At 34.5% G+C, this 72,089-nt stretch overlaps 2 protein-coding genes, 2 long non-coding RNA genes and 1 pseudogene across 4 annotated transcripts; 3 read left to right on the top strand and 2 right to left on the bottom strand.

The window, feature by feature from the left end:
- The first annotated feature begins 1,322 nt into the window (after positions 1-1,322).
- LOC127261911 (uncharacterized) lies at positions 1,323-3,202 on the top strand. The gene is made up of 3 exons (XR_007841015.1): positions 1,323-1,396; positions 1,832-1,888; positions 3,070-3,202. It is a non-coding gene; the product is annotated as an uncharacterized LOC127261911 (long non-coding RNA).
- A 27,259-nt stretch (positions 3,203-30,461) lies between these two features.
- LOC127261705 (E3 ubiquitin-protein ligase WAV3-like) lies at positions 30,462-31,862 on the top strand. The gene is made up of 2 exons (XM_051290004.1): positions 30,462-30,467; positions 31,014-31,862. Exons 1-2 carry the CDS (start codon positions 30,462-30,464, stop codon positions 31,860-31,862), a joined length of 855 nt encoding a protein of 284 aa, XP_051145961.1.
- An 890-nt stretch (positions 31,863-32,752) lies between these two features.
- LOC127261633 (uncharacterized) lies at positions 32,753-34,664 on the bottom strand. Its single transcript, XR_007840942.1, has 4 exons — positions 34,297-34,664; positions 33,621-33,719; positions 33,313-33,521; positions 32,753-33,042 (listed from the first exon to the last, which is right to left on the bottom strand). It is a non-coding gene; the product is annotated as an uncharacterized LOC127261633 (long non-coding RNA).
- A 12,247-nt stretch (positions 34,665-46,911) lies between these two features.
- Positions 46,912-48,062, top strand: LOC127261704 (uncharacterized; annotated as a pseudogene).
- A 3,231-nt stretch (positions 48,063-51,293) lies between these two features.
- Positions 51,294-56,171, bottom strand: LOC127261703 (uncharacterized). Its single transcript, XM_051290002.1, has 7 exons — positions 55,230-56,171; positions 54,615-55,175; positions 53,893-54,143; positions 52,816-53,463; positions 51,912-52,683; positions 51,632-51,758; positions 51,294-51,574 (listed from the first exon to the last, which is right to left on the bottom strand). Exons 1-7 carry the CDS (start codon positions 56,169-56,171, stop codon positions 51,294-51,296), a joined length of 3,582 nt encoding a protein of 1,193 aa, XP_051145959.1.
- Between the last annotated feature and the right edge of the window lie 15,918 nt (positions 56,172-72,089).

Below are 72,089 nucleotides of genomic sequence, written 5' to 3'. Positions count from 1 at the left end.
TAAAAAATATTTTTGCCATTGTGAGTGTAGTTGTGTAAAAGGTGGCAGAATTTGTGTAATAATAATGAGAGATAATAAAATTTTTATTGTAGTATGTTTATTTATGAAAATGAGACTATTTTTTTAAACATACAAAAATAAAAAAATAGGACCATTGTTTTAAAACGGAGTGAGTAAAGCTTAGATGCTTTAAATATAGATCAAATGCATCACTCGATTAAAATAAGAACTGGCTGCGCGTAAAATATTATAATAGAAACAAAAATATTGACTTGAGAAGTATTATTGATAATATATTTAAAAATGAATACCCCGGATTTTGTGAATTTTTCAATACAATTAAACTCAATTTTCAATTATATATTTTTTTAATGTATTAATTTATTTAGACTATTTTATGTTTAAATTTTATATATTCATTATTTTAAATAACAATAGTTATTTTATATAATTTAATAATTGTATAAAGACATTTTAAATATATTTTTAATGTGATATTTTGTGAAAAAAATAAAAGAACAATAGTTAATATATTGTTTAGGCCTTGCATAGCCCCACTAGTTATTTAGATAAAGGAGATCTATGTGTCCGATCAAAAAACAAAAAAAAAAAAATGTAGATCTATAGCGTGTGTTTGATTGGACATTTTAACTATTTATTATTTTTTTATTAAAATTATGAAAACTAAATTTGTATGTTTATTTTTTATATTATATAAAAAAATAAATTTATATTTAAAATATTATATAAATATTTATTTATATTATATCAAATAATTATTAAAAAATTATATTTAAAATTTTTTAAAATCCAAACTCCAAACAAATATATTTGATGTATTTTCTTTTAAGTTTTTGTTAATTTTTTAAGTTAGTTGTTGATTGTAATATTTTGTATCAACATACATATACATTTTTATAATAGCCATAAGATTGCATAATAGAACAGAGAGAAGAAAATATTTTCTTTTCGATTTTATTGTAATACCCCAATTTTGAAGTGTATAAAATAATATTATTATAGCAAATAAATATTTTTATAATATTTTGGAATCAAGAAATTAATACTTTGGAATAAATTTTATTCTTATTTTATATATTGATTATGATTGAAAAAACTGTTAAACGGATAAATATCGATAAAAATAAATATAAAATATAATATATATAATAATATAATAATAATAATAATAAAGATGGATGATGACGAAGATATAATAATAGTAATAATAATAATATAATATAATATAATATAATATATATAATAATAATATAATTATATATATATAACAAACCTTACCTGAGAAGCGAAGGAAGCGAAACGCGAAGGAGAAGAAGAAAGGAGAAGAAAAGAAGGAAGAAAAAGATTTAGCTGGTTGATTTTGATTCCGACTTCGGTATTATATTCCTTGTTATACGTAGAATTTAATTATGGATTTTAATATGAATTTCGATATTGGGAATATTAAATTAGAAATTCTTCAAAAATTCATAACCGGCTATTTGGCTATTTAATCGACGAATTTCTTTAGCTAATAGTCTATTCGTAGTCCTAGTATTATATTCTTAGAATTTCGTATTGATCCGAGCCGAATTGAAAACGGCAGTGTATTGCACCTGCCTGTTTATTCATATCTTTAAGTATTTTTATTTAATAATCGGGCGATATAAATAGTAGGAGGTATAAGAGTTTTATAGCTATAATATCGTATTCTACTAAATATAAAAGTTTGAAACCCAACGAGTTAATTATAGAAATTAGCTTTTGAATAAGCAGGTAGCTTCTATGAATAAGCATATAGCTCAGCTGAATTGAGTAAATAATGGAACAGGTGTACGTTGGAAGAGATTTAGGTGAAATTGCGAAAGCCAGGGAGTGTCGACAAGAGGTAAGCAGTAGGGAATTAAATCTAATTTTAAGAAATTAGATATGCATGTTGCATGCGGTTTTGATTAATATGTTAATGTGATATATGTGAATCATTTTGTTGCATGTATATATTTATATATATGTGTGCGTATGCATGTGGGAGACTTCACGGTTTATGATATTTGATATGCGTATTTGATCGCATTGGTGAATTTATGAAAAGGAGGATAGGTGAGCTGTCTCTCCTGCCCTTTTCGGTAAATTCACTTATTTGGCATGTTGCACACATATTGCACGGTTTATCGGATATGATTTATGGATCTATCGTCTAGTCGCCGTGTGCGGTAGTGCTAGGCGAGGGCATCATCTGGGGTTAGGATATTCGACCCCGATGTACCGTAACACTTTGGCGATAGTGGACGATAGTAGTCGGACAACTGGATGACTTAGTCGCACGGTCATTCATGGATTAGACCCATGGTAGTTGAGATGTATTTTGGTCTAATCATTCGTGTTCGGTGTTGTTCCACTCATTGGAGTAGCTACTAGTGATGTCTACCGGTAGTTTTGGATCATATGCCAAACTCCAAACGTGATCTCGTTAGGGCACGCAAGGAGGAGTAGAGTTTCCGGGTTTCCCTTGGGTGATTCCAGGTTGCACGGATTCTACTACATTACACGGGATAGGGCTCGTCAGCTGGGGTCCTATCTTCGCTATCACAGACTATGGGGCGTCTTATGGTTAATGGCGACAACGTTCGGCTATCCATGTATTGATTGTGGGAGTCGTATGGTGGGTATATGGAAGTGACCGGATGACCGTTATATTATTATGGGTTTATCATGTCCTTCCTTGAGCCGAGGATTTTCCGGCTATTTATTGATGATGGTCTAGTGAGCTTGTTATTACGGGGCCGAGGGTATTCCGGCTGCTCACTTAGACAGATGTAGTGAGCCTATGATTATGGAGCCGAGGTTATTCCGGCTGCTCACTTTGGCGGATATATATATATGTGAGTGTGCATTGCTGTCGAGTTTGATATCTGTATTGCATCATTTCACTATTGGCATGACATGACACGTATTTTATGATTAACAGGAATTAGACTTTATTTTAAAAATGTGTGAAATGACATATTTCACGTTAGTTCTTAAAATGGATTTAATTCTGGACTGCTTCTAAGAAAATATTTGTTTCAGGTATGCATGGCACATCTGAGACAGGGGACGTCTCGAGATATAGAAAAATGGGTTTAGTGAGTGAACTTACGTCTATTGTATTATATATAAATTTTTAACCGGAAAAACCTCTTGTTATGGGGTGTGTTTTGTAAATATTTATAAATCAGATTCTGTTATATAATAATGCGCTTTTATGGTAATTTTAGCCTTAACACTGTATTGTGGGGCCCGAAGTAGGAGGTGACGACCTCATGATGCAGTGTGGCAGTAGCATTTCCAGTATGAGCCAACTGGGGGTGTTACATTTATACTATTCAATTAATTTGTTTTTTTTTTACATCAATTTTTACTATATTGTTAAAATAATTTTTGGAAGGAAAATAATCGATCACATTAATAATAAAATTAAAACCTATTTATAAGCATAGTCAAAACGGATAAAGTAAACAAACAAATAAATAATAATAAATATTTCAACATTCCTCTTAAACTCAAATAAGTGGTAGAAGCCAACTTTAGTTTGTGTAAGAGCATAGTTCGCCATATCCGATTTTTTCAAAATCTTTTTCTATTCTTCTTAATTTAAGCTTTTTTTTGGGGGGAGAAAGAACAAAATAACGTGGGCAAATCTTTAGACGGGGAATGGGAAAAGAAGAAAAAAGCTGAGCCGGCGAAGAAATGGGAGGAAGAAGAAGAAATAAGGCGTGTTAGGGAAACAAAAATCGGTTCGGGGAGAAATATGAAGAAGAAATAAGGCGTGTTAGGGAAACAAAAATCGGTTCGGGGAGAAATATGATTTGAGAAGAAGAAGTGACGTAGGAGAGAAGTTATATTAAATTGAATTTTAAAATAATAGTATTACAAAAATTAAAAATAATTCAAATTATAACTAAATTCAATTATTTAAATTTTAATTTTTTAAATTAATTATATTAATTATTTTTATCACTTATTATCAATTATATTTAAAAAATACAAAATTTTATATTTAGAATTTTGACCGATATTTAACCGATACATCGAGATGATATGTTGCGACGTATTTGAAACGGTGAAGGCCGATCCGCAACGGAGAACCATGCGTAAGAGAGATTGGAACTGAGCAAGATGATGAACAAGATGACAGTCAATCTCGATGTGTTTTGCGCGCTCATGAAAAACATCATTGTGGGAAATTTGGATGACACTTCTACTGTCGCAATGCAGAGGAATAGGAGATGACTGCGGAACACCAAGGTCATCAATGAACTAATGAAGCCACAAAAGCTCAGAAGTAGCATCAGCAAGGGCTCAATATTCGGATTCAGGTGGGAACGAGAGACAACTGTTTATTTCTTGCTAGGCCAAGAAACAAAAGAATCACCAAGAAAGAAGCAAAAACCAACAGTGGTGCGAATATCTGTAGGATCGTTTGCCCAATCAGCATTAGAGTAACTGGATAAAGTTAATGGAGACTGACTGAGAAGTGTAATCCATGCAATGATGTTTCCTTAATATAACGAAGAATATGCAGAACTACAGAGTAGTGAGTGGTTCGAGGTGCAAACAGAAACTGACTAACTAGATGTACAGTGTAAGCATTGTCAAAACGAGTGATTGTCAAGTAAATCAAGCTTCCTACAAGCTGGCGATACAGTGAAGGATTGTAAAGAAAAGTCCCATTCATTGTGTAAGATAGCAGCCAGTGTCAAGGTGTGTCGAAGCTGTCTTACAATCAGTGAGACCAGAACGAGACAACAAATCAAAAACATATTTAGCCTGAGACATGCAAAACCCATTAGAACCATTAGAAATCTCAAGACCCAAGAAATACGAAAGGTGGCCAAGACTCTTTACATTAAAGTGCTACTGAAGGTAGCTTTGATCATCCCCAGTAAGAATCATATCATCAACATAGAGAAGTAAAAAAATAATTCCAAAAGAACTTCGTCGAATAAATAAGGCAGAGTCATGGGGACTAGAAGTGAAGCCAAACTTAAGAAGAGCTTAACTGAACTTAGAAAACAAAGCACATGGAGTCTGTTTCAAATCATAAAAAAGAAGGAGAAAAGCTTGGAGGCAATGCCATATAAACATCCTCAGATAGATCACAATTGAGAAAGGCATTCTTGATGTCCAACATCAAGAGAGACCACTCACGAACAACTGCAATGGCAATTAAATAGCGAATAGAGGTAAGACACGCCACCGGAGCAAAGGTCTCATCGTAATCAATGCCATATTTCTGTTAGTAGCCTTTCGCAACCAAACGAGCTTTGTAACACACAAATGACCCATCATACTTAATTTTAATCTTGAAAATTCATTTGCAACCAATAGGTGTTTTATCTGGAGGTAAATCAACTATGTCCCATGTATGAGTCTTCTTTAAAGCCTGCAATTCTTCAGAAATCGTTTATCGCCACAACATATTAGAACTTGCTTCATGAAATGACCTGGGCTCATACAAATATAGGATAGAAGAAAAACAATATAATCATACAAATGAGTAGGTGGATGACCTACTCGATGTGATCGATGATGTATGATAGGTCCAAGCACCTCAGTCAGATTAGCATTTTGAGATGAGGTCAGAGGTGGATCGGAAGCTTCAACTAGAACAGAAACCAGAGGTATAGATGAAGTTGTAGGATCAAAATTAGGGAACACGTGAGGATATAACGACATGAATGAAGGTGAATCAGATATAGATGTGATATGAAATTTAGACAATGTTGAAAACATGACACTCTCCCAAAAGATAACATGATGAGATATACGCAACCGTTTAGAGATCTGATCCCAAAGCCTATAACCTTTATGCTCTACCACATAACCAAAATGACAACATAAACGCGCATGAGGTTCCAATTTAAAACATTTATGCAGAGGGATAAGAGTGAAATCGACACAACCAAAAGGACGAAAGATACTATAATCTAGGGGTGGCAATTCGGGCCAGCCGACTCGATTCCAAGTTGTGCGGGGCCAGCGCAGCCTGAATTGCAATCGTGCTTGTAAGGGCCGGCCCGAGCATGACCCTATTTGAAATCGGGCTGTCCCGTGCCGACCCGCTTTTTTTTTGAATAAAATATTAAATATTTTGTTAATTTTTTTAGCTTTAAATTAATTTTGAACAAAATATATTTTAATGGTAGAAATAGGGAATTGAACCCGTTCAAAATATATTTTAATGGTAGAAGTAGGAAATTGAATCCACAACCAAACATATACAAACTTAAGACCTTTACCATCAAGTTATGTTGTAATTTTTGTCTTTGTTCAAACATTAATATATATATAAATTTATTAAAAATTTAATGTTAATTTAAAATCCGGGCTGGGTTAGGCATGGCGCGACCTTCATGAGCCCGGGCACGGCCCGGTTCATTAGTGTGCCGGGCCAGGCACGGCCCGAAAAGTTTCAGGCTTATTTTTGGAGTCCCAAGCACGATTTTTTCGTGCCGTGCTTGGACCAAACTTTTGGGCCGTGCTTATTTTTGCCACTCATACTATAATCGGGTGGCTGACCATACAAATGCTCAAAATGAGTACTGTTATTGAGAACATATAATGGGATACGATTATGGTATAGACAACATAAGGACAACTTCTTCCCAGAACCTATCAGGACAAAAGGCAGACATAAGAGACACACGAATAATATCTATAGTAAAGACCATTATCAGTACGGAGGGTTTGTATGAAAACTGAGTTCTAATCATTTGAGCAAATTGAGTGTATATTTGAGATAATTTTGAGCGATGTTTCAAAAAATATATTCATTTAAAATGAGAGTAATTATTTATAAATATGACATAATAATGACACCCACTTAAAGAAGGAACAAGAGAAGGACCCCAAATATGAGAACAACGGATTATGTCCTTCAAGCCGCACGTTGCTTTCTACCGCATCGTTTCAGCGAAGGCAATCGGTCGGCTCTTCCCCTAACCCAGCCCATGACATTGTAGGTGCTTGCAATGGGGACGGATGCGACTTCCCTCAGTTGGTTTGGGTGGCATAGCCCGTTGCAGAAGTCCCCCCCTTTTTTTTATCCATTTCTTTACTCTTTAGGGAGCCAAAGCTTTACTTTACTAAACTAATCAAAAAAGGCTCGTGCTAGGTGCTTACCTTTTTTGGCTGAGCCATATCTTGTTGGGTGGGACATAAAATGAGGAAAGGCGTAAAAGACAATGTCCATTATAAGTTACAAATTTGCAGGGTCATCACATAAGCGAGTTGATCGGTCTGACCACTTCTGGTTTAGCGAACCAGAAAAAATCGTTTACTTGCGACTAATATATTTTATGTAAGAGATAAGGCTGGTTGTTTTTCTAAATGACAATGTAAGCAATCAAATGACTCAAAACGAATAGAACCCAAATGACCCTTACTAACGAGAGACTGAATTTTGAAGGAACACGCATGACCGAGACGAAGGTGCCGCTGAAGACTAGAGGAATGAAGGGTATTAAGAGGGGCATGAGTAGCAACAATAGAAAAAATTTGTGGGATTTTCAAGGACAGTACCTCAAATAGTTAACCCACCTTTTGACCTATCCTAAGAATTTGACTCGTATGTGAATCCTGAACCTGCACACCAGAAGAGGAGAAAGTAACAATAAGTCCCTGGTCAACTAATTGGCAAACTGATACAAAAAATTTAAAGTTAATTGTGGAATAAAGTAAGTATCATGAAGATATATAAATGGTAGAGATACATATCTTGAATGAGTGGCACTAGTCAAGAGACCAAGTGTAGGTGTCATATGATTGTAGCAACTAGAATCAAAATACCACCTGGGACTACCTGAATTATCTGTGATAAGAGAGGAACTAGAAGCAATAACTTGATGAGAGAGAGTCACAATATTCTAGAGGATTGCAGATGCAGGCTGATAAGATAATCGAATATTGCGCACATTATGATGTGGTCGAACATGACAATTCTTAATGACATGACCTTGACGATGACAATGACGATACTTGACTGTCATAATATGACTACTGACAGATTACAGAAACCAAATAAAAAATTCGAAAAAAGAAAGTTCTTTAGACGAACAAATAAAATTACACCATTAGATAGAGAATAATTTTCCGAAACTAACGCTGGAAAAATCACCACAATCGGAGCTGAAACATGCCGCCACGTGCCGGTCAAAGTTCCTGCAGCGTGAACTTTGACCCACGTGGGCCCTACATGAGCCGCCGTTTGCCGCAAAATTTTGGTTGTGCACCAGTTTTTGGAGATGCTAGGAAGTAGGAGAAATAGTGATGGCTCCGGTTATCGAATTTTATGGTTTATTGGAAGGAATTTAATGTTAAAATAATTTTTAGAAGAAAAATAATTGAGTACATTAATAATAAAGTCAATTTTATAGGCATAGCTCAAAACAGATAAAATAAACAATAAAATAAATAATAAATATTTCAACATATATAAATGGCATCCGACAAATTCTTTTCAACTTATATATACTAAAAAACAATTTAATCTAAAAATATAGGGTGTATTTGATTTGTGAAATAGTTTAAAGAGATATTTTTTTATGTTAAGTATAAAAAATTATGTAAATAATATAAAAATAATAAATATATTTAATATATATATTTTTTTTAAAGAAAAACATGTGTATTTTTTTTAACTAAAAGGACAGCCGTAGGCCATACATTATGTAACCAAAGTTAAATATAAAGTAGCCCCGTAGTCATACCTAAATTTGTTTACTTTATATTTGATTTTTTATAACTTTTAAAAAAATAATAATACATTGAATAATAACCAAATTAAATACGAAAACAGTTTAGGTATGTTTGGTCGATGATTTGGATTTTGAATTTGGATTTTAATAGTAAATATTGAAATTTAAATAGTTATATTATATTATATAAATAGACGTGTAATTTTTATTACAATATAAAAAATAAAAGTAAATATTTAATATGATATTTTGAAAAAAAAAATTAGTAAATAGTAATTCATGCTTAAAATCCTTTAACCAAACATGCACACAAAATGATCATAATTATCTAGTTTGCATGGTAATAGGTTCGGCCGAGGGTTTACCCAATATGCACTTTTAGATAGCGACGGCCGGTTTCTTACATCAAAAAAAAAAATGATCATAATTATATTGAACAGGGTTTCCAGCTTGCACTATGAAAATTATTTTAGATTAATACTTTTCATTTTTTTTTTTTGTACAGGGCTTGTTTTCTTGAATATATTATATTATTTTTTCAGTTAAAATATTTTTAAAATTAAATATTTTGAATAAAAAATAAACGGTACTCCCTACTTTTTGTTTTAACTTACACTTTACTCCATAATACTAATTTTACCCCTAAAATTACAATATAATATAACAAATGTTGTACGTACTCTAGTTATTTTTATATAAACCTACGTTATTTAATTACATACCTCAAAATTATGCTGTTGTACAAAGAATATATTAAAGCAATGTACCGAATATTTATTTATATACTGAAATTAGTTACGAAGATTTAAATAAAAAAACAATAAAATTTTAATTAAACTCACCAACCCGTATTGTTGCTAGATTTATGTCTTCCAAAAATACTTTCCCTCCCATTCCGCCTCTCGTCGCTAAAGCACCCGATGAAATAATCGTTGCCGAGCCTTCCCGAAGAAAGCTTCGCCGTCGCCGGATGTCTCCCTTCACCACCGAGAGCTCCTATCCCGCTCAAAATGTCGAAAAATACATCATTCCCAACACAGAGTTTGAAAAAGTAAGTTGAAGCTTATGTTTTTTTTAGAATCAATTTTTTGAGTTTGTGGTGTGGTCGAATTTATTTTATTTGTGCCTTGACTGAGTTTGTACAAGCCTTGGTGCTAGATCATTTTACTTTGCAATGTATCACACCATCGAGTTGATTATGAGTTATTTTGATATATTTAAAATTGTAAATAATTTTGTTGTCTATAAAAGTACATCTATTTGCATTTTTGTATGTTTATATTCGTAATAAAATGATTGAAATGTAAGAGGAAGTAAAAAAAAAAAAAAAACAAAAAGAAAAAAAAAGGAAAAGACAAGAGTAAGAAGGATAAATAAACAATCAAAGTTGATGAAATATTTGTACGTAACTTTATTCTTTTTTGTATGTACCTTCATTATTATGTAGAATACATTACTTATGTTCACTAAAGTACATCTATCATTTCTGCATATACCTTCGTTCTTATTGGAATATTATATAAATAAGATTATATGATAAGGTATACAATATGTGTGTTTTGATTAGCATTGTGTGTAAGTCCTGCTTGATGATGGTGAAATAGAAGATGTACAGACCATTGTTGCCAATTCTCGAAGTAGGAGTTGGACGATGCTCTAATTAATATTGTGGTAGATGATGGATTTTTAAAAAGGAGACCAAAACAACATGCAATTTTCTTACGAATTTCAATATACGACATATGTTAGCATGTGTTTAATATATTTATAGTTTTCAAAAATTTCAAACACTCTAACAGATTGTCAATTGCAGGGCTACTGTATGAAACAAGGATTAGTATACATAACGTCTAAAGCAGAAATCGACCTGTTATTAGATGATGCTATCTGTGGTAAGATTGACGATGCTATCGATGATGCCAAAACTTATAAGGCAAAAATTGCTGCAAATATTTTATCAGGGGGCCCTAAAGGGGCTTGTATGAGATTTGCTATAGATGAATTGGAGAATAGCTTGAATTTTTAGCATGTGGTTTTTAAATTGATTACTTAGCCGTTGCTAGATACTTTATTGATCATCATAGAATCTAATCAAATGTATGATATTTTAAGAGGTTTTCTATAGATACTTTTATTTTGGTAATATATACGTTTTTATATTTGATATGTAATCCAAATTTCTAATATATACCCCTGTTTATAATTTCTACACTCAGATCAAGTGAGAAGATGTACCGGAAGAAAATACATACTTATATAAGTAATTAATATACTTCGGTTTGCAAAATTTCATGCTTGGGTTTAAAAAAACCTCTAAGTGGAAGCCACATACCTGCGCTGATAAACACGTTCCATGTATGTATCAATGACTATGATTCACATGTACACATAAATGACTAATATATTTCGTACATTGTGGGAAGGTCTAATAATTTACAAAATATCATTGAAGGATTAAAGATTACTCTAATATTGAAATTGTTGTATACGCACACACTCCCCAATAGTTTTGTCATGCATGACAAAATAGCCATGATAACACGCTTATTATATTGTTATGATAGTATCATAGGTTTCTATGACTCCATTTAACAATAATCAATTTAGTTGTTGTATATGATATAAATTTCTAAATAATGAATATATCTCAGTTATACCATATACAAATATACAAGTCGGAATGCAGGTGAAAATCATAGAATTATTGAAAATTTAAGGATAAAACTTGGTGCATATTTATATATTTGTACATTGCTACGATATACTTCTATATATGTGATACATACTTCAGTCGTATTAGTATATACATCAATCATTACTTTATAAACTCATTTCACATTATAAGATGCCTCATCAATAAGTATCCATACTTGTTATAGACAATTGGATGCTCATATGTACAATTCATGTACTTCCAAAGAATATAATGATGATTGTGTATATATATGGAACTCAATTAAACCGAAAAGATTATATACGCTACAAAGAAATATTATATTTGTAACGGAATTCCGTTCCTAAAGTTTACGTAGCTAACGTAATTCCATCTCTAATTCCGTCTCTAATATCATTAGTAACAGAAAAAATGAATTTAGGAACGAAAAAATCTCGTTACAAAATTGATATTTTCTTGTAGTGAAAGTATGTAATATGTATACATAAGTATATATGATTGATATATAAGTATATATATATAGATATACAACTCTTAAAACATATTTGAGTATTTAATTTTTAGCGATATCTCTTTTAATATTCTAGCATATAATATAAGTGAGATGCATTTATTATTACAAAAATTTGATAGAGAAAAAAAAAATGCTCAATCCTTACTAAATGGATATGTACATAATCTATAATATTTTTATAATATTATATCACACATTATTTAGATTTTGAACACAAGTTTTAGAGTTTATGATTTTGAGTTAAAAATGTAAGATTTACACCTCATGATTTAAAATATATAATTTAATTTTTATAATGATATTGTTGTAGAATATATATATATATATAAAGCATATATGGATTCAAATTATAAGTTAAAGGCTAATGTTAAATGTTAAAATTTATAGCTTAAGGTTTAAAATATGTTGCAAAGACATAACAATTTAAATATAATTGAACAAATAACTATCACTACAAAAAAAATAGTATATTTACAACGGAATTTCGTCCCTAAAGATCACGTAGCTAACGTAATTCCATTATTAATTCCGTCTCTAATATCTTTAGTAACGGAAAAAGTGAATTTAAAGAAGAAAAAATCTCGTTACAAAAATGATATTTTCTTGTAGTGGTATATATCTAAAACACACTTAGATGCTCATATTTAGTATTTATATACTTTGGTAAAATCAAATAGATGTTCGTATAATATATGTGCATTGCAATCAAATTTTATAGATTGTGTGGTCATGTATTCAATTCACACCTCCTCATGATTATTGTGATCATATCACAAATTATAAATCTTAAGCTTTGAACTTTAAACCCAAAAATTTAAAATTTGAAAAAAATTAAGAAAAAAAATCGATGATATATATTATAAACTTTATTCTTCAATAAACTGTTATTTTCTTTGTTTCCACCAAACAAAGAAAAAAATATATTCACCATTTGATAGAAAAATAAATTATTTGAACACTCTATAATACCGTCGGAGATACTAGAAACAAATATATAAGAAAATTTTCTTGTGCTATATTTGATCCTTAAAATAAAGACATTGAGATTCTTTACCGTGTGTTCCTTGAGATAGGGAACTGCACCGGAGGAAACAAGAAGATTTTGTTTGTATTTTTGCACATCTAGGTCAAAATGCATTTGATATTCACCAATATTTCTTATGTTTGCCAATTATTGAGATCTCTTGCATTTTTTGGAAATGATATCCACAAGAGAAGAATTTTTGGGCATTGGTGGATGGTTTGATTTTACACAAAATGAATCAATTGAGAGGAAAAATGGAAAATGAAAGAATTTGGGAAATAAGAGAAATAAGAGTAATATTGTCTTTTTAAAAAATAAGGGTAATAATGGAAGAAAAAATTAAATGGGGAGTAATATGTAAGAAATTAACAAAAAGTAGGTAGTGCAGTTTAATGAAAAATAGACGGGGGAACTGAACATAAATAATTTTTACAGCAGACGAATTTAAATCTAAATTGTTGAAAAAGTAATTATTAAATATGGCATAAAAAATAAAATTGAAAAAAATTAATAAACGAATCCTGTTGTAGATATATTGTAATAATAGTAAATATATTATGCTGCAAAGTATATATATTTAGGAAAGTATTTCTTTTGTACATAAAATGACATGACATCTGGTTTTAATGTTTGAAAGTCATATTTGCAACACAATGATATTTTACTATGCTCAAGCCAATTACAAAAATATTCAAAGTTGGTTCATTGTAAGTCCAGAAATTGGAATGAAGAAACGTGAATGACATAAACAACAAATCAAATATAAAATGGCTTTGTTGTTTGTATTTTCAACATTCTTTTAAATAATGAAAATTTCAATATAAATTAAATCGCATTGTAATCATTTTATTTGAAGTAATTATCAAATGTATATATTAAATAAAAATTATGTTTTGGTTGTAATAATTATAAATAAAATATTTATAATTTCTCTCACTGATACTTCCGGAAATGTGATCATCTCTAGCTGGTTAAAAATCACTATAAGTACTTATTTTTCGATACAAAAAGTCGTTTGTGTCGCATTTGTAATAGAATTTGATCACTATAAAAATTCGAGTAACAAAAAGTCTTTGTAATGGCATTTTTCATAACAAAATGTCAAGAGTCAACACTTCTAAAATGCACATGAGAAATTTAATTGTAATGGTTCAACTCATACATTGTAACGTAAATATCCGTAACAAAAACTTCGGTAGGAATTCTCCCTTGTCGTGAAAATAACCTTTTGTTACAAAATTTTTCATAATAAAAGAGATGTAAATACTCGAAACTTGAAATAAGTATTTGTTACAAAATTTGGTCATAACAATAAAATCGCTATAAATTTTTACTAACCGTAACAAAAGTTTTGTTAGGACACCCACAAAAATGGCAAGAAAAGCAATATTTGTTACAAAGTTAATTTCACAAATAACATAATATCTGTTTTTATATCAAATACAAATATTATAAGAAAACATACAAAAGAACGATGATCCAACATTTTCTGATGCGACAAAAATATAAATACAATGTTGTTCTCCGACAACGATGTCAACACATATCCAAAATATCTGACATCCACAATATCCACAATGCAGAATATCCAATATCCAAAAGATATAAAAATAAATATAAATATTAATTCAAACAAAAATAATTGCTTACAGATTTGCAAAGGAAAACTCAAGTAATCATTAACAAAATGAAATTAGTTTTACTATCCTTTTCCTTCAATAGCAACAACTTTAATATCAATCTTCACAATTGAACTAATTCCACAACGTAGATAAAAAATAAAAAATAAAAAAACTTCATAATGACAAAGATTGTGTTGATAAAAAATCAAACTCTATCAAATCCAACATTCAATTGTTTTAAGAAAATTACCGTCGTAGGAATGCATTCCAATGTAATCATGACAAAGATTGTGTTGATAAAAAATCAAACTCTATCAAATCCAACATTCAATTGTTTTAAGAAAATTACCGTCGTAGGAATGCATTCCAATGTAATCATGACAAAGATTGTGTTGATTTAGTTTAGAGGCTTACCTTTTTTAAAGAGGTTATCTTAGAGGTAGAGCTTCATACACTATAGGAAAAAGAACACATGAACACGGGTGAACTTAGACTCCTTGAATTTGAGGGAAAATGTTAGTGTACACATGTATACTGTATATATAAATATATTTTTATATAAATTAATTGTATATATAATAATATATTTGTAATTTTTATAAAACATAGATATTAAATTAAAACAAAAATTATATAAAAAATACTATTTTATTATAATTTAATTATATATAATTATATAAAAAAATTAAGTGACACTTGGATTTAAATCCCTCTCATCTAAAATATATTTAAGTTTAATCCCTTATCATTATAACAAAGCACTGCACTGCACTCCCTATCTTTTATTTTAATTTATGGCTGGAGGTTGCTCCTGGTCGCCAGTGGACATTCACCGGAGTTACGTGGAAAAGTCAACACCGGGAAAGCTGCGGATTCCGACGTCTGACTCCTGCTTTCTCATCGTAGTTGTTCTCCTCGTCCCTGAAAACCCCCAGACAGAGCTTCCTATTGCCGGAATCTGCCTCAGACGGCCGGAGAGATCAGTAACCGCCATTTCGATCTCCATAACCGTCGCGGGCGTTGCGGATCTTCAAGCTCCGACGTTCGATTGTTATTCTGATTACACTATTGGATTCCTGGACCTCAAGAACCCCTGGCATAGGTCTCCCGTCGTTGGAAACAGCCCCTTGCCGGCCGGCGTGAGGTTGCCGGAATCTTGTTCCACGTTGCCTTCACCGTTTTCGGAGGTTTTGACGTCGAACGGTGATTTTTTTTTCTTTGCCAATGGATTGTTTGTGTATGGAAACCCCAAAAATGTGTCCCACAATTTCGATCACAGATGCCAGAATAATAATCACTCCGGTAGAGGTGGTAACTGCCACGGCCGTTGTTGATCTTCAACCTCCGACGTCGGTCCATGGTTCTGATGGTCCCATTAGGTTCAGGGGTCTTGATAACCCCTTTCATGTGATCGCCACTATTGAAAACGGTGCTTCGCCAATGGATGTGAATGGCGATAGCATGTCTTTCCGGAATGTCAAATTCCAGCCGAATCTGACGTCCAACTACCATCCGGAGCTTGCAGGTGTGTTGGTGGCCTCTAAAAACTGCCATGCAGTGGTCTCTACCATCGAAAACCGTGGCATTCAAGTCGCTGGCGACGCAGCCTGTTCTACGTTGTCGTCTAGGTTTCCCAAAAACTCGTCGGAATTTCGATGTTCTGATGGCACCAGCGGTTTCCTAGCCCCCAAAAACCCCAGGGTGGAGCAGCCTAGCCCGTCCAGTAGCCGGCTAATCATCGCTGACGATAGTCGGAGTCCATCACCGCCGCCAGCGGCCTCTCCATCGCCGCATGCCGTCGTCCCACCTCCGGCAGCCACTGCCGTGGCCCCGATGGGACATCAGACCGGGGCCCCACCCCCTCGAGTTGGTGTATGGGGTGGGAGGTTGTTCGCCGATGTAGTGTCGGGTGTTTCGTCGGATTCGTAGTCGAGCACTGAGGGCTCATTCTCGTTTCTAGAGGGGCCTCGACCAGCTTCTGTAGGGGCCTGGTACAATTTTTTAGGATAGCCATATTCTCCAGTTTTCCACGACGGAGACATCGAGGTACGTGATGGTTCACCCTACTTGGAAGCATGTTTTAGTCGGGAGGTTCCCGCTAGGCTATTCTTCGTGGCATGATTTAGTCGATGCATTTGCTAGATTTCGTTTGTTGGGGCAGTATGAGCTTTATCGTTTATGCCATAGACATATTATCATTAGACTGTCTAATAGTCGGGATTATATTACGTTGTTGATCTGTGGCCTTTGGAGGGTGCGGGGGGCACAAATGCGTATCCTCAAGTGGACGCCCGAGTTTAGGGCCACGGAGGACCCTTCTGTTGTCCCGGTGTGGGTGACTTTCCCACAGTTACCATTGCATATGTATCACCGGGACATGCTTTTTATGAATGCTTCGAGGCCATGGGAGCCTTTGACAGTTGATGCTCTTACGGCTAGGAAAGACAGGTGTTCTCAGGCACGAGTTTGTATTGAGATTGATGTGTCACAACTGTTGATTGACAGATTTTTTATTGATTGGGGTGATGCCATGATAGAGCAGAGAGTGATATATGAGAGGCTCCCTCGATACTGTGCTTCTTGTCGTACTTTGGGACATATTGCTGCTGATTGCTGTCGGTCGGGACCTTCTCGGGTAGCGACGGAGACTAGGAGAGATCCCCGACCGGTGGAAGTTGTGCCTCCTATTGAGGAGTGGGTTATGCCTTCTATTGAGGAACGGATAGTGCCTCATATTGAGGAGCAGGGTGCTACAGAGGCTTTGCCGACGGGCCGTAGGAGGCGCCGATGTAGGAGGCACCGATGTGGACAGGGTCATACTGGAGTTGAGAGTGTTCTTGCATCTAGTATTCGGGTCACTATTCCAGATGCTAGTGCATCAGCTGTTGAAAGGGTTCTTTCGTCTGGCAATCAGGTTACTGCTCCAAGTGCTAGGTTGGATTCTGAGGGGTCTGCTGAGGGATTGCTTTTGCCTAGCACTCGAGTTACTGTCCCGGAGGATAGCTTGGTTGATTCAGATACTATTGAGAAGACCCTGTTGTATGGCATTTGGGCTACTGCTCCGGGTGTTTGTTTAGTTGATTCCCCCATTGCTCCTATTCTTACCCAGGATCAGTTAGTTGGTGCGACTCCGTCAGCTTTAGAGGTGGAGGCTCGGGTTTCGAGCTCCCCGAGTATAGCGAGCCCTGCGGCACAGGAGGAGTTGCCTTCTCGTTAGGATAGAGGGAAGGTAGTGATGGTCGAGGATGTTTCGGAGTCCTCGTGTAGATTAGATTCTTGTCGAGATGAGCGTTCTTCGTCTTTTGATATAGAGTCAGATGATTCGCGCTTATCAAGGATGGTACTCCGCCTTCCTGGTTCGATATACTAGCTCTTTCCCCCCGTGGAGATGGGAGTTTTGTTTTGGGTGTCCTACCTCGGGAAATTGATGACCATCGACATTCCGGTAGGGTTGTATCAGAGCCGCCTCCCGTTCTGGCCCCCTTAGAGATGGATCCATTGGAGGAGGTGAAGCCTGAGGGTATGATTTGTTCCCTTGGGATTGCGGTTCCCTCAGGAGTCAGCGTGCAGAGCAGATTGCCTATTCCGGAGGTGAGCCTCCGTATCACTCGTAGTATTGCCCGTCTCCAAACGAGTTCTTCCATGGCCTCACATTCCTAGATGACTGGCTTTTTGATCTTAGTGTGGAACGTTCGGGGTGCTGGGAACTCCCGGGCACAGTGGGAGATTCATTACTTATGTCGAGAGCTTCGGGTGCGTATTCTGATCCTATCGGAGCCTATGGTTGAGGCAGCGCCGGAGTATTTCTGCCGTCGCTTGGGATTTGCACAAATGATAAGGAATGAGGCGAACACGATTTGGTTGTTTGTCGATAACTCATTCCAGATTCAGATGTTAGCGAGTGTCGATCAATGAATTCATGTGCAGATATCGTCACTGCAAATTCATCGACCTTTCCTGCTGGCAGGGGTTTACGGGAGATGTAGCGTTGTTAGGCGTCGGGAGATATGAAGATTCTTGGAGGAGACTGCAGTCTCAGCCATTGGGGTTCCTTGGCTAGTTGGTGGTGACTTTAATGCCATCGCAGATATAGCAGAGAGGGAGGGGCCTGGGGCAGCCACGGCTGCGGCTGCGATTCAGGATTTTTCGGGAGCTCTCCTTCATGTTGGATTGATAGATGCCGATTTTGAGGGTCCTCAGTATACTTGGATGAACCGGCAGGTGTGGGAGCGCTTGGATCAGATACTTTATAGTCGTTCGTGGGAGGAGTTTGCAGAATCCACGTGGGTTCGGCACTTCCTGCAGATGTGTTCAGATCATGCACCTCTATCGGTTTGGATTTCGCATGAGTGGCATCGGGTTTCGTCAGTGTCTAGATTTCAGAGCATGTGGATTCTTTATCACTCTTCTATGGATAGAGTCCGGGAGAGTTGGGAGGTTCCGACGGGAGTGTCGGGGCTTCTCAACTTACGCTTGAAGCTAGGGAGGCTCAAGCAGCCTTTGAGGTGGTGGAATCGACATGTTTTTTGAGATATATTTCATATTTTGGCGGAGGCCGAGAGGGAGGTTGTGGAGTGTGAGACCGAGTATGATCAGGATCCTTCGGAGGCTACTTTGTTACGCTGACAGCGCAGTGCGGTAGCTTTGACACATGCTATTGCGTTGGAGGAGGCGTTTTGGAGGCAAAAGCCGGCATTTAGGTGGGCGGTCGATGGGGAGAGGAACTCCCGGATGTTTCATTTGATGGTCCGGGAGCGCCGCCGACGGGCGTCTATCTTTTACATGCAAGATAGGGATAGGGAGCTTACGGAGCGCTCAGACATTAAGGCATCGGCAGTAGCTTATTTTGCCTCGAAGTTTAGGGAGGCGGATGATGTTGACACCTCGGGTATGGATGATTTGGCGGATATTCCGTTGCAGGTTCCACCGGAGGAGAACTGGAGGCTCTTGGTGCCACCGACATTAGCGGAGGTTCGGGAGGCTGTATTCTCGATAGATCCGGATAGTGTGGCAAGTCCGAATGGATTCTCAGCAGCTTGTTACAGGGCTTGTTGGGAGATTGTTGGTCCGGATGTGTTAGCGGCTGTTTTGGAGTTCTTTTCGGGGATCTTGCTCCCGAAGTTTTATACGGCGACTACTATCGTCCTTATCCCGAAAAGGGATGTTCCGGAGTCTTGGGCTGATTATAGGCTGATTAGTTTGTGCAACGTAGCAACAAGATCATCACGAAGTTGCTCATGGTGCGATTGGGGACTTTGCTACTGCGCTTACTTTCACCGCATCAAAGTGGGTTTGTGAAGGGGCGTGCGATTGCAGATAATATACTGATGGCATCCGAGATGGTTCATGACTTGAACCTCAGAGGCACGTCACATAACGTGCTTATGAAACTGGACCTTAATAATGCATATGATAGGGTGTCTTGGTGTTTTCATAGGCATGCCTTGTTGAGGTTCGGTTTCACAGAGGAGTTCATTACATTGGTGATGCATTGTGTGGAGCATGCTTATTACTCCGTCTTGATTAACGGAGATCTTGGGGGATTTTTTAAATCCTCCCGAGGGGTCCAACAGAGGGATCCTTTGTCGCCTACTTTGTTTGTGCTTGCGGCAGATCTTCTATCGAGGGGTTTAGAGCATCTCTACCAGAAGTGCCCGAAGCTTTACTTTAGATGTAGAAGAGGGTTTCGGCTGTCCCATTTAGCATATGATGATGATGGCTTGATTTTGCGAGTTCCTGTGGGTATCGGATGAGCTATTTAACGACCTTCTTGGTTGATTATGCGTGGATTACTGGCCAAAAGGTCAACTCTCAAAAGAGTACGATTATTTTTAGTCGGAGATGCCCGGAGGGAGTCCGTTAGCAGCTTCAGACAGTCACGGGATTTAGAGTTGCTGATCTTCCACTTAATTATCTTGGTGCGCCCTTTTATGTGGGGAACTGAAGGGTATTCTATACTAGGAGCTTCTAGGGAAGCTTCGGAGATATTTGAGTCGCTAGGATCGGGCTATATTGTCACATGGCGGCCGATTACAGCTTATTCAGAGTACACTTTTGTCCCTTCCACTGTATTTACTTAAGGTGCTACATCCGCGAAAGTCGATACTTCATGAGGTTGAGCAGATCTGTGCGCAGTTTTTTTGGGGCTCGTACCACGGTCATCGCCGGCGTCATTGGATTTCTTGGGCGGATGCAGCACGGCTGCAAGAGGAGGGTGGCTTGGGACTTAGACGCCTCTCGGATATGGATCATTCATTTTCTATGAAACTTTAGTGGAAGCTTCGTGAGGGTTCCTCCTTGTGGGCGCAGGCGATGCGGCACAAGTACTTTCGCGATTCTTTCCCGGGTAGTGCTCCTTGTCGGATATACGACAGCTTGGTGTGGAAGCGCTTGTGCCGTGTTAGGAAGCAGGTTCAGGCCCAGATCTATAGGAATTTAGTCCAAGAGGAGTGTTATTTTTGGGAGGATAGATGGTTCAGGGAGCAGCCCCTTTCGGCCTTTCGGGCGGGTAGACTACCCCCACCGATATTAGTCCGGGACATGTGGAGTGGTGACGCATGGGACGTTGGGCGACTACGAGCGTATCTTCCGGAGTCACTAGTTCAACGTGTTATGGAGTTTCCTATCGATAGGCAGTCTGAGGACCGGATGAGTTGGATGGCTACACCATCTGGCACATTTACGACATCTTCAGCGTGGTAGCTTTGCCGTGATACGGGGGTACGGAGTTGGCTTTCAGGGATATTATGGTCGCGCCTCCTTACTCCGACGATGTCAGTCTTTTTATGGAGATTATTTTGGCGATGGATACCGACAGATGAGATCCTTCAGCACTATGGTGTTTCAATTGTTTCGCGATGACATTGTTGTTGTATGAAGATGAAGACTATTTCGCATCTCTTTATTGGTTCGGAGGTTGCCCGACGAGTATGGGACCACTTGTGGCGCTTTTCAGGCTATCTTTGCCAGAGACACATACACTACACCTACTTGTGTCCTCGTGCAGACTTTCTTCGGCACACTCTCAGAGTATCAGGGCGTATGTTCCATTGTTGATACTATGGTTCATCTGGATTGCTCGGAACAATGTGAAACACCGGGGGTTTCATGTATCTTCCGAGAAGATCATCTGGCGGATTCATTCACACTTGCAGACTCTTTGGCAAGCTAGGATTCTCTTACATCGACATTGGGCGGGTGACTTTCATATAGTAGATGGTCTTGGATTTCGATACCCCCCTTCGATTCCTCGGCCTCCGATTATGGTGCGATGGGAGGCACCGTCTCCGGGATGGTTTAAGATTAACACCGATGGTACTTTTCTTGGTAATCCTGGAGCAGCAGGAGTGGCTGGTATTATCTGAGATTCAGCCGGGGCAGTACTCATTGCATTTCAGACTTCCATTCCGCAGACGACGAACACTTTTGGCAGAGCTGACAGCGATTCAGACTGAAGTAAGGATAGTGATTGACCAAGGATTGATGCCGTTATAGATCGAGATAGACTCGACGACATGCATCTCTCTGATCTCCACCGAGATGAGCCACTTGACTCTTCAGCGATGCCTTATGTGTATTCAGTTGCGGCTTAGGGATGCGACTTGGAGGATATCTCATATATATAGAGAGGGGAACCACATCGTAGATGCCTTAGCGACTTTGGCGGTTTCTCTCCCGATTGACCGGACACTTCTCCCTTCAGATATTCCTTCGTTGATTAGAGGCCTCCTTCGAGCGGACGTTGACGGTCTCCCGACCTTCCGCTTCAGGTAGCAGGCTTCACCATTTTTGCTTGATTCTTAACTTAGCCTTGATAGATGATATTTAGACTTGATAGCTTAGTATTTGATTTCGATACCTAAGGCATATTGCTTTAGGCCTAGATACTTAGATTACTAGCTTGTCTTGTTTGCTTTACTGAGACTGTATAGCTTGTATAGAACTACGTATGGCTTGATCCCATTCGGGTACCTAGGCAGTCCACTCTGGGTACAACCACTGCTATATAGTAAAAAAAAAAATTATTTCTGAAATTACAATATAATAACAAATATTGTACATACACTAGTTACTTTTATATTAACCTACGTTAGTTAATTACATACCACAAAATTATCCCGTTGTTCAAAGAATATGTTAGAGCAATGTACCTGAAATTTTTATTTATATACTGAAATTAGTTACAGAGATTTAAATCAAAGAACAAAATAAATTCTAATAAAACCCACCATCTCATGTTGTTGCTAGATTTATTTCTTCCAAAACTACTTCCCCTCCCACTCTGCCTCTCGTCGTCGAAGCACCCGATGAAATAATTGTTGCCGAGCCTTTGAGAAAAAAGCTTTGCCGTCGCCGGATGTCTCCCCTCACCGCCGAGAGCTCCGATCCCACTCAAATATCCAAAAAAACATCTTCCCTAAAACAAAGTTCGAAAAAGTAAGTTCAAGTTTATATTTTTTTTAGAATCAATTTTTTGAGTTTTTGGTGTACTCGAATTTATTTTATTTGTGCCTCGGCTGAGTTTGTACAAGCCTCAGTGCTAGATCATTTTACTTTGCAATGTATCACACCATCGAGTTGATTATGAGTTATTTTGATATATTTGAAATTGTTAATAATTTTATTGTCTATAAAAATAATTTCATTTGCATTTTTGTAGGTTTATATTTGTAGTAAAATGATTAAAATGTAAGAGGGAGCAAAAAAATGGAGGAAAGACAAGAGTAAGAAGGATAAATAAACAATCAAGGTTAGTGAAATATTTGTATGTAACTTTGTTCTTTTGTGTATGTACCTTCATTATTATGTAGAATACATTAGTTCTGCACACTAAAGTACATCTATCCTTTCTGTATATACCTTCGTTCTAGCTGGAAATATTCTATAAATAAGATTATGTGACTAGGTATACAATATGTGTGTTTCGATATAATTGTGTGTAAGTGCTTTGATGATGGTGAAATAGAAGATGAACAAACCATTGTTGCCGATTCTCGAAGTAGGAGTTGTACGATGCTCTAATTAATATTTTGGTAGATGATGAAATTTTAAAGAGGAGACCAAAATGACATGCAATTTTCTTGCGAATTTCGATATATGACACATGTTGGTACGTGTTCTATATGTATAGTGTTCGAAAATGTCAAACACTCTAACAGATTGTCAATTGCAGGGCTACCGTATGAAAAAATGGATTGGTATACATAGCGTCCAAAGCAGTGATCAACCTGTTGTTAGATGATGCTATCCGTTGTGTGATTGACGATGCTATCGATGATGCCAAGGCTTATAAGGCGAAAATTGCTGTAAATATTTTATAAGGGGGCCCTAGAGGGGCTTTTTAATATGATTTGTATGTGATTTATTATAGATGAATTGAAGAATAGCCTGGATTTGTAGCATGTGGTTCTTAAATTGATTACTTAGCCGTTAATGCTATATTTTGCTATATACTTTATTGATCATCATAGAATGTAATTTAATATATCATATTTTAAGAGATTGTCAATATATACTTTTATTTTGGTAATATATAAGTCTGTATACTTGATATGTAATCCAAAATTTCTACTATATACTCATGTTCATAATTTTTACACTTAGATCACGTGAGAAGATGTAATGAAAGAAAATACATACTCATATAAGTAATTAATATACTTCGATTTGCAAGATTTCATGGTTGAGTTTAAAAAAACCACTAAGTGGAAGCCACATATCCGCAATGATGATATTTATTCCTTTATTTCGCAAAGTTACACTCTTTTGAATTGATTGAATGTACTCATATTGAGGAATATGCTTTATAATTAACTGTGTACATATTTAACGTATATTAAAAAGATGTGTACTCACCAAATTATTCTGAAAGCACTGATGAACATGTTATATGTATATATCAATGAATATCATTAATATGTACACATAAATGACTAATATATTTTGTGGGAAGGTCCAATAATTTGCAAAAATATCATTGAAGAATTGAATATTACTTTAATATTGAAATTGCCGTACACGCACGCACTCCCCAATAGTTTTGCCATGCATGCAGTTCATGCATGACAAAATAGCCACGATTACACACTTATTATATTGTTACGATACTGTCATAGGTTTCTGTGAGTCCATTTAACAATAATCGATTGAGTTGTTGTATATGATCTAAATTATTAAATAATAAATATATCTTAGTATAAATTATTAAATATATCTTAGTATAAAGTTAACAAATTATTAAATAATAAATATACAAATATACAAATCAGAATGCAGTTAAAAATCATAGAATTATTGAAATTTTAAGGTTAAACTTGGTGTATATTTATATACTTGTACAGTGCTACGATATACTTCTATACATTGCAACCGCGGCGGCAGCAATGGAAGAGCACGGAAGCAACTCCTGCGGCGGCGGAATCTCACAGAAAGATTTCCTTTCTGAATTCTTTCTTTCAAGTGTTGATTTAGGATACAATTCCATCCTGCCCAAAGTCAGGACGTTGTTAACTTTATTCCTACATGATTTTCTTCTGCTTTTACGTACATATTTGCCCATAACTTGTTAGTTTTGATTTTTTTTTCTTTTTTCCTTTTGTTTGGGCCTTAGGATTGGTGCCTAAGGTAAAAATCAAGTATGCGCCAAGGTGTATCGACCGCTAGGGATTCATTAAGGGCTGGAACGGATTTAGATGACACCGATTAATTTTTTTATTTTTTAAGAAGAAGAGCATGTACAATGTTACAGACAGTTGAAGGATAAAGTTTTTTTAATGAGCAAGCATATCGACAACAAAGGTTTGGACAGCTTAGGCGTCAAAGTTGATGTAGAGATGTTGGCTTCAGTGGGGGCTTGGCGTCATCTCTTTTAAATCGTAAAGCTGAGTTACAAGAACATTGGAATTCATGTTCATACTGACGCATGATTCTATTAACTACCACTACGAGAAATGAAATATGTTGAATGTCTAACTCAGAGGCAAGATGTTCTCGACTTCGCAGGCTGATTTTGCGGTGACTATGGGTTTGTCTGATAAAGAGTTCATGGACACATCTGAATTCAAGGACATGCCTATCTTAATACCGGAAAATGCTCATCAATTTTAGTCACAAATTAGCACGGAACGCTTTCACAATCCTACACGGAGAAGGCATCGAGGCTCCGGTATGCACCTTTGAGATACATGCATTATATTCTGGAGAACACATTATCTGGTCGTAGAGAGAGAACATAGGTAGTGTCATCGCACGATCTATGTTATCTTCGGAGTATGCAAGCATGTGTACCTGTGAATTTAGGATTTATGCTTGCGTGGTTTTTCATACATCAAGTAGAGGATAAACATCAACCAATAATATATTGGACTGCTAGTAAGGCTTTCTCTGGAAGATGAGGTGCTCTATTGTATCGAAAGACTATAGAAAAAATGTTTTCTCTAACTTACGAAGAATAAGGGGTGCAAACAAAGAAAGGTCGCGCACTTGTTGTTGGTATAGCATTCCACTGCAAAGGACCTGGAACAATATACTGAACCGGTGGCTCACTTTTTCTAAGTAATGGGGTTGAAACAATTTTGTCTTCTCCATATTACTATATCTCTAGAGTCAATTTTTCTATTTTTTTGATTCCTTGTAATTTTGTTTTCCTGTTCCTAGTGGTATCAAGCTGCCGTTAACTGATCTCTGGTCAATGCCTTCCAACAAAAATCGGGCAACATATACTAAAATGATATCAGAATAAGTCATTGCATGAAAACCTGTGCGTCATGGCTTTTCATCTCCGTCAGTTGTATCACAGTCGCATTGATGCACCGACTTAGATTAGAAACATACTCATCTGGAAACTTTAGTGACATACTCCATTCACATAACAAACGCAATTGCGAACGAGCGAAACAATAGGTCGTCTTTCTGTTTGGACCATCTTTGTCACCTGGAAACGAAAGCTCAAACCTATAACATAGATTGTACATATCCTTCCTTGAGTTGATATTGTCCTTTGTTTTTTATGGTGTATCCATAATCATATGTATGATATTATCAAACATATTTTTCTCGACATGCATGATATCTAAATTGTATCACATAAGTAGATCCTTCCAATATGGAAGATCCCAAAAATACTCTGTTTCCTCCATTTGTGTGTCTGAATATATCTATGAAATACTACAAAGGACATATAAATTAACAATCAAGGGACACCAAATACAATGAGAGACACTCACAAATAATATAAAGAACATACAAATCACTAATCGACAAAATATATACATCTAAAATCAAAATCATGACATAAATATCGTCCAACATCTTAGTACTTTAAAAATCACCCAGCAAGAAACACATCAAAAACAAAGAGCACCGCCCGCCTCACATCTTAATCATTTTACTATAAATATAAACCTATAAAAATACAAATAAAAGTACTTCCATAGATAACAAAATCACTTATAGTTTCAAACACATCAAAATAACTCTTATTTAACCCAATGGTATGATACAATGTCAAAGAAAAATGATCCATCACCAAGGCTTGTAAAAACCCAACCGAGGCAAAAATAAAATAAATCAAAGCACACCATGAACTCAAAATTTTGATCCTACAAAAACATAAACTTTAACTTCATTTTCCAAACTCCTCTTAGGAGGAAGGTATTTTTCGACATCTCAAATGGGAACGGAACTCTAGGCGGTGAGTGGAGACTTCCGGCAGTAGCAAAAGTTTCTACAAAGAGGCTCGCCGGCTATTACTTTAGCGGGGGCTTTAATGGTGAGGGGGCAGTGTGGGAGGGGAAGAATTTGGAAGAATTAACAAAGCCACGACATCGGTTGGTAGGTTTTATTAAGGTTTTATTTTTCTGGATTTAAATTTGTTTGACTGATTTTAGTATATAAATAAAAACTCAAGGCACATGACTCTAATATTTTCTTTGTATAATGGGATAATTTTAAATTATGTAATTAGATAATGTAGATTTATATGAAAGTAATGAAGTACCTACATTATTTATTATAATATATGTAATTTCAAAGGTAAAATTAGTATTAGAGAACTTAAAATGAAAATAGAAGGTAGAAAGTAGGGTGGTTTGCCAAAATGAAATGATTGAATTTTAATATTTTAAAGTTCACCATAAATTTAAATTCAAGTGATATGTTATCTTAATTTGTTCTTATTTTCTTTCTAAAATACAGAATAAGAATATATTTCAATGACAGAAATAGTATTATTTTTTTTCTAAAGTACATTGAAATGCGTATCCAAAATTTGAATACTAATATTAAATTTTAATAATTCTATTGATAACTCCAAATTATGATATGAATTCTACGGTAAATATTTTTGATTAATTATTATCTTTATATGGTAACTAATATTTTGAATAATAAATAAAGTATTTGTAATATATATATATATGAATTTATGTTTAACTTTTAAAATTTATTTTTACAGGCATTGTATAAAATAATTTTATATTTATCTATGTATCTGTATTTTTAAAGTAATTTGTTATATATTATTATCCATTTTACTTTTATTATAAAAATTAAATTATTTTTAACAATCAATGAATGTCTTTGTTTGGGGTTGTGTTGCGGTTTTGAATTTGGATCTTTTAAATAATACAACTTTAAATTGTAATAGTTAGTTGGCATTGCTTCAGTACGTCAAAGGCAGTCTCCTTCATGGTCTCCATTATTCAGGTTGCTCGTCTTTGGTTTTAACTGGGTACTCTGATGCTAATTGAGCGAGAGACCCCACCGATTGTTGCTCGACTACTGATTTTTGTTTCTTTTTCGGTGATTCACTTATTTCTTGGCATAGCAAGAAACACATGGTCGTCTTCCAGTGCAGTGCGGAGTCCGAGTATCGATCTCTTGCCGATACTACTACCGAGCTTCTATGGCTTTGATGGCTACTGGCTGATCTCTGACTACCACTATTCATTGTGACAGTCAGAGTGCCATAAAGATTTCGACGAATGATGTTTTTCACGAGCGTACGAAACACATTGAGATCGACTGTCACCTTGTCCGTCATTACGTTGCTAACAGCAATGTCTCCTTGTCCTCCACTTCTTCTGCTAATCAGACTGCTGATGGCTTCACCAAGCCTCATTTACCCTCGTTCTTGAGTAAACTCAAGTTGGTTTCCACACTCCCACCTTGAGTTTGAGGGGATGTTGATATATATTGTAATATATATATATGGTAATATATCAATATGTATATATATGACGATATAACCCTAATTTTAGTTGAGAAATGATATTATTCCGTTAATTCCAACAATATTTATAGTCTAGCCCAAAGGCTATTTTATATATATATAACACTCGGTTCTAATTGAGAAATTTAGCCATTTTTGCATTCTATCAAAAAAATGAGAAAAGAAGATTAACCACTAAACTTGTTCAAGGCAAAAGTGAAACTAGTAAGTTGAAGAAGGCCTTGTGCGAAGGACACCATTCTTGTTGTTGGTACGTACAGATTAATTGGAGCAATCACAGTGAACACATTTTAGACGCCTTTTGTATAGTGCCGACGGCCTCCCTATTTTCCTTCCCAATGACCATAATCTCGACAATACAAAATCAATTTTCACTCGCAGCCGCCTGGTGCAGGCTACGCCCGTCTAGGGTCCTTTTCTCTCACCCAATTTATTCTTTCTCTCTCCCTCTCACTTCTCTCCATCTCACTTCCATGAGAGCACGCCCGTCTAAATTGTCTTTGGCCACGTTGGAGGAGGAGGAGCGTAGAGGTATTTAATTAAGGTGGTCACTGTGTGTGCTTTTAGTAGTTGTTTTTGTTTATGGTGCGTAAAATCTATATATTCTCAAATTTCTCTTAATCATTAAAAATATTTCTAACAAAATATTAAATAAATTATTTATTTTTTATTTTTTATATTATACTTAAAAATTATGATATGATACAACAATTTCAATTAAAAAATTTTATTATTTAAATCCCAACAAATAATCCAATCCCCAAACAAATATGGTGTACCAATCATCTTTTGTTTTTTTTTTTATTTATTAATTTATTTTCGTGGACAACATAGTTTTGATTTGTTTATTTGACAAACACATAGAGATTAGTTTACGTACACTCCTAGGGTGTACTTTTTATTATGTTGCATATATTGAGCCTGTTTGATGTGCGTTACATTGGAGTATGCAAAATTACAAATTTTTAAATTGCCTACCGATAGTGAATTTATATAAAAAAAAAAATTCAAATTTAGTAATTTGATAATTTTTGTGGTATTGGGGTAATCCAAATTCAGTGTTATTTAAACTAAATAAAAAGAATAGTTATATTTTTTTAATTCATAATCATCCAAGTTTGGATTCAATTAATTAACTAATTATTTTTTCAATATTATATATACTTATATTTGAATTATATATTATTGGTTTTATATACAGATAATATTTTATTTAGATATACTACTTCAAATACATATATTTACTTATAAGTTGCAATTTATTTATATTTAATTATATTTCTATAATATTTTACATAAGCTAATAATTTTAAAATTATATGATTAACTTTGGTAAAAAAGAATATCCACTGCATTCAATATAGTTGTATTCAAAGTTGAATTCGGTCAATTCAATGAAAAGTTCATCTCGATAAATAAGAAAATATAAATTTGAAATTGAAATTGAATTTAAACATAACTTAATTATACATGTAAATATATATATATATATATATAATTCCCAGTATGGCAATAGGAACACTGCAGATTTATTAGTCTAATAGTCTCAGCTGGCAAAACTCATATTTCATCAGGAATTAGAATCAATCAGTCTAACATTCCCCAAGAACATCAAGAATTTTCAGAAACAGTTGATCAAGAAGACGGGCGATTTCGCATATGGCTGTGAGTTCTCCCTCTCTTCTTCTCAGCCTCATCATTGTTCAATGAATTTTGTTTTATATCTGTTCGGTTTGTGTATGGTAATTCAGTGCAATCATGATCTCTTGATTTACATTTCTATGGAAATAGTGTGGAGCTGAAGAAATGAATGTTTCTCGGTTTAACTTTTCTGTTGTATATATCAAGTTCATCTCTGAGATAAATTAAACACTTGTTTAACTTTGTCCTACATCTGTTCTTGATCATGGAAGTTACCCTTCTTGGCCAGATTTTATTGAATACCGTCAATCTAACTTGCCTTGTTCCATTTGATTTCTATTTCCAATAATCTAATCTAAAATGTTTGTGAGTTCCCATTCAATTGTAGGTAGAACCATTTTTGACAAATGAAATCGAATGATCCATCTGATCTAAGAAACGTGAATTTGGTATTATTATTAGGAAACAAGTTTTAAACTTCTCTTTCGCTAGGCATACTAAACTGTACTGGTTAGTCATCGACATACATACAATTATATTTGCTGATTAATTTACATTGATTAATTGTAGCTGCCTCCTGGGCGCCCTCGATTTTCTGATGATAAACCTCCACCTACTGCCGATATTATTCGGATTCCTGAACATCTCGAAGACATACCAATAGCTACAACTAAGATCTATGAACGGCGTCAGTCCCGTTCGGAGATTGATGTTCTGATTCAGCTGGAAGGACCTAACTTGGAACACTATCCGCCGTGGTATCAGCGTGCTCCTTTGGACCTTGTTATGGTGGTAGATATCAACAATTATTATTTCGATACAGACGACTTTAATCTTGTGCAAAGGGCAATTATGTTTGTTGTACGTAACATAGGCCCGAGGGACCGGCTTTCTATAGTTTCGTGCACTGATCCTGCTACCAGATTAACGCGCCTGCGCCCAATGGACTTTCCCGGACAAGTGGATGCCCAACATGCTGTTGGCTTTTTTCTCCAGGATGGAGATCCAACGAGCAGCTTTGTGGACGGCGTAAAGATTGCTACTGAAATTCTCGAGGATAGGCTGTACAAGAATCCTGTTGCAAGCATTATTGTCTTGTCGAACGTGATTAGCAATGGCGGGAGTGTCGGGCAGCCTAGAACAATGCCCGTGACTGAAAACTATCCCTTTCCAGTTCATATCTTCGGCGTTGGTCAACGGCGCAATGATCCAGTTGCACTTTACCGTGTATCTTTAGCATCGAGAGGCACTTATTCATATGTACAATCATTTGAGCTATTGGAGCAAGCCGTTGCTGTCTGCTTGGGAGGGCTCCTCAGTGTTGTTGCTCAGTGTAGGAACACGCCGGTGAGGGCTGTTCATTCCCACGGATCGTTGTTGGATGCCAACGCGTACATACATGGTATAAAACGATCCTAAGCATGCTCCTATAAGAATGAACTAGAGATGTACCCTTTTTGGAACCACCAACAGCAATCACGAACAGGTTGATTCCGCTAGAGACCTTCCAGACTGTTCCCGAACCCCGCTCGAACACCGGATGGGCGGCGATCTATCAAACGGAGGGAGACGAATTTTGCTCTTCGTGAAACCCTAGAGCTGACGGCTTGCACCTGTGGTTTTCGCCTCCTTTTGAAAAACCGTCCCTAGGGTTTGACAAAGACCGCATATTAATAAGTCTCCCAACAGGTAATTGGGCCAGACCGGGGATCTTTAGAAGGTGTTGGGCTCGGGCTCCCTTATAGATCCAAATCTCTATATTCAGCCCTGAATATAATTCGAATCATAAAATATTAATTCATTCCATTAAAGAATTAATATTGCACTCCCAGCCCAACCCAAATTGAATCTGGGCTTCATCAACCTGGATGTCCAGGACATGGTGCCTTAATGATAATAAATTAATTACTATGCGAATAATGTAGTTGCCCAAAATACGAAGCATATTGAATCACTAAGGATTCTCACTTATGGTAAATTAAAGCAACGAACATTTATTCCATATATTTAATTTATTTCATCTAAGGTTAAGAATTAACAGAGTTACCGAGATCTTGGTTCTTCAATGTCAGAATAGAAGAACATATCTCAACTGTGATCCTTTCAATGTGACGCAGCACATTAGTGTAAACTAATAGTCAAGACAAACTAATTCCAAGTTTACACTACAACTTAAACCGATGGTTTTGTCCATAACCATCTCAGTTGTGAAACCCATTTATATTTAATAAAGAACTGACAACAAGATCTTCTGTGTGATCTCCACACACCATGTTGTCTACAATATTAAATAAGTGGACATGCTAATATATATAAAACATAAATAAAAGCAACACAATGTGAAATAACAATTTATTTATTCCAGTTAATAAGGAAATTGAATGATACAAAAGCGTACTAAAAGTTTGCTTTACAGTATAATCCAACACTCAGGACATCCTTCTAAGGGTTGCGACAATTCCTAGCTTGCCGATCGCAAAGATCCTATCTGCCAAATTCGAAAACCGGATTTACCCTAACCACGGGGAAGTCAATATCAGCAACCTCTATGCTGGTGAGAAAAAGATTTTCCTGGTCACATTTGGATGCATCCCTGAGCCTGTGGAGGAAAATGAGAATATTGAAATACGCATAACAACAGACGGCGAGTATAAAGAAGCAGCGTCACAAACAAGACTAGTCATGTTTTCAATGATTCGGATGAATGCAAATTTGATTAGGGAACTGGTTGATGTGCTGCAGATTTTCCTTCAAATTCCTGACGACGTTGAAAGGGATTTAGCTATGGTAGCGAGGGTTGACCCCATATTCGATGGCAGACGATTGCAGATGACAACTAGTAGGAATATTTCTAGATTAGGCTGCCTACCGGTAAGTGCTGTGAGGAACTGGCTATTGGAAGAGACTGAGACTTTGGTCCACACAATGCAACAGACGGAGCTCTATCAAAATGGTGGACTCGCTTTAGTGCTGTCGAACAAGAGTAGCCTCGAATCTCAGAGGGTCACAACTAGAGGCATCCGACTGCCTTGTGGTAATCCATTTAATCTCTTTATGACTTCCTCCATGGAAGTTATGCTGGCAAGGTGTTCCAACAATAGAATTTAATTAGTAAAACACTTTAGGCACTACTGCTTCTTCACATTTCACATTTACAAAGGTGTCTGAAAAATGCACCAGATAGGCATGATGCTCGAATATGAGACTTTCTTTGTCTTCAATTTCTTCACTGGACACCAAGTTTCTCTAACAGGGACAATCTTTTTGAATCGACTTCTTCATTCAAGAACAATATTAGATTGGCAACAACTTGGTATTTTCATCCATATTTTCAGTGGTGCTTGAATGTTTGTGAAATGAAAATAACCATATGCTTGTATCCATATCATAAAGGTCTCTCAAAGAAAAAACAAATTACTAAAATGCAGTGCAAACCCATCTAGTTGGAATGATCACCCTGGTTATTCTTATATTTGAACTACCAGAACAGAAGAGAGTTTCATTTCGTTATATACATATTCAAGTTTGGTATATGCTTCTGCTAGATGTTGTTTGTGCTAGAAATAAATTTAGGTCTATCCATTTCTAGCTATCTCTACATGTAGTCAGTCAAGTGTGGATTTACAGACCAAATGTAAATCAATCCTCTCGCCGTTCCAATTCTTCTATTACCTTCAATTGAAAGTTCACTGCCTTGCTTTAAGCCCACAATTTCATCAATAAGAAATGTAATGTACTCCTAAAAACAAAAAAAACAAAAAGCCTACGATTTCCAAATAGAACCAGAAGAGTATAAAAAGGCTATCAATCAAAAATTTTGTATTTATGTCCCTAATTTTGCACAGATTCATACCTCAAAAATGAACAAGCATCACTGGACTGGACTGGAGTGTACACACAAACCAGCCTGAGCTGAGCAGAACCCAGAAGCTCTTCGGGTTAAAAAAATTGGGTTGATGCCACAATAAAGCTCAAGTCGAATTTGAAGAATATCAACATAAGCCAAAAAGCTATGAGATGCAACAGATGCTAGGGATCCGCTGGGACGGATAGCCTCGCCATATGGCGTCGCCTAGGCGTCCTAACATCGCCAAGCGGCAAGGCGATCTTTCCTGGCGAACGCTCGGCGCCACGGCTTCTCGTCAAACGGCGAAGCTTTGGCGACGTCGGGACGCCAAGGCGACGCCATACGGCAACCGGGTCACTCCAAACCCGTTTCAAGGGTGGATTTAATAAGGAGTGCATTTAATCGTTGAGTGATGGGATAATATTATTTGTAAGTTTTGTTTTTTTTTTTAATATTTCATACTTTTTATTTTCATATATATTTTAATCTCTAATACTCATTTTACCCTTCAAATTGTCATATAATATAATGAAAACGGCACGTACTTCCATTATTTTTATATGAATTTACATTATATATTTACGTACTTTAAAATTATTTCGTTGTATCAAAAAATGTGAAACTTATGTACCTAAAATTTTTATTTATGTACTAAAGTCAACTACATAAATTCAAACTCAAAATTAAAATAAAACCCTTATAGAACACACCATCCGAGTCGTTGATGTTATATCTCTTCCAAATCCTTCTTCTCGCACGTTTTCCCTCGTTGTCGAAGCTCCCACCGAAGTAATCGCCGCCGAGCCTTCCCGAAGGAACTTTATCCGCCGTCGGAAATCTCTATTCACTGTCTAAAGCTCTGTTTCCGCTCGAGATGTCGAAAAGAATTTCATCTCCAACACGAAATTCGAAAAAGTAAGTTAAAATTTATATTTTTGGTAGGATTGAAATTTTGAATTCATGTTGTCCTTGGATCTATTTTATTTGTGCGTCAGTTGGGTTTATAGAAGCCTCGGTGGCGGGTTATTTTATTTTGACATCATATCGCACCATCGGATCGAATATGAGTTATTTTGTGTGGTCGAAATTATAAATGGTCTTGTTGTCTATAAAAGTACCTTCATTTGTACTTTTATAAGTTTACATTTCTAGTACAATGATTGAGATGTAAAGCTTATGGTGCTTCTTGTTTTCTTTGAATATCGTAGACAACTTGTTCTTGTCGGGTGATTTTATAAATACTAATGTGTTGGACGATGTTTATGTTATGGGATTGGTTATAGATGTATCTATTTTGTCGATTAGTAAAAAATTTATTTGTTCTTTATATTGTTTGCAAGTGTCCCACATTGCTTTTGGTGTGCCTTGATTATTAATTTATATGTCTCGAATAGAAAATTATTTACCTTTGTAGTTATGTCATAAACATGTGTTTATGTTGAGTATACTCATGAAGATATGTCCTTATTTTGAAATGATGACAGACCTGAAAAGAATACAAATGACATCTCCAAATTTTCTATACCTTTCTTCTATACAAAGATGGCTAAACATAAAGTTGAGATAAACGACAAACAGTTGAAAGCTCTGCAACTCCCACCGTTTAAGTATTTCATAGAGTGTCCGAAAATGAAGCTACCCTGGCATCGATTGTTGGCGATTATGAATATATTTGACATCGAGTTCCAATCATTTAAAATTGACAATGAAATTGAAATAAATTTTTTTGCCAAAGAATTCTCTGTAGTTCTTGGATTACACTCAAAAGACGTGTAGGTGCCAGTAAAGCTTTCGGCATCGTAACCCACAATCGTATCAAATCTAGACTATTTTGATAAGTTTTAAATTGTAAACAACCTTATTGTATATAAAAGTATCTTTATTTTTATCTTATTATATTTAATTTTGTAGGAAAATGGGTGCGATGTGAGGTGGATGGGGTTCGTTTTTTTTTTCAAATATTGTTGTCGATTTGGGGTAGTTAGTCATTGATATTATGTTTTGCCAAAAATTTTAAGGATCATCATAAATTTTAATTTAACATATGATATATGTGGTTCCCAATAAGTAAGAATTTTGGTATTAGAGATACGTACACAAATAATTAAGAAATATTTTTTAGTGCGCAAAATTTTATGGTTGGGTGTAGAGAAACTCCTAAATTTGAACAACATACCACCAATGAAGATATATGTTACACATTTAACTAACTTATATACTTTTGACACGATTGTATGTACTTCTATCAAGGAATAAACTTTGTAAGTAACTATATATATATTCGATATGTAGTGAAAAGATGTGTACTCACTATATTGTCTTGAAAGTATCAATTAACACATTCAATGTACATCTAAATGAAAAATGCTTAATTATAGTATGGATAGTCCTAATATGTCTTGTGTATAATATTTACTTCTCATACCTTCTAATACATTTGTTCTTTGTGGATGTTTTTCATAGTCTACAAAATGTTGATATGGGTTAATATGGACAAAGCTAATAAAGAGTGTGGAGACCGAGACATCTTATAAGTTATCTACTAACTCATCGATATCTCTTACCATGATCCACAACATCATATGTTAGGTCAAATCTATCTTATGTAACATTCTCATCCACCCTTAAATACATGCACAAATGATCTCAATGATTATTTCAATAATATTAGTTGATAGACACCAATATCCGATAAAATTGCAATGATCTATTTAAACTATAGCCGTCTAAGCTAGCCACAATCATGGTTGGGTGTCGAGAGACCCTTAAATGGAAGCCATATACCCCAGTGATGATATTTGTTCATTTATTTCACAAGTGACATACTTCTAAATTGATTAAATATACTCGTATTGAGGAATAGCTTTACAAATAATATTATACATATTCCATGTATATTGAGAATATGTGTGCTCACCAAATGTTCTGAAAATACTAATGAATACATTTTATGTACACATCAATGACTAATACGTTACTCAATAGAATTGGAGGGTCCAATATGTCTAATGCGTAACATTTACTTACTATACCTTTTAATATATTTCTTCTTGTTGAGAGTTTCTTCATACTTTCACAAATGCTTGCACGGACAATCACAATACAAAGGACATCGTGCGTCGTTAGTTATGCACTAACTTCAAAATATCTATTACTATGGTTCACCACATGATATATTATATCATATCTATGTTAAGGGACATTCTCGTCCACCTTAGAATATATTAATACATAAACTCATAAGTTATTTTAGAAATATCCGTTAATGCACGATAACTTTCAAGAACATGGGTGCTATGCAATCTATTAGTAATTGTTTGATCAAATTACAATCAAATTCTGAATAGATAATTAAATACTCATGTTTACAATATTTATACCTGTATATGAATAATAAATACTTCTCTACACAAACATGTACCCTCATATTTGGATATGTATACCTTTGGTATTAATGAATATACTCTCTGAACATTATAACATACTCATATTATCATTGTAATAACTCCGTTGCAAAAACTAAATACTCGCATAAATAAATTTGTTTTACAAGGGAATCCAAATCATTCAATAGTGGTCTCATACACATATTTATGTTCAATGTACAATATTCCAGAAATAAAAGAAATTCTAGCCACGAGATGACAAACCAAAAATACCTATGATGGAGCCTTCTTGCAACTTTGTCAGTGGTGTCATAGATGGACCACAACGATCATATTTTTTAGACAGTTCACATGATGTAATTCAACCCACCGTTTTTTAGTCCGCTGGTTAGACAAAAGTCAATGACCTTGCTGAGTGTATCGAATTTTTCCCCGACTCAGCTACATTGTTATTTATTATCCTCTAACGAGTTCCTTGGAATAGAGAATCCGCCCAACACTAGGTCATCGATTGTGCAATAAAGTTTTGGGCAAATGACTTAGTCTTCACAACAAGCATTATATCCTACTCAAATTCCGTCAGGGTGCCTAACCAACTTTGCTAAAACGGACGTTTATCATTTCTTGTTATACATGGGATATCTTTGCATTACCTACACGAAATGTAATTAATTACCTTATTGTAAATATTATAATTACTAACATATATTCTATACGTATCAGAATGCGAAAGTTGTCCATTAAATGTCAAAGAAAATATGCTTGGTGGGCTCTGAGAAATATGACGGAGATAGACTTTAAAAATCCCCAATGTCTATAAAAAAAATGTATATTTCCAATTATATTGACCATCAACGTGAAAAATATAGTTTAACCTCCAACAAAATCATTTCTAAATTTTTATCATTTTCGACAGACACGGTTGGAAAGCAATAAAATTTTAATATTATCAAATATATAAGCACATGAAATAAATACCATATTCATAGATCATTAGTTATAGTATATATATCAACAAAATCAGGATATTTTCAAACAAATGCAGCGTACAATATCGGACGATATGGGTAATATGATTAATAAATATAAGGTATACTGCACTAGAAAAATGTTTTCCGTGAAAATACCTACGCAAACCTGAAATTGAAAAAATCCCCACAAAATTTTTTCATATACATACCATTCTGTCAAAATGTCTTACTGTTAGAAAACCTTACCATTTTGTCATACTTTAAAAAAAAAAAAATCTCCAAGAATCAAACAAAAATATCGATCGATGATAAAAATTATTTTCAAGAATACAATTACTTCTAATATCAAAAAATGGTGAAGATGATCCATCATACCTGATTTATCGTCGTCATCTTCAACTGAACATGGGCGGAATCGGATTTGGCAAAGAATGACCCTCTTCTGTGAACCCTAACAACACTACTGTAATCAACGTGTAAAACTATCGCAGCAAAAGAACATTGCAGTCTAGAATTAAACCTTCGTCGCCTTATCCATTTCTCTCTTGCACCTGGGATTTGGGTTCAGATCGTCTTCTCATTACTCTCGCGCGAAAAAATCGAGTACACAAAAAATTGCAGACAAAATTGATTCCAATTTCAAATAAGGGCAATATGGGAAAGAAGTGAAGGGTAGAGAGTTAATAGCAAAATTTTTTTAAAAAAATAGTGAGTGTAGTGTTCATAAAATATGATTGGAGACTGAATTTTAAAGTTGAAAATAAAGATGGGTATTTAATTATATATATTAATAAAAACTAAAAAAGAACACGTAATTTTACAGGCTTACAGTACAGCCACCTCCTTTTCTTCTACATCCAACAAGATCATCTTTCTTTTATTTTATCTTTATGTTTTTTTTTCTTCATATTTTATTCTTCCATTTCCCACTTTCCCTGCTTCCATTCTTCACTCTCTATATTTGCCTTTATCTTCTTCCATTTCTTTTCTTCCTCGTTCTTTTCCATCTTTTATCTTTATTTTTCTTTATTTTCTTTTGTTGGATAATTAGTTATTTTCGCAACCGATTAATTGATGAGGCTACTGATCGATGAACCAAATTAATTAGATTAATTTAGATTAAATAAATAAATAATTTATTTATTGTATATTGGGTTTGGTTAATAATTTTGGCTAATTTTTCTGTCTCGAGACAAACCAAATTGTACAACCCCAATTAAACCCGGGTATATGCCTAAATCGCATGAATTTATTATATCCTCAAACATAATGTTTGAAATTATAATAAATTACAATCGTTTCAAATGGAAAGTTAAAGTTAAACCCGGTATATGGCCTAATTTGCCTGAACTTATTCAATTATTATGATAATTCACAACGTAAGTCATGACTTGAGTGATTGACTATGCGAGTGTCCTATGACTTCAACTGATCAACACTTTGTTGAATCGTATGAGACCTTATTTTTGCATATGCTAAGCTATCTTAAGAAGACATTGCATCTTTGCTCTTTGCATATGATACCAAGAAGCAAGGAAAGCAACTGGGGATTTGTCTTATATGGCTAAAAACAGAAGAAAACAATCAAATTATGAGAACTGTCGCCTCCAATCAATCGCAAAGTATAATGAGAGATACAAAAGAAAAGAAAAAAAAAAATAAAAACCAGATTAAAAGAAAATATTATCATTTGAAAAGGTATCTTAAAAAAATTGTTATCACCACTAAGCTAAAAATGATGGAAAAAAAATTTCCCTTTGGGAACTAAGTTTTATTGGCCTGAGAGTATTTGGTACATTGTTTGATCAGTTTAGTAAAGTAGAAGTTTTAAGGATTATGTTGATTTAGCAAGATTATTCATGAGCACCACCACAAAACTTTCCTAAGAGATTCCTTACTCGCACGAATATTTTGCTGATTATATTCAGGACGAACAAAGGCTAGTGTGAGTAGGTTTATGAACTTATGATCAGAAAAAAAAGGTGGTTTTGACACCCACTAAAGAAGGACACAATCCTCTATTCCCCTATTCCAACGAATAAAATGTTGCACTACTTGATGAGAGAGAATGTTAATGCTATTTATGCATTTTTTAACTTATCTACAATTCTATTATTTATTGATTTTTTTTCCTAAAAATATATTTTAAACAGTTTTATTCAGTAATTTATCTATTTTAATTTTTATTATATTATATTATCTTAAAAAATATATTAGTACTATTTTTCATAAGATATATTGTTCAAATATTGTTTAAACAATTTTATGATGAAATATTACACAAATAATTTAAATTTAATTTTCTATATAACATATAAATTCAAATTTTATAATACATTAATGTAATTTAATATTTTATGAAAATAATCAAACATTAGATTTCCATATTTCTATTTCATTATATTTTTATTATTTATTTAAATTTTTCTTCTAAATTATATATGAAAATTATATTAAAATTTAATTTAATTCATATTATTATTTTAATTTTATTACTTTATAAATTTTGTAAAATTTTTATTTGAATATAAAATATTACACTCAAAATAAAATAAATATTAAATTCAAATAAATACTTCAAATATTATGTAGAAATTGAGTCTAAACATACAGTATTTTAAATGTGATACTTTGAAAAAAATTAACAATAAAATAATTTAATAAAAAATGAGATAAATAAATAATAAATAAAAATTAAGTTAAAGTATTTTATTTTAAAAACTAGCAAGATAATAAAATAATAAAAAAAAATACATAAATGATATTAACATTCTCTCTCTCATTTATTGCATGGAAACATTTCATTTGATTGGAATAGAGAACAGAGAAAAATGGAAATAGAGGATTTGATGCTTAAAGAAACATGATGAATATATAAAGACTTTGGGGGTTATAGAGAACATGGAAGTAGCATTGACGGTGGTGGATGCTACAAGTATTTAAAAAGGAAAATCTCCCGACATGAAGACACTATATAAAAGGCTGAGGATGGATGAAGATGAGGTCCCTGACCAACACAACATTTCCAGTATTTTTTATCTCTATTTTTTCGGTATTTTAATTTTCCGCACATTTATCTGTTTTTCTTACCGCTCTCATTTGAATTCTACTTGTATTTTATTTTTCACTTTTCATGAAATTCGCTAAGTCCTATTTCCACGTACACGAACCTAGGGGCTTTCTGAAGTGTAATAGGGAACCCATGCTATCAAACCGTCATGAGATTTAAAATATAGAAATTTCCGTATAAAATAGGAACATTCAACCAACTCAGTTTCATAGATCTTAAAAATAGGATTGCTGACAACTGCAATAGATAACATGTTCAGTTGTTGGCCTGTAGTAAAGGCCTAAAAAATGAGTGGTACGGTCTCCACCATGACCTCCAAGGAACCCATTGATCCAAGGATCCTCTGCACCAGCTGTGACGACATCCACATCGATTATCCCCTCTGCCATTTTAAAACCTTCAAAACCCTAGCCAGCAACCATTTAGAATTGAGAAACCAGAAGATATTCACACAAGTGTAGGAGGTTTTCCAAATTGAAGCGAGCATGAGCCAAGCCGAGATCTATACGTTAAGGATATCTAGCTGGAAAGAGTTGCTGGCGAACGGTCGCTATTGGTGTACCTCGAAGCACTCTTTTCGACGAGGCTGAAGGCGATTTGGGTGAGAGATTAAAATCAATTTGATTTCGCAAGTGTTATTCCCTCATGATCTATAGGTATACAAATAAAAATAAAAATAAAAATCAATTTTATTTTGTAAGTATTATCCCCACTCAATGCGTGTTACCGTTTTTATTTATTTTTTTAATCTGTCTTTAAAACAAATTTATTAGGAATTTTTTATATTCTTATTTATAATTATTATATTTATTTATTTATTTTTATTCTGGATTGACAAGCATAACAAATATATTTATGATAATATATTTTAATATTTATATTTGTTAGGGATAAATTTTCAAATAAAAAAAAATTGTTGGACCAAAGAAAAATATTTTGTCACAGACATCTTGTAATAAAAACTATTAGTTGTTTTAGAACTATGTTACAGATAAAATATCCAGCTATAAATATGTCATTTTCTACTTTCTAGTAGTGCTGCTGGTTCCAATTAAGACAATGGCTATTTGTTTGAACTTTTGGAAAGGAAATTATGTTTATTTCTTTTTTGGTATTCCTTTTCATTGATTCATGGTGCATTTTTAGGACATGTATTTGAAACTACTTTTAATTAGTGGAATTCTTGTTGGCTATGTCTGTGAATATAGAAATTCATCTCAAATCGTATATATTGTATCTTTCGCTTTATTTTCGGATTAAATATTTTTTATTTTTTATTTTTTATTTTTTCCATTGACTTGACAACATTACATAACTATTTCAATTGAAGATTTTACTATTAAAAAAAAAATCCAAAACAATCACTCATTGATTGTTAAAAATAATGCAATTTCTGAAACAAAACTAATAAACTACTATGGATTATTTTAACAAATTTTTGTATAAGGTGCATGATATATTTATGGGAAAAACTATTTGACAAAACTGGTAATTGACTATATATACATAATCTATAGTTTTTGCAATTTTTCGAGGAAATAATTTAGGCTCTATATAAAATAACTCATGTTATATGTTGTAGTTGCTTTTCTGGGTTTATTATATAAATAATGTAGAATTCATATTCATTGAATTTTGGATATAAAGTTTAATGTACTTCAGAAAAAATAATATTATATACATACATACATATTTATTGCAAAATCTGAAAAGTTTTTTTTTAAATAAAAAAACTTAAGCAAAATAACATTTAAAACAATTCAAAAAAAAAATAAAATTGGTAACTAATAATAAATGTAATGGTTTCGTTTAGAATTATATTTATCATTCAAATAATTAGATTTAGACAATTATAAATGCAATCCTATATTAATCAAATTTTATTATTTTTTCAATTTTAGTCCCAAATTTTACTAGGTTTTAAAGGGCAAATTAGTCATTTTTTATGTTTTCGAATAATCTTAAAAGGGGTCATTTTTTCTTTCATGTCACATTCAAGTTTATCATGTAGAACTAAATATATGAAATTCTCTCCAAATTAAAATAGATAAAATTTTGGTTTTGTTCAACTCGTTTTGAGTTGCGCACTGATTTCTGGATCTGAATTTGGCTGACAGCTTAACCGGATTCCCTTACATCATTTTGCTTGTGTAATATTCTGTTACCTGAAATGTATTTATTTATCCAATTTTAAGATATGTTTGTATTCTTTCTTCTAGTTTGATGGAGATTTGTGTTTGTATGACTTTTTCTTTCGAGGATGGTTGAGTTTTATGGGCACTCAGCTTGTTTACAATCCAACTAAGTTACCAACCTCTACACACATATATATATAGTGTAACTCAGTATGATGTATATTACCTATAATTGTAAAAAGTGGTTTGTGTTATTAACTGTTTATTGCTAAAAATAGGATGATACGTGGCCAACTTCATATATTTATTCCACATAACATGGGAAAAACTATTAACATGTTTCGAATGAAATAATTTTATACCAATATTTAATAGGGTTACAAATATTAATAAAATTGAAAATATCTCAACAAACGCATTTGGAGGAAGTGTCATATAATAGGTACCCAAATAACAACTACAATATATTTGTACCATAACATTAGTTTTAAAGCTCAATAGTAATTCTTAAACACCACACACCTTTCACAGTGATTTTTTCTTCTAAATATACTAGTACACAAATAAGACTCAAATAATTTCTTCTACTTGTGCTTATTTCAAACCATGAAGTTTGATACTTAACATGAAAACAAAAAAGTCTTCTTTTTTTATTTTTTATTTTTACTACAGACAACCCTGTTTGTGGATACTTTTTTACTTAACTATTCAAAACACTTCTTTTAAAAACATAATGCATATGAAACACCAATCTTTTGTGTGTGTATGTGTGTGCGGAAAAGTCATTGAAAATTGGTCTAACTTTCAAACCGTGTTAGTAGTGTAGGAACATTAAAAAAAAAAAAAATTAAAAAAAAAACCACATTAACATTGGAGGTGCGGGGAATCGAACCGCTCTACCATATGAGCTACACCCCCTTGCCCTAATGAAACATTTTTCAGAAATATTACTTCGTTTTTGGTGGCATCCAACAAGAATTGTTGATCGTCCGGCTCCCATTCGGTACCTCATCGATTCTATAGATTGCATTGCTTAGGGTTTGAAAATCAAAGAAGGTTTCGGAATATCTGTTGTTTAGCGTTTGGTTCTTCAGTAATCACCTATTTGGCTTAGATTGCATTGTTTTGGATGCATACATCATACTTTGAAAATTGCAAATTAGAAGGTTATTGTATTAGCGATTCAGTTCCAATTCTTATTAATCGGAACAACAAACTATATTTTCTTAGATTATGTGCAAATATGTCTCGAAATATCAATAATATATAAATCCGTTTAGTCTTCGGCTTCAAAATGAATATTCTCCTTGTCCACCAAATCTATACTTCTTTTACTTTTTTATTTGTCCAAAAAAATATTCATTTTTATTTATAATAAATAATTTTTACACACTTGTTAATTTATATGACTTCAACATTATATTAATTTACAAATATGCCAAACTTACACAATCAAGTTATGTATAAAAATTATCACTCCTCGTATACTTTTCAAAATATTCTTATTTTATATCATTATTAACCAATATGATACTATATTCATTAAAATTGTATCTCATATGAGTATAAATTTCATGAACACACACATTATATAAAAAGAAGACAAATCCATTTATTTATTTTTTCTGAGGATGACAACTTGTTTATATCGATGAAATTTATGAACTCTATTGATTAATTACACTTTTGTTTGATTTTTTTTTTTAATATGATTGCAATATTTTCAATATATATTTAATTAATAAATAAATTGTTGGCCATGTGATCAGCTAGTTAACAAATTTGAACAAATAACAAGCTTGACCTGAATCAACCTTTCCAATTTTTGACGAATGGCAACCGCTTCTCGTGGGGATTGTAAACATTTATCATAGATAATGGGTGCATGAGTTTCGATGCTCAGTGACTTATGTTCATATTTGGAGACAAGTCAGCCAATTTTATATCATTTCCTGGATGCCTTCTTAATGTGTGAGGAATAATGCATAATTTCGCTGCTTAACTTTAAGTGTGGAAATTAGAATATGCTATTATTTTCTATGAGCGTACGGATAAAGGATCACATGCTATATGCTATGTTCCATTATGACTTATGAACTTAGTTGTCAATCACACTTGATGAATGCATTTTGGAGGGTCTGGAGTTTTATTTGCTGTATGTTCCCATTTATTTCAATATCACTGGATAGATTTAATATTATTATATATGTTATTTAACATAAATTATTATATACAGCATGATGAATAAATACAATCTAAGATGCTATTATGGTTCTGATTTTTTAGCGTAACATATAGGCTTAGGACTAGAGCCAAATATGAAAATATGTATTGATCAAATGGTCACTTTTTTGTAACTTGTACAATAAAATTTGTCTTTCGAAAAGTTTTAATTGCCATAAAGATAAAACCTGCAATATTTTCAAAACTAAGATTAAATATATATTGATTATGTGGGTCATGTCCAACCAGACACGAGACCCAACCCCAATACACATTGTTGGACCTAACTATACCCGAATACGACCATATATACCTTAACCCGACCTAAATCTACCCAACAAGACCTGATAGACTTAACTTAGAAGTTGATATGAATCCAGATCCCACATATATTAAAAGTTTATGTATTTTCTTCAGAAATATTATAATAAGATAATAAAAATTATATAAATTAAACTCAAATAATATTTTAATATAACTATATTGTTAGAAATTATATTTTTACATATATTTTATTTATATGTCATAATATTGTATGTCGTACCAGATTTGATACCCAAATAATTGAATATAACCCTAAATAAATGAGTCTGGTCTGGTGTCTAACTGGACCCATTGCGATGGTAACAATAGATTGAAATGTATAAATAAATGTATTAGATCTGCTGTTGCGGTTTGGAAACCCAAATCTTTTCCATTAATTACATGCTTTCAGTATTTCAGTATTTTTCATTTTATTTTTTCAGAACTTCTTATCATTTTGTGAATACAATCAAATACAACCTAGAATCAATGTTTGATAAAAACTTCAGCATCTTACATAGCGACCCAATACAATGGTTTACACATTGAATGTATGAAATCCGACCTTAACAAAACCCTATACAAATATATATATATATATGGTGGTTGGTAGGATAAGTTCCCCGGCGTGCCCTCGAAAGCCCTAAGCAACCCAGACCTCTACGCGGTTGAGAAGGAGCTCTACCTGGATCACTCTGCCATGTACAAGACAACCATTCATGGCAATTCTGGATGATGATTGCCAAGAACAGCAACTACGACACCCTATCCGGCCTCTGCCCCATGAACGGCAAGAAAGCCCCGCCTTTCAAGCCGGGAAGGTTCCCCTGCGTTGGCCACAACTGCATGAACCAGCCCATCTTTTACCACAATCCTACCGCAATTTCTGGGGATGTTATGAGAGGTGGGGTTAACGGAAGTTACGGGAGCAAGGAAGACTATTTCGAGGTGGTCTGGGAGAAGAAAGTGGGGTAAGAGAGCTGGGAGTTTAGGCATACACTCACTACTTCAAAAGAGTATCCATGGCTCATGCTTTACCTCACAGCTGATGCTACTAAAGGCTTTTCTGGTGGATACCATTATGAAACAAGAGGGATGCTCAAAATTGTAAGTTGTTTCAAATCATTATTTTATCGGGTTGTGATCGAACTTTTCGATCAGAAATGAGCAACAAACTGTGGATGTGCTGCAGCTTCCAGAGTCTCCTAATTTTAAGGTGAGACTAAGTCGGGATATCGAAATTGGGGGAGGGAATCAGAGTCAGTTTTACCTGATGGAAATAGGCAGCTGCTGGAAGAACGATGGCTTCCCATGTGACGGAGATGTGGTGTCCAATGTCACTAGATACTCCGAGAACATCATCAACCTGGACACCAGAGCTTGGTGCAGCCCGACCAACCTGGCTAACTGCCCACCATATCACATTACGCCGGATGACAAGAAAATATTCAGGAACGACTTCCCTTATGGAGCTTACCATTATTACTGTGTGCCCGGCAATACAAAGTATGAGGAGCTTCCATTCAGTGTCTGCGATCCCTACAGCAATCCACAGCCACAGGAATTGGTGTAGTTGCTGCCTCATCCAATCTGGGAAGAGTATGGCTACCCGACCAAGCAGGGACATGGCTGGGTTGGAGACGGGAGAACATGAGAGCTCGATGTTGGTGGGCTTTCCAGATGAATGCTCTCTGCAACTCAATCCCCCTCAGAAAAAAGTAACACAAACACAAATCTCCGCTAAACTAGATTGAAGAACCCAAGCACATTTCAAAATGAGATAAATAAATGAATTCTAGATAATGATAGTTATACAAAAAAAAATGATATAGAGACATGTAACCAGGTTGACAGCCAACTACAGATCCAAAAATCAGTGTGCAACTCTAAATCAGGTGCAATGCCCAATAAGGATACACATATTTTTATCTACGTAAGTATAGGAGTTTGGAGAGCATTTCAGATTTTAGTTCTACCCAACAACTATGAGTGTGTGTGATAAGGAAGAAAAAATGATGGCTTTTAAGATAATTGAAACTTAGCAAAAGATTAATTATGCCCTTTGAATCCTAGTAAAAAAAGGGAGTCAAAATGAAAAAAGGATAAAATTTGGTTGATATTGGACTGTATTTATAATGGTCTAAATCTAATCATGTGAATGATAAATATAATTCCAAAAAAAGTCATTACACTTACTATTAGATATCAATTATTTTCATCGATAGTTTTTAAGATTATTTACATTAAAATTAAAAGAAATTTTTATATTTTGCATTGAATATATATGTATATATAATATAATTTTTCTAAATACATTGAAAGTTACATCCAAGATTTAAATACTACTATTAAATTTTTAATATTATTTGGATAATCCTAAATTATGAATATCAATTCTACATTGTTTATATCTAATCCGCAAAAGTAACTACCATAGAACATCAATAGTTTTATAACGAACCAAAATGATTTACCCGAAATTAAAAATTGCCAAAAAAAAAAAATATCATTTACATAGTCCACTAATTATCAATTTTGTCATATGTATTTTCACTCAGCAAAATATATTACATTTCGGGCTCCGGAAAAATAAGTGTGATACCATGCTCAGTCTCTTTAGCAAATGAAAGACATGTGGCAAAAGATTTAAGCAAAATATAACCTATCCGTTACATAATTATTTACATATTTTATTTTGTAAGTAAAATAATAATTTTTTTATATCTCTAAGTTTAAAAATATTTTATATTTTAGGTTTAACTATAATTTTATTTTTTATTATGATATTTAATTTTTTGATTGCATATTATGTTTTATTTTTTGATTACTCATTTTTATAATACTTTTCTAATATATTTCAAGTATTTGTGATTCATAAATATGCATTTATGTATAATTTTTTAAATTACATGTATTGTATTAATGGCATGTTAGTTAAATTTTATGTGGATCAATAATCAACAATCAGCATTCTCAGATCCTGACAATCTCCTCCAATTTAAACTAAAGTTATATAATAAAATATACTGCAATAAATTTACAGGAGAATAAGATATATATTGGTTAGGGAATAGAAAAGTAAACAACTCTGTACTTAGTTTATTAGGAGAGAAAATGATGTTATGTTGGTGAAAGATAAAGTGTATATAAATCTACATATGTAGGAGTAATACTTAATGTACGGAAATAAAATAGAGTGACAAAGGAAAATGTATAGTGGATGTGATAGAGTGGTGCTTGTATATGAGTGTAATAAAAAGGGAAAAAAAAGGACAATGTGATGATGACGGAGATAGGAAGTAGCAAACAAATAAGTTATATTATTATTACTACAATCAAATTTTGATGAATAACAAAGAGTACAATATTTATAGACTCCCAAGAGTACCCGGATCACTACAAAAAAATAGTATATTTGTAACGGAATTTCGTCACTAAAGATCACGTAGCTAACGTAATTCCATCATTAATTCCGTCTCTAATATCATTAGTAACGAAAAAAGTGACTTTAAAGACGAAAAAATCTCGTTACAAAAATGATATTTTTTTGTAGTGGATAAACATAATGAAGCAAAAGAACTAGAACTAAAGTGTCAAAATATATCAAATAACTCTAACTAGACTTAATGAACAAGTAATTTTATTTAACAAACTTTGTCAGAGATAGATTTAATCATCATGTTGCATGGCTATTTCCAACAGACAACACAACTCCAAGCATCTCATTTTGAAATATGGTTTGCCTCACTAACGGAGGTGTTAGATAGGCATCAAAATTTGCCTCACTTTCTATTTCCACAACATGTTGTTGCTTCATTTCAAGTACACGAAATTCATCATCCATGGTTTATGTCTTTGTCTATCATTTGCATAAACTCGGTTTTCTTATACTTTCTTCTGTAACATTTCACCCTTCAACATCAAGGTAATATTAAGTAGTTTATGTCTTTCTCTATCATTTTCATAAGCTCCTACAATATGAACTTCAAATGAATAATAAGAAAAAACTATGAAGAATCTTGGCAAACTCCCGACCTGTGTGACATGAGTGCTGGGAGTAACAACTTCATTATCACAAGACCATGTTGACCATGGTAAAAATACCAAATAAAAAAAATACCATCAATTTTGGCCAAGATCAACCATAGATTAGTCAATGTTTGAGGTACGTAAATTTGTAGAAACCAACTTATGAAAGGTATAAATGAAAGGATACGTAGTTCCAATTTACACACATAGACAAGGTAAATTTCACTTAATTCGAGTGGTAAAGTGATGCGAACTTGCCAAGGATAACAATTCGGATCGAATTCCACAAGAATAAGTAACAAAAATATTGTAGATTTGGATAGAGTAAGGGATGGATGGCTATATATATATATATCTATATTAATGGAGATAAACTGGACTCTCTTGAATTGAGAGGTAGTCGGGAAGGCAACACGAGAGATCAAGCTCACGTATCACAATCCTCTAAACAAGCTGACAATACAAGCTAAGGCAAGAATAGTTCCAGTACTATTCGAGAGGCCACGACTTGTTTCAGATCACTCGAAACAACTCGATTTGGGGATATGAAGCTGTAACCGAATCACTCAAGATTACACTTCAAAAAGGCACAAGAATCGCTCTTGAAAAAAAAACCAGTTTATAAAATCTCTTTGTGGAATGAAAAAATCTTACAATGATAATCATGGGTCCTTTTATAGAGGAACCATGGAAATTTAAAAACAAGAAAGTACACTCTTAAAGGAAATAAAATCATATGGGGAGTAGTTATTATAATTAGCCTTATTTAGTATTATTGACCCATAATTCATGGCAATCCCATGATTATTGGTAATCCCTTGATCTATGGAATTCCTTCATTCATGGGATATTGATTCATGGGATCCCTTCAATTAGGGATAGTAATTTAGGGGAGGTCCAATGCCTTGTAAGGTGCTCCTGGCCTTATGGTCCTTGGGACTTGTGATCCAATTTCCAGAAGAATGCATGGTTTATTTTGATCGTCGTTGTAGAGTTCAGCAGTGGCATCCATTTGAAGTTTGGCACACTTTGTTATTGCCAATTGAAATTTATGGGCTCGGCTCCTAGTGATTGGTCCAGGAGGAATTATGATTGGGTCCAATTCCGTCATGATGGTCACATCATCCCCCCTCTCTTGAAAAGTTTGTCCCATCAACCTCTCGTCACCTACATCAAACGGAGACAAGTCAGAAACATTAAATGTAGCATGGACATTATACTCACCTGGGAGGTCTAGTTTGTAGGCATTATCGTTGATGCGTTCAACGACTTGAAAGGGACCATCGCCTCGTGGGGACAACTTAGACTTGCGTTGTGCCGGAAATCTCTCTTTTCGTAAGTGAAGCCACACCCAATCACCGGGTTGGAAGACAATCTTCTTGCGGTGGCGATTAGCAGCTTTTGCATTCCGCGCATTGGTAGCGTCAATTTCCTTTTGTACTGTCTTATGAAGCTCCTGAATCTTTTGTGCCCGATCCCTGAAATTAACATTTTGTCGCTCACTACATGGTAGTGGCAATAGGTCAACTGGAGAAAGTGGGTTGAATCCGTACACTACTTCAAAAGGGGACATGTTAGTAGCACTATGGATAGCACGATTATATGCAAACTCAACATGAGGGAGACAACTTTCCCAACTACGCAAATTCTTTTTGATAATACACCTAAGGAGAGTGCCTAGGGTGCGATTTGTTACTTCCGTTTGACCATCTGTTTGTGGGTGATATAAGGTAGAAAAGAGAAGTTTTGTCCCTAATTTTCCCCAAAAGTTTTTCCAGAAAAAGCTTAAGAATTTAGTGTCCCTATCAGATACAATCGTACGGGGAATTCCATGCATTCTAACTACTTCTTTGAAAAACAAATTAGCAATATGCATTGCGTCATTCGTCTTATTGCAAGGAATAAAATGGGACATTTTTGAAAACCTATCGACAACAACCATGATAGAGTCCTTACCTCCTTTTGTACGAGGTAGCCCCAAAATGAAGTCCATACTCAAATCTACCCAAGGTGTGTCGGGTGTAGGCAGGGGCTTATATAAACCATGTGGTAGCGTTGTGGATTTGGCTTGTCTACATGTAATGCAACGTGTAATGTGTTGTTCCACGTCCGCACGCATCCTTGGCCAATAAAATTTTTCCTGCAAAAGTTTAAGAGTTTTGGTGGCTCCAAAATGCCCCATGAGTCCACCTTCATGGACTTCGTGAGTTAAAACAGTTCGAATAGAACCTTGTGGAATACACAACTGGTTAGCCTTATACAAATAGCCCTCATGCAAATAGAAATCTTTAAATCCAGTGCTGGCACACTTATTGAAGATGTCAGAAAAATCTTTGTCATTTGCATACAATGATTTTACCTGTGAGAACCCTAGCAATTGAGAAGTCAAAATAGTAAGAATGTGAGTGCGCCTAGAAAGTGCGTCAGCTACGACATTATCCTTTCCCTTCTTATACTTTATCACATAAGGGAATGTATCAACAAAAGAAATCCATCTGGCATGCCTCTTATTTAGTTTAGCTTGAGTTTTTATATGCTTAAGGGACTCGTGATCTGAGTGGATAACAAATTCCTTTGGCAAAAGATAATGCTGCCATACCTGAAGTGCACGAACCAAGGCATATAACTCCTTGTCGTAAGTTGGGTAGTTCAAGGCTGCGCCACCTAGCTTCTCGCTGAAGTATGCAATAGGTTGGCGATTTTGCATTAGAACGGCTCCAATACCCACACCTGAAGCATCACATTCAAGTTCAAATGTTAGTTCAAAGTTCGGGAGTTTAAGAATTGGGGCATGAGTTAACAAATATTTCAGCTTGTCGAAGGCTTGTTGTTGCGCTTCTCCCCAACTAAACAGTTCATCCTTGCGAATAACAGCAGTGAGAGGGGCTGCAATAGTACTGAAATCACGAATAAACCTTCGGTAGAATCCCGCCAAGCCATGGAAACTACGAACTTCACGAACAGTAGTAGGGACAGGCCACTCCTGGATGGCTCTGATCTTCTCCTCATCGACTTGTATTCCCTGTGCGCTAACAACATAGCCAAGGAATAGACAACTAGAAACACAAAATGCACATTTTTCAACATTTGCATAAAGTTTGTTCTGCCGCAATAAAGTGAACACTTCTCTCACATGCTCAATGTGTGCAGATAAGTCCTTACTATAGATCAAGATGTCATCAAAGTAAACAACCACAAACCTTCCTATGCAAGGTCTAAGAACATGATTCATCAATCTCATAAAGGTACTAGGGGCATTAGTTAAGCCAAAAGGCATGACAGTCCACTCATACAGCCCTAGCTTAGTTTTGAAAGCAGTTTTCCACTCATCTCCTTCTCTCATTCTTATCTGATGGTAACCACTTTTAAGATCAATTTTTGTAAAAAGAGCAGCACCCTGAAGTTCATCAAGCATATCATCTAATCTAGGAATAGGATGTCTATACTTAATAGTAATTGCATTTATTGCTCTACAATCTACACACATACGCCACTTACCATCCTTCTTTGGAACGAGGAGTACCGGTACAGAACATGGACTAAGGCTCTCACGCACCCAGCCTTTATCTAACAAGTCTTGGATTTGCCTTTGGATCTCTTTGGTCTCATCCGGGTTGGCCCTATATGCCGGCCTATTTGGCAATTGAGCGCCAGGTATGAAATCAATCTGATGCTCAATACCACGGATTGGGGGCAACTCGCTTGGTAGTTCCTTGGGTAGTACATCAGAAAATTCCTGCAAAATAGGATAGAACTCTGGAGGCAGGTTAGATTGCAAATCATAAGCTGTAAGGAGATTAAACTTACAAAGCAAAATGTAAATCCTATCACTCTCATCCTCTCCAATGGATCTAATATCCTTTCGAGTGAGAAATATGGCCTGGTCACTGTTCCTCCCCATTTGGGAAAGGGTATCTTTGGTAGGTACTCCCTTACTTTTCTCTCGTTTTTCTGAGGGGATCACTCTTGGAACTCGCGATGGAGCGGTCATAGACGAACTTGCCATGGAATTTATGTCTGCCTCTCGTATGGAGCTTTGAGTTCCCGCTGATTTTGAGACGTTCTCCATAGCCATCATTTCTTGAACATGGTTTTTTTGTATCACTTCCTGATCCGTGTGGGCTTCTTGGGGGGTAAGGGGAGTCAAGGTGATCTTTTTGCCCTCATGTGTGAGCGTAAAAGTATTTTCCTTCCCAAAGTAGGTGACATTGCGATCAAATTGCCAAGGCCGTCCAAGTAGTATGTGGCAAGCCTGCATTGGCACAACATCGCATACAACCTGGTCCATATAACCACGAATTCGGAAGGTTACCTCAACTTGTTTATTTACTCGTAGTTCCCCATTATTGGTCAACCACTGCAATCGATAGGGTCGCGGATGGGGCTTGGTGACAAGGTTCAACTTTTTGACCAATGTCTCACTAACCACATTGGTGCAGCTTCCGTTATCAATTATCATGCTGCAAATCTTGCCTTCGATTTTGCAACGACAGTGGAAGATGTTCTCTCTTTGCATTTGGGTTGGTTCCTCCTTTTGAAATGTACTAAGAGACCGCAGAGTTACCACCGTGATTTTGGAGTATTCATCATCTTCTTCAACAGTACTTTCCTCACATTCAAGAATTTGTTCACCATCTACATCTCCTTCATCGTCGGTGACGACTTCACCCGCATCCGTCAAGATCATAGCCTTCTTGTTCGGGCACTCAGAGGCATAGTGCCCTTTCCCTTGACACCGAAAACAGGTAATTTCACGGTTTCGGGGATTCTTGCCATGGACATATTCCTTTTGTGGGTTTCGAGTTGTGCCAACATGCGCAACACTTTTTCCCTTGTCAACATTAGAAAATTTATTGACGTTAGTATTAGGGATACCTCGGGGCTCCAGGATAGTTTGGGTAGACCGGGGTGGTGGTCGATTGAAAGAATCCGCTCGCCCCTTTCGCTTGCGTTGTTTCTCCAATAAAATCGCACGTTGGAGCAATTCCGACAAGTCAACATACGGGTGTAGCTCTAGAGTATCTCTCAAATCTCGGTTGATTCCACTCATGAATCGAGCCATGGTTGCTTCAGGATCCTCCACAATATCAGCCCGCATCATGGCTGTCTCAAGCTCTTTGTAATACTCCTCTACACTTCTGTTACCTTGAGACATTTGTTGAACTCGTTCGTGTAGCTCCCTCCTATACCAGGATGGTACGAATCGTTTCCTCAGAGCCTTTTTGAGCCCATCCCATGTGGTGATCCGCGCCTTCCCTTCTCGCCTTCGTTTCGTACTTAGTTGCTCCCACCAATTAAGGGCATAGTGGGTGAACTCCATTACAGCAATTCTCGTCCATTGCTCATCATCATATGTAGAGCAATCTCGAATCAACTCCATCTTCTTCTCCCAATCAAGATAAACATCCGGGTCAGAATTCCCATTGAAAGAAGGAATGCTGAACTTCAAGTTCCTCATAGGATCTTGATTTCGGTTGTCTCTATTTGGAGGGGGTGGCTCCCATTCTTCATCAAAATTTTCAGAAGCGTCTTCCCTACCTCGGTATATAGGATTCCGCCTTGCAGATCGACTAGCGTCGGGGGCGGGTCGGCCCTGCTGTCGCTCAGTTGTCAATTCCCGAATAGATTGAGCAAGATCAGCCAACATTGAGTGTACGGTGTCCATCTCGTCAGTAAGTTGCTTCATGAATCGTGCTTCCAATGCTTTGGATAGCGCTGCGATTTGAGGATTAGGGCGCTCGTCTGGGTGTCCTTCACCTGCCATCAAAGAAAAAATGTAAAATAACAAGGGTATATCCTCACACAGGTTTCTCCTCTCTTGAATCGCGCTCTCCGGTATGTAATGATCTCGCCACAAACACTCTTTCACTCCGCTCGTGTTTCACTCACTTAAATAAAACTGGTCAACGACCCAATGCAATTCCCAAATCAAGAAATTTCAAGTAAAAATCACAAGTAATTAGACCTTTAGATAATCGAATAAAAATAGGAGAAATATTATAAACTTTTTTTTTTTTGGAAAGAAGTGGATATGGATAATGGAAATGAAAATATTAAATAAAGAAAATTAAGAGAGAAAAAAAATGTATGGAAAGATAGAAAAGGGATAAGAATATATAGAAATATATTAATGTTGTGTAGAAAAGGAAAACAAAATATTCTCAAGTCTTTTTTTTTTTTTTTTTCAACTTTTCTTTTTTTGTATTTTCTATTTTTTTTTCGGATTTTTTTTTTTCGGATTTTTTTTTTTTTTTGTTTTCAAATATGAACCGTGATATCAATCAAGAGATTGTATCAACTAGCTCTGATACCAGATGATGCGAACTTGCCAAGGATAACAATTCGGATCGAATTCCACAAGAATAAGTAACAAAAATATTGTAGATTTGGATAGAGTAAGGGATGGATGGCTATATATATATATCTATATTAATGGAGATAAACTGGACTCTCTTGAATTGAGAGGTAGTCGGGAAGGCAACACGAGAGATCAAGCTCACGTATCACAATCCTCTAAACAAGCTGACAATACAAGCTAAGGCAAGAATAGTTCCAGTACTATTCGAGAGGCCACGACTTGTTTCAGATCACTCGAAACAACTCGATTTGGGGATATGAAGCTGTAACCGAATCACTCAAGATTACACTTCAAAAAGGCACAAGAATCGCTCTTGAAAAAAAAACCAGTTTATAAAATCTCTTTGTGGAATGAAAAAATCTTACAATGATAATCATGGGTCCTTTTATAGAGGAACCATGGAAATTTAAAAACAAGAAAGTACACTCTTAAAGGAAATAAAATCATATGGGGAGTAGTTATTATAATTAGCCTTATTTAGTATTATTGACCCATAATTCATGGCAATCCCATGATTATTGGTAATCCCTTGATCTATGGAATTCCTTCATTCAGGGGATATTGATTCATGGGATCCCTTCAATTAGGGATAGTAATTTAGGGGAGGTCCAATGCCTTGTAAGGTGCTCCTGGCCTTATGGTCCTTGGGACTTGTGATCCAATTTCCAGAAGAATGCATGGTTTATTTTGATCGTCGTTGTAGAGTTCAGCAGTGGCATCCATTTGAAGTTTGGCACACTTTGTTATTGCCAATTGAAATTTATGGGCTCGGCTCATAGTGATTGGTCCAGGAGGAATTATGATTGGGTCCAATTCCGTCATGATGGTCACATCATAAAGGATTATCCAAAAATAGATCCAGTTTTACAAAAATGACTACTAGTAATACATGTGAAAAACTGCCTCTAAAGTTTGTTTTATATTTTCAAGATTGATTAATAAAATAGTGAAATTAAGTGTTGTGAATATGTCATTCCAAAAAATCTTATATGCCTAGAGGCAAAAGATTCATACAAAAAAATTCAAGTACGCTGAGGATATCAAATCAAGTGAAAGATACACAAAAAGATATATTGACTAGTTTATGGTTTACCTTATCTGATCTTCAAGTCTTTAATAAAGCAGTCACAAAAAAAAAAATGTTGCCACATCTTTTAGGGATTTAAACTTCCTTGCAAGACAACGTGGATGTAATATTGAAATTATTTTAACTAAGTCAACAACCAAGCCAGCTATTATGCATGATATTTATATTTTAATTATATAAAATATTGGTTAGTAAGATAGGCACCTTATCCCTCCGTTCGGAATATTTGTACTTCCTTTGCTCTACTACCCAATTGGCCAGTTGTTTACGTAACGGAAGTCGATTCCTTGGATGAATGTGGGTTAGGTTAAAAACTCAAATCATAGGAATCATTGTAATTTGCTTGCTCAAGATGGTAATTCTCATTGTCACTTCCTTTTCATGTACTTTAGATCGATATCTTGTAATCCTTCCAGAACCAACCTATTGAAACATAATTAGAAAGTTAAATTTTACATAATATATGATCTTGTGTACATACCTCATGCATTTCTAATATGTAGCAATTTAAATTTTTTCTGCATCGAAGGACTCTAAAATATATTCTCCATGTCTTTTCAGAGGTCGTTGTTGATAAACGGCGTGAATTTCTTTCGAGCAAGTTGTTAATGGAAGATAAATTAGAAACTTAATACAACGTAAAAGAATGAAGTAAATACATTTAAATAAGACATATTTGTAGTGGCTACTATTAGTTGAAAATGTATAACACAATTTGAATTTTGTTCGAAAATTATAAATGTCTAACCAGGTGAAATGTTCTAAGTTAGACCAATTTTTTGTTTCATAATTATTAAGAGACATATTAGCCTTTCTAGAATGTATCTATTCAATTACTCTATTTGTAGTTGTGGTGTCTAAGAATGACCATCGAGTTATAGAACTTTTGTTAGGCTACCAATAAAGCACTCGCATAAAATAAGTGTTTCCACTCCATAGGCATTGTTGTAATTTGCTCACCAAAGGTGATAAATTTTAGGGTCACTTCATCTTCATGCACTTTCGAGAGATATCTTCTAATAGTTCCACAATCAACCTATTGAACCATTATTAGAAACTTATTTTGTAACTTTTACATATTATATCTTATTGTGTACATACCTCATTCATTTTCAATATGTACCAACGAAAATCTTGGCTCGATTGGGGATGTCTAAAAAATATTCTTCATGTCTTTTAAGTGGATGTTGTCAATGAACGATGTAAAGTTCTTTGAAGCACGTTGTTAATGGAGTGGAAATGAGATTGTTCCTAACAATAAATATCCATTGGAAGTTACATATGTATTGCAACAAAAAAGAAAGCTTAGAAGAACTTAAAGATATTTTTTGACCCACAAACATGATTTCTTTTCTAAAACAATTGAACATGATTAAATAAAACCAAATTGGGACAAGGCCCAAATGCTTTGCGATATTTCATTACTACATGAAACTTTCAATTTTGTTTCCTAATTTATTGGGAGACTTCTCCCATTTCTTGAAATAAAAATAAACTTATTGTTAATATGTGATTTATTTGCTTATTGAAAGAACATCAGATGTCAATATATACACTTGTCCCTTTGTTTTAAGACAAGCAGAGAAACAACAAACGGATAATTTTTATTTCTATTACTACAGTAGTTCAATTTTGATGAATAACCAAAACTACTATATTTACAAACTTCTAAAACTACCCGGATAAACATAACGAAACAAAAGAACCGGAACTAAAAGGTCTAGATTTATAAAATAACTCTGACTAGACTTTAGGAACAAGTTATTTTATCTAACAATCATGGTCAAAGATAGATTTAGTCATCCAATGGCATGCTTATTTACAACAGAAACCACAACTCTAAGAATCTCATATTGAAATCTAGGTTGCCTCACTAACGGAGGTGTTTGATAGGCACCAGATTATGCTCATTTCCTATTTCCACATTGCGTTGCTGCTTCAATTATAGAACGTGATATTCATGCTATGGCTTCGTTATGTTTCTCGTTCATAGAATACCAAAAAAACTCGGTTTTCTTCTAGTTTCTTCTGTTGAATAACTTGGTTTGAAATGATATCTCATAACATTTCACCCTTGAACATTAAGGTAATATTAAGTGGTTTGTGTCTTTCTTTATCATTTGCATAAGCTCCTACAATATGAACTACAAATGAATAATAAGGAAACAATATGAAGAATCTTTGCAACACCCTCAACTAGGGCAACGTGAGAGCTGAGTGTAAAAAATCACTTATGACAAGACCACGTTAACCCTTGGTAAAATACAAATAAAAATACAATCGATTTTGGTCATTATCACCATTAAAAGAAGTAAGGTAAAAATATATAGATTAGTCAATGTTTAAGGCTCTCAAATTCGTAAAATGTCGTAATTGTATTTGCTTCATTTATTTTAGTTGTATTAACTTTCTAATTGCTAATGGAAATTAATATTGTGGGAACATTCAAACTGTTAATTTGTATTTTACTATCAACACGCTTCAAGGGAATTCAAACTGTTTATCAACAACTACCCTTGAAAAGACATGGAGAATATTTCTTAGACTTCTCGAATGCAGCAAAAATTTAAATTGCTACTTGGAATTGCATGAGGTATGTACACAATATCATATAGTATGTGCATGGTTAATTTTTCTAATCATGTTTCAATAGGTTGATTTTGGAAGCATGACACAATATCAATCTAAAGTACATGAAAAGGAAGTCACAATTAGAGTTATGGCCTTGGACAAGCAAATTACAATGATGCCTATGGTTCAATTTTTTAACCAAACCCATATCCATCCAAGGGTGGGCTTCCACTACGTAAACGACTGGGCAATTGGGTAGTAAAGCAGATGAAGTATACTTATTCCAAATAGAGGGATAAGGAGCCTATCTTACTAAACATTATTTTTATGTAATTAATAAATAAATATCATACATAATAGCTGGCCTGGTTGTTGACTTAGTTAAAACTATTTTAGTATTACATCTACTCTGGTCTGGCGAGGAAGTTCAAATCCCTAAAAGAAGTGACAACATTTATTTTATTTGACTGCTTTATTGAAGATTTGAAGGTCGGATAAGGTAAATGTAGATAGGTCTATATATTTTTTGATGTATCTTTCACTGTATTCATCTTGTATTACTTCTATTAGAGTCCGTTTGGTAGGGAATAGACTCTGTAGAGGTTGAACGTTTTGGACTTGCTAGTCCCTTATTTGGTTGCATCAATGATTGTGAAAGATGTAGGAAAATTTCAACTTTGGTAGAATTTATTGAGTGCACCCCAGCTACACCCCCAGCTCTGATCATATATTCATCAGGGAGATTAAGTCGATTTTGGTGGGCATCAAACAAGAATTTTTCATTGTCCAACTTTCATTTGGTAGCTCATCGATTTGTTATTTCCATGTTGTCTTCTGTAGATTGCATTGCTTAGGGTTTGAAAATCTAAGAAGTGTTTCAAAAGGTCTGTTGTTTAGCGTTTGGTTCTTCAATAATCACCTATTTGGCCTGCTTGCATTTCTATTCAGACCATATTTATTCTGTGAAGTTGATGATTCCAAGTTGTAGAACCCTGTTGAAATCAATAGCAGATCTTTTAAGATGCGTGGAGATTTGAATTGCAAATTAGAAGCTTATGTATCAGTAGTGAATCAGTTCTAGTTCTTTGCAGTGAATCAGAAGTGAATAATCTGAATTTATTAATTGGAACAACAAACTATGTTTTCTTAGCTAATGTGCAAATATGTCTCAAAATATCGATAGTACATTTCATCTCTGCCTCTGCCATGTTGACGTGAAGGGTGAGCAAGGAAAAATTTTCTATTGTTCAGATCTTAGCGAATGGTAGCCTTCACTAAATATTAATCATCAATGGGTTTACTCTTTCAGTTTAAAAATATATATATTCCTGTTGTCCACCAAATCTATGCTTTTTTTTTTCTTCATTTGTCCAAAAAAAATGTAATTTTTTAATTTATAATAAAACTTATATGTATTTCAAATGACTATAAATTTCATGAATAAAGATAGTATATAAAAGGAAAACAAATTCATTGTTGAGGATTACAACTTGTTTGCAAGATAAAATTTATGAACTCCATTGATTGATTACACTTTTTTTTTCTTGAATATTATTACAATATCTTAAATATAAAATTAATAAATAAATTGTTGGCCATATGATCAGCTTACTTAAGAACTTTGAACAAATTACATGTAAGCTTGACCCGATCAACCTTTCCATTTCTCGCGGGGATTGTGAACGTTTATCATAGCGAATGGGTGGGTGGGTTTCAATGCTATGTGACATATGTTCATACTTTCAGACAAGTTGCAAATTTTATATCATTTTCTGGTTGCCTTCTTTATGTGTAAGGAATAATGCATAATTTCGTTGCTTAACTTTGAGTATGGAATTTAGAATCTTTTGTTGTTTTCTATAAACATATGGATAAAGGATCACATGCTATATACTAAGTTCCATTATGACTTATGAGCTTAGTTTCCGATCCCTCTTGACGCATGAGTGTATTTTGGAGTGTTTGGAGTTTGATTTTCTGTATGTTTCCACTTATTTCAATGGTATTGGATAGATTTTTATCCTATTATATATTTGATTTAACATAAATTTTGATATACAGCGTAATAAAATACAATCTAAGATACTGTAATGGCTCTATGTTTTTTAGCCCTATAGATTTTATTTAGGAGTAAACTCAAATTTGAAAATATGTATTGATCAGTAAATGTCACATTTTTGTGAAAGTTATGTAGCTTGTTATTATTGTAATGTACTCTTTGTTCCTCAAAGTACACAAATCCTGAAGAAAAAAAACAAAAAAAAATTACAGAACTCCTCATTGTTCTCTCATATCAAAAGAATTTATTGTTCGAGCATACTTAGATAAATGACAATTAATTCAAGTGATAATAATGATCCAAAGGTAGATTATGTGTTAAACCACTCAACATTAGTAACATGTGTCCAGAACTGGTTATAAACTTGTTCTCATAATTTTCAATATATAGTAAATAAGCATCTTGATTAGTTATAGCATCCGTTCGAAAAGAAAAACAAAAACAAAGAAAGAGAAAAGAAAAAAAACAACACCTTTTTTATTTGGCTCGCCGCAAATGATTAATCCTAACTTTAACAAATATTATACAAAATTGATAGGCGAAAATATTAGATATGATGAAAGCACAACCATTAAATAATTAATACAAAGAATATTTTTACGGAAAGCAAGCAAACAAATGCCGTAATTCCTTAAGCTAAAACAAATGGAAGCTACCATACGATGAGGATAGATGTACAAATGGCATATAGCATTTTAATTTGTTTGTGATGATACATTTCTCAATTTAAATTATAAGGCTACGATATTGTAATAAAATCTACAACATTTTCAAAACTATATATTGTTAATTAATCGTTATCATAAAATCAAAATTGGTCTAGAAGTACTTTCTAAAACCATAAAGTTACATCCGACATATATAAAATGAACCTTTGACAATAGATAGGAACGGCAATGGGTCGGGTCCAGCCGGACACGAGACCTCACCCGAATACACATTGTTGGACCCAACTAAATACAAACCCGACCTAACCTATACTCGACAAGACCTGACAGACCCGAAAAACTTTTAGAAGTCTTAAATTTAACTTAAAATTTGACTTGAATTTGGACATAACATATATTAATATTTATGTATTTTCTTCAAAATATTATAATAAAATATAAATTAATTAAACTCAAAAAATATATTTTTTAATATACTTTATATTTTTATAATTTATACTTTTTCATATATATTATTAATATATTAATCGGATCTGGGTCTGGGTCTGGGTCTGATAGGGTCCACCCTTAGACACGGACCCGTAAAGGTACACTATCTAACTCGTATCAGACTTGGTATCCAAATAATTGGATCCCACCCCAAACAAATGGGTCTGGTGACATGTTACTGTTGATATGTCTTCAATATAGTTTGCCATTTTGTTGGGGTCAAGGGAGGCGAAGTCCCCCTTGCCTGAGGTCCGGGCGTGCGGAGTGGCTCCCAGCCCGACGATATACAGTATTGGGCCTTTGACTTGGTATTGGGTTGAGTCCATTTGATATATTCTCTTAGTTTATTTAAATAGACTTACAAATATAAAATCTGTAATTTGTAATGCAGTTGCCTTCATTAAATTTGTTCTATGTTTCCTCCTGTGGATGTAGCCAACACGTTGTTGGTGAACTATATAAAATTGTGTCTTCTTTATATTTCTATTTGTTATTCAATCACTAATCCTAATCTATCACAACAAATTGGTACCAGAGCCTAGGTGTTTTGATCAGTGTTCTGTTTATTTCCGCTCTGCTAGGGTTTCGTGAGTTGATCAACAATGTCTACTTTCAACGCAAAGGTTGACAAATTCACTTGAAGAAATAGTTTTGCCTTATGGAAGATCAAAATGCGATCTTTGCAAAAGCAGTAGGGTTTTTTGGTGCCGCTATCTAGAAAATCGAGAGGTGCAGAAGTCGATGATAAAGAGTGGGATACCACAGAGGAGAAGGCCCACTCGACAATCATGTTGTGTCTATCCGATGATGTAATCATCGAAGTTGCCGATCAAGAAATTGTTGTTGGCATCTGGATGAAGTCGGAGGGTTTGTATATTATGAAATCTTTAACCAATAAGTTGCTTTTGAAGCAACATCTGTTCAGGTTACGAATGCAGGAAGATACCTCTCTTTGGGACCATCTCGATAAGTTGAACAAAATTCTTATTTATTTGCAAAATATTGATGTTGAAGTAAATGATGAGGATGTTGCTTTAATTCTGCTTGTATCATTTCCAGAGTCATATGAAAATTTTGTTGAATATTTTCTTACAGGAAAAAATAATCTGTCTCTGGAAGATGTTCGATATGCCCACCACATTAGAGAAGATTGTCAACAGGCATCTAGTTCGGCCACAGAAAATCAGGCATTAGGGCTGTCTGTTACGGGTAAGGGGCATAAGAAATCTGAAAAGAAGAAGCCGAACCATAAAGGTTCAACAGTTCCTAAACTTTGAGACATTTGCGATTACTGTAAAAACCAGGGCACTGAAGAATGAATGTTCTTAGAAGAAGATGCAACAGAAGAAGAAAACAGGTATTGGTTATTCTGCTGCCGTGGAAGAAACTGATATGAATTCTAAAGAAGATTTGACCTTAGTTGCTGATGAACAGTCACAATGTAATGATGTGTGGGTTCTCGATTCCGGGGCATCATACCACATTTGTTCTAAAAGGGAGTTTTTCTCGATCTATGAGCAGATAGATGGAGGCAATGTTTTCATGACCAAAAGTGTTGTTTGCAAGGTGGTTGGAGTTGGCTCAACCCAGATATGGACACACGATGGATGAAGTCAGACATATTCCACAGATGATAATGAATTTGATATCATCGAGATTTCTTGACAGCAAGGGTTTCATTTTCAGAGGTGAGGTTGGAGTCATGTATATCTGTCAAGGTTCAAAGGTGGTTCAAAAAGGCTTGAAACGTGGTATTTTTTATAATCTGCGATGTTCTACAGTGATAGGTTCTGCTTGTGTTACATCATCTGAGGTTCAGACTAAGGATATGACCAGGCTATGGCATATGAGGCTCAGCCACATGGGAGAAAGAGGGGTGCAGATTCTGTCAAAGCGGGTTTTTCTTTAATGAAACAACAACTTGCCTCAGCAAAGAGTCAGCTGATGGATCTTCAGAAGGTTGTTCATCAGTTGACTATAGGAACTGGTGTGGTAGCTGATGAACAATCTTCCTCAGTCATGACGTGGATCTTCGGACCATAGCTATAAATGAACTAAGATCTTTCCCTTGTCATGTACAAAATTTTGAAAAGAATGGCAAGGCTTGTCAATACAGTGTGCCTATCATAACTGTAAACATGTGTTATTATTTGAAATTTCTTTTAATGCATCTATGCGTTAAACTTCTAATATATTGTAGAGTAGAGTTAGACAACTTGCAAGCGCTAAACTTAGTAATTTTTCCTTTACTTTATTCAATAATGTGAATGTTGAGTTAAACCAAGTACCCACTGATATGACTTGAAAAGGTTAGTGCCCCCTTCATTTCAATTTTTCCATACTCAGTAGGGCAAGCTAACTTTTGATTATTGACTTTGCTCAAATGAGATAACATTGAAAAGGGAAGTCCTTAAACACGGTTGAGAAGCGGTGTAAGAGAAGCGGGGAGGATCTATTATTAAAGGGACTGAAAAGGCCTATGGTGCAATGAAAATCAAATAAGGTCACGAGCAGACACAACGCATGTTTGAAACTCTGTGACCCATCATGAAATATAATGAGCGATGAAAAAAAAATTTCGTACCTTTCGGTTGAAGGTACCCTTATCCAAAAAAGAGTCATCGCTAAGCAAGCAAAGTTAATTTTCCAGGATAACTCCGCTTATGTTAAATCAGATTGACAAGTTTTTAATGCTTAAAGGTCAATTTCTTATACTTGAGATTCATATTATCCAAAACCATGGCACTGATCTTATGCAATACTTGACTGTCTTGAACGGGTTAACTCTTTATTCATGCGATTGAGTTTTTTCGAGGACGAACAAAGGTTTAGTGTGTGTAGGTTTTTTAACTCCAAATAATAGCATATTTTTTTCACTTGACAAAACTGTGTATTACTTGAAATTTTTTGAGAAAACGATCACAAAATATGAATTATGACATATTTAATTGATTTGTTTCGCTTGGAATGATCCAAAGTCTGTTTGTTGAGATTATTGAGGCGATGTGTCTGGCCCAGAAAAGCTAAGTGTTGAAAGTCAAGCGACGGCGCTCCAGCTTGAGAAGTGACGCTCTTACAGCTTGCACCAGCACCAACGACCAGACATCCACCGCTGCAGAAGCGAGATTTGACCATCCCAAAACTTGACTAAGTGTTCATCTCCCAGTGGTCAAGCCATCCCACTACCAGCCAGCAATGACAACAACACTTGAGCTGCGTTGATGCCCTCCAGCCAACCAGGTAAGCAAGGAAGATCTGTGCCTTTACATTTCTGAGCCAAGCTAAGCGGCTACCCTAGAAGTTACGGCAGGTGTAACTGCTCCAACAGATTAACCGCATTCAACCGCCTAACTGCCCAGCGGTTTAAACTGCTGCTCAACTGCTCTGCAACTACCAATTTTATAGATCTATAAATAGGGACAGATCCCGATTGTAAACTACACTACATTCAAGTGTTCATATTTCTGCAGATTTTTAGTCCTTTTCGAGAGCTCCAACCCTGTAAAGGAGTTCTCTAGTTATGAATGGCCAGAGGAGTTGAGATATCTCCTTCTTTGGCCGCTCATCTTATTGCTTTCTAGAATAGTTTACTGTTTTGATTTACGGCTTTATTACTGCTTTTGTAATGCAGATCTTTATTGTTTTCTTTAGTTTAATAATATATCATGATTTCTCCATACTCATCTTCATCCTCGCTTCATATTTGTGTCATGAATGCTAAAATTAAATTTTTGATTCCTTGAGAAAGAACGGAGAATAATCGATTATCTATGCCTAGATTCGCGTTGTATTCAGTAACAAATTTTAGGTAGTTCAATGTAATTAAGTACGCGAGAGCCTTGTCGACTTGTTTAGCTGTTGTTCTAAATTTGATTCTGATTAAAGAGAGGTAACAGAAAGGTAAAACTACTAATGAGACAAAAATTAGGATAATTAAAGGGGCACAGAGGCTTCTCTATTAGGCCATAGAAATGTCTAGTGACAATAGCATTTCTTGCTTATAATGTTCTGATTCTGGACATCATTCAAGTCTTGTTGTAAATTTCTTAAGGTCAAGTATCAACAATTTGAATTTTTTTTTTTATTTTTTTTTGCAATTTGAATTTCTGTGTTAATCATTATGCGCAATTACATTAATTTTTCTGTCATTACGTGTTATAAATATATGTTTCGTTTACTCACTAACATTGCTCGCTCATTTCATCCATGAAATTCTAGCCATTAAAGAACAAACATTTCACATAGTATCACTTATATATCAATATCCAGCTCACATACATCCCGCTCGCCATCGCTTACTAACGCCCTCACTGTATCGACCGCTCACGCACTATCTTGTATGAAATTCTTGATTTAATTTCATGACTTAAAATTCCTATGTTCAACCTGGAAATTGACCGGTAAAACTAGTATAAATAATTGTGATAATGTGATTCAGGGTCTACAACTTCATGCCTTTTATCTATACTTGATCATACCCAATAATACACAATTCACTCAATGAACTCATAATAAATTCCTTGCCTAAAGAAAAATTCCTGCTTATCAGCATGTCTACAGCTAAGCCTATTAATATTCCAAGCGCTACAAATATTCATCTGTCATCTGATTATGCATCACAATCTGTAGGCGAGCAGGATTATATGTCTCGAGTTCTATACTTTAATGCAGTAGGGAGTCTGATGTATGCTATGGTATGTAGTAGACCTGATCTTGCACATGTTGTTAGTGTTGTCAACAGGTTCATAGGACGACCTAGAAAGGAGCATTGGCAGATTGTGAAGAGGATTTTCCGGTATTTTAGAGGTGCGTCTAATGTTGGTCTCATTTATGGAAGTCATACTCATTGTTCTATTAGAGGTTGTTCAGATTCGGATTATGCGGGAGATGTCAACAGTAGATGATCTATGACCGTTTATGTTTTCACTCTTGGAGGTTCTGTTGTTAGTTGGAAGGCAACTTTGCGCGCTACAGTGACTTTGTCTACTACTGAAGCAGATATGGCGTTGACACAACTGCTAAGGAGGGAATCTGGTTAAAAAGGACTAGTTGATGATTTTGGTCTACATCATGATCAAGTTGTTGTGCATTTTGATAGCTTGAGTGCAATATGTTAAGCCGAGGATCAGGTCCATCACGAGTGGACCAAACATATTGATGTGAGGCATCAATTTCTAAGGGATGAGAAGAGAGTCAAAGGTGATGAAAGTAGGAACTGCTCTTGATATGTTCACCAAATCGGTCTCTCATAGCAAGTTTCGACATTGTTTGAACTTGCTAAATGTGACAAGCTGGTAGTTGCCCGAGAGGGGCAAATATGGGGCTGGAGGAGTAAGTTCATTTGGCATTGTAATGATGCAAGTCATGGAGATTTTTTGATATACCTTGAAATGATTGAATGCTTGTAATTGTTATTTAAATTCCTGAGAATTGGTGATTTGAGGATGATATCTTCTGCTCGGCAATTTGGTGGTTCACGTTTATGTTAAGAAATTTGGATAATTATGCTTCAAATCTGAATTGCTTGAGTTTAATTTTTAATCAGCATATAATTTTTTAGTGTTTATTAAATTGAGTAACAAATGATCGTTTAAGTGCATACTTTATATATATATATATATTATGTCTAGTTGTATTTAATCACTTACTGCAATGAATGGATCTCTCACACTAAAGATTCGATTTGTGTTATCCTCATGTCTTTCCCCCTGCAGTACCATTGAGACAAATTCAATGACTAACCGAGTTGAGCGCAGCCCCCAAAAGCATGGTAGTTATACTGATCTTGAGGAGACACTAATTTACTCATTTTCTTTTAATTACAGACGTATTAACCGATGATTGTTGTCTTGTTTTCAAATGAATGGAATTGATGATATTGTCATTCATAGGACCTTCAGTTCAATATACGTGGGAGATTTCATCCGCATAGAAAAGGTTGATAAGCACTACGGGGTTTGATGGCATGTGTTACTTCCAGTTCCAGATCAACCATGCAGGCTAGGTTGTGGTGTGTAATTATAAGCTTTAAGCATCCAGCAAGAAAAAAGTTTTGTGAGCAACATTGGATGCAAGGAATTTGTGGGAAAAATGGGGATGAAAATTGATTATCTGAATCTATTTTCTAATAAATAAAATATATTTTATGAATGGGTAGGAAAGCTATTGTGTACTTGTAATTTACAATCCCTCTATATCAGAAAAAAAGCATCATAGAAAAATATAATATAGAGGCTTTTTTACATGTGGCCATTGTGGTTTGCTCCGAGGGTAATGCTGTTTTCCACGTTGTTGCAAATAAGAAATCGCCAACAATTTTGCGGACCAGATCGAAAACATTATATATGACGAAGTCAATGACTACACGATCTTATTTGAAGCAATAGTTCTACACTTTTTGTATGAAAAAGGTACGCGGATTATGAATCATCTATATGATTTCGACAATACAATTATGTCTTTGAAGAATATTGAGGATAAAGAAAATGGCATTGATTATATTATGTTCTTTATGTTGTTCATTTGAGAATTTTTTGGTACAATATTATATAGTCGTGACACTCTTTTCTTAAAGAACGTGAAAACATTGTTCAATTCTAAAGAATTGAAGCAGAAGGTGTCTGAAAACTTTACTGATGATCAAGCTAATGGTTTGGTTGCTGGAGTTGGATCAAGTTCCAAAAGTAACAAAAGCAGATATGCATATAATTATAAAGTAAGAAAGAATTAATGTTATTACTTCAAAGAAAAGCTCACTTGAAAGATAAATGTCCAAAACTTAGAAGGAAAGAAAAGTATTACGGACTTCTCAACGGCTAATGATTGGGTTTGCTTTGCCAAAGAAAATATAGAATGTGAAAAATTTCTTGCACTATCAAATGGGTTACTTAATGACAATTGGTCACTTAATTCAGATTGCTCCTGTCACATGTGTTCTAACATAGATTGGTTTTTCCCATAGCATCCAGTTGAAGGTCTAATTGTATCGATAGGGAATGATATAGTTTGGAAGGTGGCTGAAATAGGAAATATTTTAGTAAAGATGCATGATGGTATTATGGTTACATGTTCGATATGTGCCAGAGTTTAATAAAAATCTTATTTCTTTCAGCATGTGCAGGTCGGGTTTATAGTGGTTTTTTGGTTTCGATTCATGAAAATTTGGTAAATCGTTTCTATTTATTTAAGGCCGCATTGTTATAGGCTCTGCATTAGTTTTCACAAATTTCCATCAAATCATGATTCAAACAATGCTCGTTTGTAGGTATCATCTTGGGCATAGGAGGAGATAGATAAATCTGTCTCCGAGACTTGCAGATTTTTTTTTTCTTTTTTCGATGCAATAGAAAATTTTAAAAAGAACTTGAATCTGGATAATTCAATGGATATGCAAATTAAACTATTGGTGGTATCCAAATTCAAACACTTCTTAGACTTGATCGGTTGATGTAGTATGTTAGTGCCCCAAGGGGAGCCTTATTTAACAGTTTTAGGTGTTTGGTGAATTAGTTTTTTGAAATAACTTATTCGCCCAACAAACTAATTTTTGAAAATTTATATAACCCAACGTTTTGGAAGAGTTTTTTTACTTTAATTTTGTTTATTCTTTCCCCTAAAATGTTATTATTTATTTCACTTACATATAAATATATTTTCTACCGCAATAATTATAAATTATTTTATTATATTATTTATTAAAATATAATTTTATTTTTATAAACTTAAATTAATTAATATTTATATATAAATTTTATTTGTCAACTATATATATTTATTAAAATAAAATAAAAACATAAATATTATTAATTTATTTTATATTAAAATTAAATAAAATAGAATAAATTATTTAAAATTATAAATATAATAAATTATTAAATTAATCAATAATTAATATAATAAATATATATAAATTTTATTATTTTATATTATACATCATTCTTAATAAAAAAAAAAATATTCATATTTCTTAATAAAAATACATATTATTATTTTTCTCACATCTAAAATTAATAAAAAAAAGTATTTTATAACACATTCGAAATTTCAAATAACTAATAACAAAAGATTTAAAACTAAAAAAACACCATTAAACACTACAAGAAAAAATCACTTTTGTAACAAATTTTTTTTTTTTTTCTAAATCTACTTTTTTTGTTACTAATTACATTAGAGATATAATTATGACTGAAATTACGTTAACTACGTGAACTTTAGGGACGGAATTTCATTCCAAATATATTTTTTTTTGTAGTGTAAAAAGTTTTAAAAGTTAAAATATAAATATCTTCGATCGTCAATTTACGTATAAAACTAATATCAAACAGTTATTTTATCTAATACTTTCATACAAGCAAAGGAGTAAAAACTATCAGCTAATTGTCAAATACATCCTTATTATTTTATAATTTGAAATTATACACATCTGTCAAGCCCAATAATTAATTCATGAT

The sequence above is a fragment of the Andrographis paniculata genome, unplaced genomic scaffold (assembly GCF_009805555.1).
Source record: "Andrographis paniculata isolate CXL003 unplaced genomic scaffold, ASM980555v1 Contig64END, whole genome shotgun sequence".
NCBI lineage: Eukaryota > Viridiplantae > Streptophyta > Magnoliopsida > Lamiales > Acanthaceae > Andrographis > Andrographis paniculata.
The sequence above is the reverse complement of the archived record's forward strand: the minus strand, read 5'-3'. Positions and strand labels throughout refer to the sequence as shown.

What these genes read in the sequence shown, in the direction of transcription:
- LOC127261703 (XM_051290002.1), bottom strand. Translation starts at nt 56,171, where the DNA reads ATGGCAGGTGAAGGACACCCAGACGAGCGCCCTAATCCTCAAATCGCA. An exon ending in GCTGACGCACTTTCTAGGCG is followed by an intron (nt 52,684 to 52,815) that starts CACTCACATTCT and finishes AGATTTCTATTT; the next exon opens with GCATGAGGGCTATTTGTATA. An exon ending in CTACAAACTAGACCTCCCAG is followed by an intron (nt 51,575 to 51,631) that starts GTGAGTATAATG and finishes CGTTTGATGTAG; the next exon opens with GTGACGAGAGGTTGATGGGA.